Source organism: Camellia sinensis, chromosome 4 (assembly GCF_055761805.1).
Source record: "Camellia sinensis isolate YWXY chromosome 4, ASM5576180v1, whole genome shotgun sequence".
Lineage (NCBI taxonomy): Eukaryota > Viridiplantae > Streptophyta > Magnoliopsida > Ericales > Theaceae > Camellia > Camellia sinensis.
The window spans coordinates 163,220,915-163,281,862 of NC_138964.1; the positions used below are offsets into that span (position 1 = coordinate 163,220,915).

General features: G+C 33.1%; 1 protein-coding gene, 1 long non-coding RNA gene and 1 pseudogene across 2 annotated transcripts; 1 reads left to right on the forward strand and 2 right to left on the reverse strand.

The window, feature by feature from the left end:
- Positions 1-6,201: 6,201 nt before the first annotated feature.
- Positions 6,202-8,848, forward strand: LOC114314330 (myb-related protein 308). Its single transcript, XM_028260808.2, has 3 exons — positions 6,202-6,507; positions 6,721-6,850; positions 8,128-8,848. Exons 1-3 carry the CDS (start codon positions 6,378-6,380, stop codon positions 8,435-8,437), a joined length of 570 nt encoding a protein of 189 aa, XP_028116609.2. The 5' UTR covers positions 6,202-6,377; the 3' UTR covers positions 8,438-8,848.
- Positions 8,849-12,402: 3,554 nt separating this feature from the next.
- Positions 12,403-50,870, reverse strand: LOC145824184 (protein MOTHER of FT and TFL1-like; annotated as a pseudogene).
- Positions 37,533-39,914, reverse strand: LOC145789646 (uncharacterized). The gene is made up of 3 exons (XR_014327790.1): positions 39,833-39,914; positions 38,712-38,865; positions 37,533-37,564 (listed from the first exon to the last, which is right to left on the reverse strand). It is a non-coding gene; the product is annotated as an uncharacterized LOC145789646 (long non-coding RNA).
- Positions 50,871-60,948: the final 10,078 nt, after the last annotated feature.

The following is a 60,948-nucleotide window of genomic DNA, read 5'->3' on the forward strand; positions in this document are numbered from 1 at the left end:
CCTTGGCTCAAACCACCACACACACGCTGTCACTGCTGTCCATCCGACCGACCGACCGGGCGCGGGTGTGGGTTGAGGGTTGAGTCGGTTCTAACATTAATTTTTTGGACAATATTTATTTAAATTTTTTCAAAAATTCTTGTGGAAAAATTATTTTTTTCTGAACAAAATTAATTCAAAATTTTTGCCAAATTTGAATTCAAATTTTCTGTCCAATGAAACCTCCTCCGGTCCAATTTCCAACAGATTTGAAACTGCACAGTTCAGACAGATTCAAACAGTTCCAGCAGTTCGGACAGATCAAACAATTCTAACAGATCTGTTGAAATTTGAACTGCACCTGTTCAATTTAAAATTGTATTTGTTCGGTTTGAATTTCTTACATGTTCAGCCCTATAAATACCAGGCCATTTCCAGTAGTCAAGGCATTCCGAAAATTATCTTCTTGCCTTCCTTTTGCTCTCTTGCACACATATATTCTTCATATTATTTTAGGAAAAAATTCTGAGAGTATAGAACACAGGTTTGGTTTGCCGTACAAATAGTTTAGAGTGCTACTACAATTTGTGTAGATCATTGTATCTTGGGAGATAGACGCCATTTATCCGTAAGCACCAAAACGAGACGAATCTGTCTTAAGGACATAGTATCACACACTCGATTTGATCTTTTAAAGTTTTATTCGGTTCGGTAAAATAAATTTTGTGAGTAATTTATTTTTATTTATTTGATTTGGTTCAAATTATTTATTTTACACAAAAGACTGTTCCAACATCCACGCCTAAATTGAACAGAACCCAATTTACCTCTTTCACCATCGTCTTTACCTTGGAACTGCTTTACCCAACGTTGAATTCACAATGCCGATGTCGAATCCACGACAATGAGCCACTCTGAAATCCACCAAAGTTTCAGGCCTAAGTTCTCAAGAATCCACCGTAGAACACCTCTCACTTTTGTGAATGAAATAATAAAAACAAACCACTTGATGATGTCAATATAAAGCTTGTAGATCTATTGATCACTCTCAAATCATCAAGGAAACCAATATATAAACACCTTCTAATATATAAAACGTTAGTAGCTCTCATCTATGAGAATTTGAAGAGGTTTAACCTTAAAAATAAAAAACAGAGCATTTATACTAAACAAAGTTGCAAAGACTACTCAAGGGCTCATTTCATCCTCAAGCGGTGTGACTAAAGGCGGTCCTCACACATAGGCCAATCGCTCGAGCGCAATATCCACCGTTTGAGCAGTGAAACATATTTCCCAAAAGTTTAGTTTATATGCAAAGATACTAAATGATCCACTTCACTACTTGAGGATACAAAAGATTGCTCAAATGGTCAAACCACTTTAACTTTCTTCTTGGCAAACAAGGAATGCTCAAGATACGGAATGTTAACACAAACTTCTCTACACATGCACAATTAGGGTTGGATTCGCATTTAAACACTCACAATCTCATTGAAACAAAAGAGCAAATAAAATTACAACTAAAAGGAGTTTTATCAAATAGGATTGCTAATTACAAAAACTTAATAGAGAACATGAAGAATCTAAGACCCAAAACGGTGACCTGAAGAGATTGATGGATTAATCTGGGACAGAGAGAAAGTGAGAAGAGATGCGATTAGATGGGGTTATGGTTGTGGGTTGAGGAGAGAAGATGAAAGAGGTGGAATTGGAGTCGAAGCGGATGAGAGAGAAAGAGAGGTTGTTAATGGTGTGTGGGGAAAGGCATTGTATTTCGAATAAGGACTAGTCACAGCATGGTGACAAAGAGAAAGGGAAAGAATGAGTGGAAATGAAGAGTGGACATGAGTATTGGGTTGTAAATTAGAGGTTTTAGCAGGTAAGCGACGGAGATAAAGAGGATATGAAGATGGGAAGAATGAGGAAGATGAGATAAAAAGGAGGAAGATGAGGAGAAAAATGAGATAAGGATGAGGAGAAGGAAAATGGTGCCAATAGAGGAATGTGGTGGTAGTAGAGGGGGAGGCATGGATAAGGTAATTGAGTGTACTATGTTTGTGTTATGGAAATGGGTAAATATGAAGATTTGAATCTTGATCTTGTTTGAACTTCAATGGCTTTGATTTAGTTACAGAGAGAGTGAGAGAGATGAGAGTAGCATGTGATGCCCACACAGATTTGGGGCAACTGAGGCAAATATTGTCCCAAGCCATTACACCTCATTCGGGGGGAAAGGGGGGAGATTATTCGGTTGACGTAGTAGAACTTTTTTAGTCATTAAACTTAATAAAAAATGGTATTTTAGATACTTTATGTATATTTACATTGAGTTTAATAGCTAAAATATTCTTTTATGTCAATTATATTTAAAAAAAATAGATTAATGGTTTAGATTGAAAAAAAATTAAAATATTAAAATTTAAATTGACAAAATAAAATATTTAGAACTTATTTTATTAAAAGGCTCAAATCCAGAGATTTTTTTTTTTTTGGTAATTGTCCTCTATTTTTATATTGTACAAATCTCATTAAATTTGAAGAACGATCGGCGTTATTTTTATCATTTCCTTTAATGTGAGGGTAAATTAATTAAAATTTAAATTTTGTTGACAACCTTAATATGTCTAACATGAGTGGTCAGTGTCATTTTAGTAATTTCGTTAAACCTAAAAAAAATTACAGTGTGTTTGGTTTGAGTTTTCTGGATTAAGTTTTTTGAAAACTGAGTTTTTTGGTTCTTGTATTTTTTTATTTTTAGTGAATATTTTTAAAATTTTAAACATTTTTTTTACCTTTTTAGATGTACCTTACTTAGATGTATCTAAAAAGTAAAAAAAAAAAGTGAAAAAATATTTTAAAAAATTAAGAAATACATAAAAATATAAAAAAATGTACTGAATTCTTGTATTTTTTTTTGTATTTTTGGTATTTAGTGAATTTTTAAAATGTTTTTTTTACAATTTTTTTTACTTTTTAGGTGTATTTATGTTAGGTGTGTCTAAAAAGTAAAAAAATTGCATAAAATATTAAAAAAATTCAGTAAAAACAAAAAAATAAGAAAGTAGAATTTTCTAAAAACTGTTTTTAGAAAAATAGAACCAAACATAGCCATATTCCATATTCATAATTTGTAGGTTAAATCTCACGAATCATAAATTATAAAAATTTCTTCCCTCATGGGATGAATGCACTCATAATGATAATAATCCCGATTTGTAGCTCGAAACTTATGGGGCTCGAATGGCCCGAGTCGAAAAATGAAGACGTTTTGATTTTTTTTTTTTTTCTTTTCTTTCTCTTTCTCATTTTTTCTTGAAGATGCAAAAGATGAAAGTGAAGAAGGAGAAGAAGAGGAAGTTGGAGCTGGAGCTGGAGCTGGACAGGTTCTGGACAGTTTCATCAACATCAACAATCATCAACACATTATCATCATCAATAATTTTTATTTTTTTTCTGATCCTGATCTACTTAGGAAAAAAAAAAGGAGAGATCTTGTAGCAATTCTTATCAAAAAAATTGTAGGGACTGCAGTACATCTTCATCAACTTACAACAAAAAAAAAAAAAAAAAAAGAGAGATTGGTGATACCCACATCATCATCATCTTCATTATCTTCATTAAATCTAGATCTACTGGAAAGGGGATCACCGACATCAACATCTTCATCAACAATTTTTTTTTTTTCCTTCATCTTCAATCTAGATCAACATCTTCATCAACAAATTTTTTTTTTTCCCTTCATCAACAATCTAGATTTTGAACATCATCATCGTCTTCATCATCTTCAACATCATCATCATCTTCACCATCTTCATCAAATCCAGATCTACTGGAAAGGGGACATCATCGACCGCCATCACCGCCATCACTGGCGATCACCGACCGCCCCCTTCTCTCTTCCTCTTCTCTCCTCTCTCTCTCTCGCCTTCTCTCTTCCTCTTTTTTTCTTCTCCTCCTCTCTTGCTCTTTTCTCCTCTCTCTCTCTTTTCTGTCTCTTTATTCGAAAAGCAAGAAAAGGAGAAGGCAAAAAAAAATCGAAGCCCACAACGACGTCATTTTGAGTTTCGAGCCAAATTCAAGCCACCAAATTTCGAGCTACAGATCATTTTTCTAATGACAATTCCCTCATGAATGCACTCATTACAATAACTCAAGTGGCTAAAATTAAAATTTGAATTTTCTTTTAAATTTATTTAAAATAATATATTCATTTTTCATGTCAAATCATAACAGTGGCATAGAAATTGATAAAATACTAAAATTTTATAAAATAATAAAGTTTGAAAGTACAACTTTTATCACTGTTGAGTCAATGAGAGCGAAATACCATCTTGGCGATGAGAAGTTCGTTCTGATACTACCAAGTGGTGTCTTACGTATCTTCTGATTGGCTAATTCATAATTTTGTATTGAATAATTAGAGAATATAAATAGGTAAAAAAATTTATAATTCAACAGAACTATAATTGCATGATATTCTTGACTTAACCAATAATTTTTCCTTGGCAATGCCTCAGGTAGATCTTAGTAATGGATTAGATGGTACAGTTTACGTTTAATTTGAATTATTTATTTTATAAAATTTATTGAATAAATTATTTATACAAAAATTAAGTTGATGGAACAATATTATTGGCAAAAATATCTAATCAATTTAATTTTTTTATATAAATAATACATTAAATGGAATTTATAAAATAAACTATTTTAATTATTGGGTGGGTGGTTTACAGAAAGCAAATTGTACTTTTCAATCCATTTACAAGGACGGTAAGGAAGTCTTAACCTAATCTCTATTTTATTAGGGTCTATTCGGAAAATTGATTAAAAATTAATTTTTTAATTTTTTATTTTATTGAGTCACATCATTTTTTCTTTTCTTTTTTTTTTTTTTTTTACATTCTTAAAAAAAATAAAAAAATAATTTTTAACCTAACCCCTAAAATAGCACACAACTCACTCATGAAATTACGTGAGACATTTTCCTGAGCAAATTATCCTTGTAACTATTACATAACTGTTGATATTACATAACTGTCCAAGGTTTTTTTCCAAATTTTTTCCTTCCATCTACATTTAATATATATATATATATATATATATATTTAAAATTAGGATGGTGATAGAGAGCTTTAAAATTAAAATTCTATGAGCTTTAGTGATTTGGCCAAAAAAAAAAAAAAAAAAAAAGCCAAAACATCACCTCACCATTAGAGCTTTATTAGAACTATCAAATTAGAGCTCCCAAATATTATTATTAAAAATAATAGTTATAGCAGCCTTTTATTCAAAAAACAGATTGTTGTCCAAGTTCATGGGTTCACTGTGAGTTTCATTTCGATAATTTAAATAATTCATTTTATAAGACATTTTGTGTATCGTTAAAAAAAAAAAAATAGATCGATCCAATGATTATAACATATTTAATTTAGGAAAAATTACTTACATTTGGTAATTGCAAAAAATTATTATGTATATGTGGAAAAGTTTATGATTTTATTAATATTGATAAAGTTTACCACCAATTTGTAATTATTTTTCAATTTACACATTGCTTTGAAATTCCCTCTTCAATTTATTACGTTTATCCAAAATAAATAAATAAATGACAAATGTATTTTTTAAAATAGATCATCTATTTTTTTTTTTTTTGTGGCAAACATAATAAAATAAAGAAATTACAATTATCGAATAAATTTAATTTTTTTCATAAATAATATACATGACATATCCTGCACAATGAATTATTTAAATTATCAAAACATAACAAATAATAGCCCTCATAAGTCTAAACAACATTATCTAATCCAGATTTAAACTGAGAGAAATTCAATCCTTTATTTAAATTTCCTTTTTATGTACATGCATGGCGTGGCATATGTGCTTAACTTTCTAATATAATAAAATAAAATAAAAATAAAAACACCCCCACAAATATAGCAATTAATCTTATATTAGGGAAAATTATATAGGGATCTTTTAGAAAGTGGGTTATAATCCACTTTTCAGATTATAACCCATTTTTCTCTCTCACAAAAAGAGATAAATGTCGTTCACCTAACACAATAATCATTTATCATATTTTAGAATTATTATGTGATTGTATTTCTTTACCAATCATCATTTATCACATTTTTTTTTTATATTTCTTAATCACTTAATACAATATCCCACTTACCTACCCTCTCCTACGATTAGTTAGTCATGTCCATCGTCACCCCCACCACAACACTGACCAACGAAAACCACCAGTCCAAAAGTCAAATGTGGAACCTCTCTATTTTTTTGACAGAGAGAGAGAGGGCATCACTCACTAGTGATCTGCTATATATTTTTGGTTCTCATCTCTCTCTCTCTCTCTCTCTCTCCCCATATCTATCTAACTATCTTTTGCAGCGATGAGAAAACCTTGTTGTGATAAAAAAGATACAAACAAAGGAGCATGGTCGAAGCAAGAAGACCAGAAGCTCATTCATTACATCCACATCCATGGCGAGGGTAACTGGCGTTCGCTCCCAAAAGCTGCAGGTAATAACCTAATCCAAAAATAGAGAGATGCTTACCTTAATCTTATTCTTATTCTTATGATTTTTATTTTTTTTCTCCTTTTTGAAACCAGCATAGAGTACTATATATATAGAGTTAATCTTTCTTCACATCTTTTTTTTTTTTTTTTTAATTTATATATATATATATATTTTTTCTAAATAATAAATAAATTTGTTTTTGCAAATTGAACAGGTTTGCTTCGCTGTGGGAAAAGTTGTAGACTGAGATGGATAAACTATCTAAGGCCAGACATAAAACGAGGCAACTTTGGTGAAGATGAAGAAGACCTCATCATCAAGCTCCATGCTCTCTTAGGAAACCGGTAACCTAATCATCTATCATCGTCACATCACCCAATTTCAATGCAATTTTTATGCTACTTATTCTTTTTCTTCCCCGCATTTTAATACTTATCTTTACTTTTCTGTCTGTAGGTAGTCAGTACATACCTTGTAGGCTTTGGTTTGTTTTCGACAAATAAATTTTAGAGAAATTTTTTTAAAATTTTGTTTAGTTTAATAATTTTGAAAAAAAAAATTTCAAAATCACTTTTTATTTTCTACACATCAATCAATTATTCTTTTTCTCTCCTTTTTTTTTAATCATTTTTTTTTCTTATACACGTCTATTCAAGTACAATAAAATATCAAATCATCCTAAACTCCTACATTCCAATACTATTTTTAAAATATAAAACCAAACAAATTAAAAAAAATTCTAAACTCTTTCTCCAAAATTTTTTTATACCGAAGCAAACACATGTTTTGAATTTTATTCTTCCAATATTGATATAGACTGACGTACAATTTAAAATGAAAAGCACACGATTCACAACTAATGCGAGTGGTTTGACAACATATAAAGCTAATTTTTACAAGATATGATTTTTCCTTAATCAAGCTTAATTCTTGATACATATGGTTGGATACTTTGACAACTTTAAGTTGCAATCAATATCAATATTTAGAAGTAATTTGAAATTGGAGATGATTTCTCTCCAGCATGATCCAATTGCAGAAATATTCTTGGGTTCATTGGGTTTACTGCAGGGTCTATTTGGTGATCCAATCAGCTTTATAGGGCCACAAAAAAATTCATGTAAAAAATAAGATTGATCAAACCTCAACCACATGATCAGATCATAATTGTCTTATATATAGAATTAAACAAATATGATTTGGAAACTAAAAAAATATTTTTCTAAAACAAATATAATTCAATTATTTGACTATAGATGTTCAATTAATTTAATCTTTTTGCATAGATACTTTTCATGTAGACCCTACAAATCTATAGTGAATCTCAAAATGAACTCACTAAACCCAACAACATCTGTCTAGTTTTTTTTTTTTTTTTTTTTTTTTTTTTTTTTTTTTTTTTTATCAGCAAAGAAAATCTTTATTGATGAAAACATACAAGGTATGATAAATTACATCAATCTAACAACATCTGTCTAGTTAGATCATCAACTGAAGAGAAGAACAACCCTTTAACAAGTTTCATGTTGTGAGTGCAATTTGTTTAGATATAATTACATACATATATATATATATATATATATATATATTGATGAATGAAAATGATGATGTGGTTAACTAGGTGGTCTCTGATAGCTGGAAGATTGCCCGGACGGACTGACAATGAGGTGAAAAACTACTGGAATTCTCATATAAGGAAAAAGCTAATAAGCAAAGGTATTGATCCTCGTAAACATACCCTCAGGCACTCCATTAATGTTCACCATCATCCTCATCAACCACAACCTGTACCAAACTCAAACCCACATGACACAAGGGGTAGATTCTCTGATTCTGCAGCTTTTGTTGATCATGATATCAACAATGATCAAACATCTGATAAATTGCCTGATTTGAATCTTAATCTCAGTCTGTCCTTAGCTATGAACTGAATGAAGTTAAACCCCTACTAAATGTATATTAGTTACTGATCAATGATCTATATGTAAACTGTAAAAGATTTCTAGTTATTGCACTTAGAATTATAACTATAGATGTAATATAAAGGTCAGCTCCGTGCATGTGTCCCTGCGGAATATAAGATATACGCAACCTTACTCCTATTACTAGTAAGGCAGTTTTTGTGACTCAAATCCTCCAGCGCCACTCGGGACACTAACGGCAAGCCTTACAATTGGCATAAGTCGCTTTTTATGACTATGTTGTGTAATATAAGTTGATAATATTGGGACAAGTCGCTTTTTATGAATATGTTGTGTAATGTAAACTGATAATATTGGAACAAGTCGCTTTTTATGACTATGTTGTGTAATGTAAATTGATAATATTGTGACATTCTAAAATGAGGTTGTGATAATTAATGTTTGAATTTTATTTTTTTATTTTTTTCTTTCTACCGTGTTTTATTAGTTAATCTTAAGAAAATGCAGAAAATGTTTGAGACAATGCTAGGGCTTAACTGAGAAATGAATTACTGCTTAAGTCAGAGAATAAATTATTTTTAAATTTATAATTTTTTGAGATATGGTGATATATAAAGTTGATATAGAAATGTAAGGGCTGTATTTACGGGTTTTCCAAGTATATGTTAGGACCAAAATTTTAAATATTCGCTAATATGTATCAGGAATTTGAACTCACAATACTGATATTCATCCAAAGTATGACTCTAAATACCAAATAAGAATTCCAAATGAGTTATAAGTCTAGAATAGTAATGGCCATTTAGCTGACTGTTTCATGAGAGAATTACCTATTAATAGATGATTGTTACCAAAGCTAAAGCAGAAGAATGATTTTTTATTTTAATTTAAAAATCTTGAGATAATTTTAGATTTTCAATACCAATATTCACCAATATATCAATTAATATTGTCCGATATATATTTTTTTTTTTTTTGATCGGCAAAGAAAAAGTTTTATTGGTGAGATAATATTATCCGATATTGACTGATATCCTATCCCGTCAAGTTGGCATTAGATGCCAAAACAAAAAGATTATCAACAGTAGATGAATCCTAATTTTGGGAGCATATCAAAATCCAATCCAAGATTCCATTTTAGACTGAAATTTTTTTGTGTCATTACAAATCTTAGAGAAAAACACTTACAAGAAAACTATATATACCGAACAGTCAAATTTTCTTTACAAGTGAATTTCTAGCCCCATTGATTTCTTTTCTTTACTTTTGGGTAAGCACTTTCAGTTTTTTCTGTTGGTAGTTGTAGCAGCATGTGATTCAAGTGTCCACCTACCACCTGCTATCGAGAGAAAATCTTATGGCTGGGTTGGCAATTACGTTATTAGTATTTTTTTAGAATAAAATTGTTGCTAAATAAATTAATGCATTTGGTAATGCTAAAATAGATTTTTTTTTTTTTTAGAAAGTTAAGTGAGCCCTTAACTTTTTCTTCAATTGCTTATATTTTAGCCAAAAATAAATCAATTTTTTTGGTCGAAACCAGACGAAACTTGACCAAAGTAGGTCAAGGGTTTTAAGTAAGGATATTTACCAATAAATCTCATCTCACAAACAACTACTTTAATTAGTCTCAATTTTTTTTTTTTATTGATTTCACTACAAAAAATTAAGGTTTTAGAGATCAAAATTTAGAAACAAAATTATTTTTTAGGGATCAAATATTTTTGTTAAAAAAAGTGTCGTCATTATATTTCTAGTAACGAAAATTGGATATTAGTGATAAATTATTATCTTTTAGGGATCAAATTTTTTGTCTAAAAAAATAAACTATTTTGAGACCAAATTATTTTGCTCCTAAAAGTATATTTATTAGTGATATTTTCAAAATTTTAATGTTAAAAGCTTTATTTTTTATTTTTTGGAATGACTTTTTAGCGACTATTCTCACGACAATAGAAATTGGTCTCTAAATATCTTTTGCAACAAAATAAATATCTTTTAGAAACTAAAAAGTTTGATCTCTAAAACTCTTATATGTTGTAGTGTCTATTAAATTCTATTAGTGGAGAGTGTTTTTCCACGTGGTTCTATTTTTTTATTTTAGTAGTGTTTTGGCGGACAACTATACTCTTTTATTAATGTGACATGTATAATCTAATATTCCAATGTGGCATGTATTATGCGACACTCCAAAAAAATTAAAAATTTCTTAGTGTACTTTTTCGAAATGTGATAACGTGATGGTATGGTGTAACACTTCAAAATTTTTACTCCAAAAAAATTAAAAATTCGTTAGTGTACCTTTTTTAAATTTGACAATATGGCAGGTATGATATAACACTTCAAAAAAAAAAATTCTTAGTGTACTTTTCTCAAACACGACACGTGACACTCCAACGTGGCGAGTATGATGTGACATTTTAAAAAAAATTAAAAACTCTTTATAGTTCGTCTGAGAAGTGAGTTAACTTTTTGGCTATTTTAGTGTATTTGTTTGAGAATGACTTTTTGATTTTGTTGACTTTTTGACTTTTTGTGAAAGAAAGAATGTAATGATTATGGGTTGGATGTGATGTTTTGTCTTACTGAACTAAAAAACTTATTTTGTCTTTTTGTGGTTAAAATAGCCTCAAACCCAACCTAGCCCTTCTTCCCAAACAGAAGCTTAATGTACTTTTTACAAATGTGACACTCTAACGTAGCGCGTATAATGTAACACTAAAAAACTCTTTAGTGTACTTTTTCCAAATGTGACACTCTAATGTAGCAGACAAATGAGTCATTACACATCTAAAATAACTAAATAGATTATAAGAAAAAATATAAGACTATGAATTACAAGTTCAAAATATGGGACTTATTGGTCAATCTCCCTTTTAAGTATCGGCTATCACCCATTACAACATTCAAAAATTTTAGGAATTAATTTTTTTTGTTGAAAAAGTAAAAATTTTGCTGCAGAAAAACATTTGTTGATCAATTCCCGTTGTTACTAAAAAATTGTTCTAAAAAGTTAAAAAATAAAGACTTTTAGTAACAAAATTTTAAAAATGTCGCTAATACATGACAAAATAGTTTGGTGTCAAAAATTTTATATTTTTAGATAAAAATTTAATCTCAAAAGGATAATAATTCATCATTAAATGTTCAATTGCACTTCTGATACTGATATTCGTCAATATATTTAGCTGATATTATTTGATATTCGATCGTAGATATTGATATATATCTCAATACCTTTATTTAAAAAGAAATGACAAATTCATTTACAATGATTTGATAAGGAAGTTGGGTTTATATATTTAAGTGTATAACAAATCAAAAATCGACTAATTCTATATCATTGAGATTTTCCAAATATTTTGTAATTAAAACCATGAAGACACCTAGAGAGAGAGAGAGGATGGATAGTGGAAGAGGAGGGTGTGTAGGGAGGGAGCATATATAGCAGTGTATCTACCATTCAATAAGAGTTGGTAGTAGTTGTCACTAAAGTTTAGGTGGACTCATTTTGTCTAACAACATATATATTGGTTTCTGATGTCTTAAAGTTCTTCTGCTGCAATCAAATTTGCACTACTGTTCCCTTCAAAAGTCATTTTGACATCAGTTTTCCATAGGATGACTTTTACATATATGAATGAACTTATTAAAGACGCACAAAGCCAGTGGAGGAGACACATGATGTACTGATTATAATGATCGCACAGACTAACAGCCAAATTCATAGAAAAAGCTTTTCTTTTTTCATTTTTTTCTTTTTTTAAGGAGACCCAAAACCAAGTTTTATTTAGAGCTACTGCTACTGGACTATATATAAACCTACCAAAGCCCCAAAATCATGAAAATTAAAAGCAACAGTGAAGGGTGTTGGAGTCTTAACACACCCTACCCAAAACAGTCCTTAAATTAAAAAAACAAGTACTATACAGTTAAATTAAACCATAGAGAACTCTCCTACTACTACAATTAAATTAATTTGAACGCCTACGATTTGTGGGTTCCTTGTGGGCGTTGAAATAGACGGTGGCAACAGGCATACCCAAGTCAAGGTGATGAGAGAAAGCGCGGGTATTGAAGTTAGCCCTGGGCATGGGTTGCTTTACTTGTCCCTAAAAACCTACCTTTTGTTGGAAAAGTACTACGATGTACCGGTGTATCCCCACCGGTGGCAGCGGCCCCATATATGCCACCACTTCCTTCTCTGCATCCTCCTCCAAACCAAATATTCATTCATGTCAAGCTGAGTAACTGAGTAACTGAGTATTATATATTAACAACATTATATGCTTGCTTCAATAATCAAAATCCTACATAATGAATCTAAAATATTGCATTAATTTTCAACAATGCTTAATGGTACACAATCCGGGCACACCATATGATCAAATCATATAAGCATAATTATTTAATTAATTTTTTTATTTTATCTTATACACTGACTTAAAAATTAAACAAAATAACTCCTAAAAAAAATAGGCCTTCCAGTGGGTCTACAATACAAGTCCTGGATTGAACTGTTCATTTTCTCATTCTATGAATGGATGCACTACTACAAAAGTAGTTAAAGATCACACTTTGAGAAAAAAAAAGATCTCACTTTTATTGGAAGTGTGATAAAAAAAATTAGATTGATATTTTTATCACACTTAATTTGATTGAGTGTGATAATATTTATTTTTTATGTCACTTTTCAATTAAGTGTGATTATATATATATTTTTTAATCACACCTTCTAATTAAAGTGTGATTATATATACACTACTACTTTTTAATCACACTTTTTAAATAAGTGTGATTATAAATATATTTTTTAATCACACATTCTAATTAAAGTGTGATTATATATATTTTTTTTAATCACACTTTAATTAGAAAGTGTGATTATATATACACTACTACTTTTTAATCACACTTTTTAAATAAGTGTGATTATAAATATATTTTTTAATCACACATTCTAATTAAAGTGTGATTATATATATATTTTTTTAATCACACTTTAATTAGAAAGTGTGATTATATATACACTACTACTTTTTAATCACACTTTTTAAATAAGTGTGATTATATATACATTACTACTTTTTAATCACACTTTTTAATTGAGTGTGATTATATATATATATATATATATTTTAATCACACATTCTAATTAAAGTGTGATTATATATACATTACTACTTTTTAATCACACTATTTAAATGAGTGTGATTATATATATATATTTTTATCTAATTAAAGTGTGATTACATATACATTACTACTTTTTAATCACACTCCCTAAATAGGTGTGATTGTATAAAATATTCCAATTTGATTTTTATATAAAATATACAATTCCCAAATTTGCACCTCTGTTCTACACCCATGAATGACAGAGAACGACTCTTTCCATCCCCAACAAGGTTGAATTTCACAAACACACAGGTCTCTTCTCCTCACCACAACAAAATTGGGTTTTCACAGATTTACATTAACGACATACAGTAAATGCAAGCCGTACTATAAAAAGAGTTAAAGATCACACTTTGACAAATGAAAATATCTCACTTTTATTGAAAATGTGATAAAAAAAATTAGATTGATATTTTAATCACACTTGATTTGATTAAGTGTGATAATATTTATTTTTTATATCACTTTTTAATTAAGTGTGATTATATATATACTTTTTAATCACACCTTCTAATCAACATGTGATTGAAGATCCATAGGAAGAATTAAAAATATCTCACTTTTATTAAAAGTGTAACTAAAAAAATTAAAATAATTTTTTAATCACACTTAATTTAATGAGTGAGATAATATTTTTTTTATCACATATTTTAAATAAGTGTGATTATATATATTTATACAAAATCTAAATCCTAGCCTAACCTAATCACCCTAACCTTATATATATTATACAAGGTCTAAACCCTAACCTAACACTCCCTCTTACTCTATCTCTCACTCTCCTCACTCCTTATCTCTTTCGCCTCCTACATCGTAGCCTCTGGTGGCGCCATCGGCAACCACCACTGCCGCCGCCTTCACGATGGCGCCGCCTCCACCTCCTCACTCACCGCCCTCTCTCTCTTCTCCTATTCTCTTCACCTATCTTCACCAGTCGTCTACTTCGTCTTCTCCACTCTTGTCGTCAGTTCAAGCTTTGTCGGTTCGTCTCCATTGCCGTCGGGTAACAAGCATCGCCGTCGGCGCACAAGAGCACCACCGTCGCAACACCGTCGATCCCTTACCCCAAGTATCTCTCTCTCTCTCTCGCCCCCTCTCTCTCTCTCTCTCTCTCTCTCTGTCTCCCTCTCTGTATGTCTCGCTGACTGGGGATTTTAAGGTACACAAACTCAAATCGAGCATTCCCTCTCATTCCCCTTATCGAACTCCCTTATCATTTGTTTATGTCATGAAGCTTGGTGCCGATTGGGGCTTGTTGAACCTTGTTGATTATTATAATCTGTTTTTGCTAGTGTATATGATATTATATATATATATATATATATATATTGGTGTGCAACTAGGTCAATTTAGATTTATCTGGGTTCGATTTGCTTTGTACCTATGAATTATCTCTTTCCTTTCCTCTGCACTTTGAAATTAGCTTCCTTCATGAATGAGCTTTCTGTAGCTAATGGTCTTGATGATAACCTCTGGTTTTCTTGGTTTAATTTGATCTTCTGAACAACAATTAGGAAAAAAATATGAATTGACACTGAAACCTATTAGCAGTGGTATGACTTGCTAGTATAGAATTGTAAAACTAGAGTGCATAAAACAAGGCTTATTCATTATTCTTCATCAATTTTCAATGTCATAGGTTTCTCAGGCGCACATGCCTCCAATGTCATAGGTTTTTTAGTTAGAAGAGAGTTAGTTTTGACCTGTAAGAAGGACAAATTGAATAAACATGTTTTCTGCCACAAACCCAAATTTATATCCAATCAGTGATGACTTATGAAACATAGACATGAACTTGGGACATGAAACAACTAGGCAAGGACACACAGGCTGGGTGGATCCTAAAATCTACACTACATGGCAACAAGTTGGGGTGTGTATGTGTGTGCATGCTATAACAGCAGCCAAGTGTCTAAAATTATTAAAATTACTTTGAAACCATGAGGCAAGACTGCTTGTGGAGTATGCTAACTACTTGATGACACAAAATGGGTCAAATCAAACAATGGGGGTCAGACAGACTAAAATAGTAATCTGTCAATACAGTAAAAAGATTTTTTATTAACTTACCTTGTCCCAGTTCTCTTCAATTTCAATACCTCCACATTTTGAAAAGCTAATGGTACAAGTATTTAACACATCAAATGGAAGACCATTTATAATGTCGACTCTTACTTAGCTGTATAGTATGTTGGGAAAAAAAATGGAATAATGTGAAACTGTGACAGACAACAGAAACTTTGGAACATAATTTAGTGCTGGGATTGCCAATTAAAAGAGCACCATGTAAGCCAAGTAGTTGTTTAGTTTAAAATCTAACATCTGACTTGTCAGTAGAGTGGACATTTTCTATATTTAGTTGAACAATTTCCATAGTTTTTAAAAATTTCTCTGTTTCATTAAGTTCTAGATAATAAAAGATCTAACCTTTAAATCTTACTTTATTCTCTAGTCCAACCTTTGCCAAGCAACCAAACAACCCTTTCCTTTATATTCATATTTTTCAATTATGTTTTTCACCTTTTCCTTTATATTAATTAGATTACTATAGATGCCAACTATAACTTGAACACCCCTTCCAAAGAGGGTAGAAAAAAATACATTGTGAAACTTTTTGATTTTAAAAAATATTATTGATGCTTAGGTTTGATGTGTAACCTTCTGTATTATTTTAAGTTCCCTTTCCAAATACATGCTGAAAAGAAATTGTTTTTTTTAAATGGTTTTCTTGAATCTCCAAATTATAATTCTTTCTACTTATCAAGCTTATTTTTTCTTTTGACCTATCCAACATCCTTTCTACTTACAATGATACTTACACTGTTATTACCATTTATGGGGAACATTTGCAATAATTAATAGAAACTATCATTCTCAAATTTATGGCTAGAGCGTTCAATTATTAATAGTATATATTTTCACTTACATGAAAATATGCAAAAATATTAATATTTGGGAATGTCTTTATATAAAATCCAATTCAACAACATTTTCAGAATTGGTCATACTAGTTCATTACTTAAATATGTAAAACATACTTACACGACAATGTCGATTGATTTAGTTATCTTCACTCCTTAGAATGTATGTAATATTATTTTGAAAATTATATATGGAACTTTTTCTATCAAGTTATTGTCAAAATTCATTCAATGGTACAAACTACTTGGGCTTTAGTCATTTAAATAGGCTTTGTCTCTCTAAAACATTTCTCAACAACAAATAATGAGATATAGAATGAGTGCTGATACTTTAATCATTTAAATATGACACATTTTTCATAGTTAAAAGTGGTTGTAACAATAATACTAAAATCAAAACTTCACTCTTTTAAAATGCTTCTTCTTCTTCTTCTTCTTCTTCGTCTTTTTTTTTTTTTTTTTTTTTTGTGTAGTTTGGAATTATACGTGTTACCAATGGAATCCTATATGAAAATATCAAATACATGTATCTAGAAGGAGAGTGTATCAAAAAGTTGTACATTTTATGAAGAATATACAATCATTTCAAGCTTAACTAATGATAGTGATTCAATGCAGAGATTGACTTCTTGAAGTTCAAGCGTTGCAGCAGCAACAGTGACAATATTTGTTCCAACAAAAACAAACAGTGGACACTAAGAAAGCAATTTCTCTTCTCATCCAACATATGGAAAAGGTAAAGTTGGTGATGTGAATCATGACTTTACATTTTTAATCAAATCAATTATGTTTTAATTACCCACAATTTTTTTTTTTGCAATTAACATATGATTGTATTTTTTGTTGCACACGGCTTTCCTTATGTATACATCTAAAACTCAGTTCTTTCCCTATATAAGACTTTTAAAAAGTTGAATACTCAGTTGATTTAAACCTTACTACATGCTATATGAACATTTTGTTAGGGAAAATCGATGTGATTCCCCACAAGTAAATCAATCAATGGGAATAAAAACTAATGCGGAAAAATTAAATCAAAGGCAACACAAGAATTTTTACGTGGTTCCCTCAATGTGAGGTACGTCCACGGGATCGAAATCCGATTCCACTATCAACCAAATAAGTTCCAAACGATTACAAACGAGACACTAATGGTCTCACAAAATCACCCTTAGGTGAATTCCAAATAATCACAAATAAACAAAGAGGAAAGACCTCACCAAATAGATGAACCAAAATCTTCTGAACCAGAGTTGAAGAAGATTCAAAATAACGAACCAAATCAACACCGAAAACGAATCAACCGCTTCAAAGTAGAGCACCAAACCAATGCATCAACTCTTGATTGACCAAGTCAAAACCCAAAGCAACAATCAATACTAATTAAAAACCCAACAAGTTGAGTTATGCACTAAGCATTGCCGAAACAAAGTTGCTGCCGTACTTCTCATGAAAAACAATACACTCCAAAATTATATTGTGGATCTAGGGTTTATTATCAAATCCTAATTGTTATCAAATTGGATTGGGTCTCCTCAAATATAATATATAAAAATATATTATACCTAAATCAAGTTAAATTGAAACTCTTTTAATAAATCAATTGGGTCCCACACTCCAATAAGGAGGTATACCCAACAATTCTCCCCCTACCGACTTAGGTGGAGAGATCAACCATACCCGCCAAAGTTCGACACTTCAAATGTTTGTCCCTTGACAAAGTCTTTGTCAACATATCTGAAATATTATCATCTGTGTGAACCTTTTCGAGTTGTAACAATTTCGAATCTAACACATCACGAATCCAGTGGTATCTCACATCAATGTGTTTCGATCTTGAATGAAAAGTAGAATTTTTGCTCAAGTGAATAGCACTTTGACTATCACAATAAAGTACATACCTTTCTTGCTTCAAACCCAATTCTTGCAAAAATTTCTTCAACCATAACTCTTCTTTGCAAGCTTCTGTAATAGCAATAAATTCAGCTTCGGTAGTTGAGAGAGCAACACATTTTTGTAATTTAGATTGCCATGCCACAGCTCCCCCTGCAAAAGTCATCAAATACCCCGAAGTAGATTTCCTAGAATCAACATCACCGGCCATGTCAGAATCAGTGAACCCATCAAGCATCGGCTTACCATCTCCAAAACACAAACACACCTTCGAAGTCCCTCGAAGATACCTTAGAATCCATTTTACCGCTGCCCAATGTTCTTTACCCGGATTAGAGAGAAAACGACTCACCACACCAACAGCGTGAGCAATATCCGGCCTTGTACAAACCATGGCGTACATCAAAGAACCAACTGCTGAAGCATAAGGAACTTTCAACATCTCTTCTTTGTCTTTCTCACTTATAGGACATTGATTCGAACTAAGCTTGAAGTGACCCGCAAGTGGACAACCAACCGGCTTCGCTTTATCCATATTGAACCTCTCAATAACTTTCTCAATGTAGCTTTCTTGAGACAACCAAATCAGTCCCTCTTTGCGATCACGAACAATTTTCATACCAAGAATTTGCTTTGCCGGTCCCAAATCTTTCATAGCAAAAGACTTGCTCAACTCCAATTTCAACCTGTTTATCATGGTAGAATCTTGACCCACAATTAACATGTCATCAACATAAAGCAAAAGAATAATAAATTTACCATCCGAAAATTTTTTCACAAACACACAATGGTCCGAGGTGGTTTTAGAAAAACCATTATTCATCATGAAAGAGTCAAATTTTTTGTACCATTGCCGCGGGACTTGCTTGAGGCCATACAAACTTTTCTTCAATTTGCAAACAAATTTCTCTTTTCCTTTTTCCACAAATCCTTCCGGTTGCTCCATGTAAATTTCTTCTTCAAGATCACCATGCAGAAATGCGGTCTTCACATCAAGTTGCTCAACTTCAAGGTTCATACTTGCAGCCATGCCAAGTACAACCCGAATAGAAGACATCTTTACAACTGGCGAGAAAATTTCATCAAAATCAATACCTTTCTTTTGCCCAAAGCCTTTTACGACAAGACGTGCCTTGTACCTCAGATTCTTGCCATCATTCTTCAATTTGAAGACCCACTTATTTTTCAGAATTTTCCTCCCCTTAGGCAACTTCACTAAATCATAAGTCTGGTTTTCAAGCAAGGAATTCATCTCCTCTTCCATGGCCTTTTTCCAATCACCTTTCTTTGCATGCTCAATTGCTTCTTGGTAGCTCTCAGGCTCCCCTTGATCAGAAATCAACACAAATTCATTAGGAGGATACTTTCTTGAAGGTTGTCGGTCCCTTGTAGATTTCCTCAACTCAAGTTGTGGTGACGGTACTTGAGTTGGATGCTCTTCCTCAATTTCTGGCTCAACTTCATTAGGATTAGCATCATCCTCCACATCTTCAATAGGTGGCTGCACATCTCCCCCATTTTCATCATCAACTGAAGATGAAGGAGATAGGTCCATGTCAATGAGATCACTAGTTTTTGGCTCCGGTTGATCACCTTTGCCAAAGTCTTCAATTGTTTGGTCTTCAAGAAACACAACATCACGGCTTCGAATAACTTTCTTGTTGACCGGATCCCACAATCTATACCCAAATTCATCACGCCCATAGCCGAGAAAAATACATTGTCTTGACTTGCTATCAAGCTTGGACCTCTCATCTTTTGGAATGTGAACAAAAGCTCGGCAACCAAACACTTTCAAGTGCTCATAAGACACATCTTTTCCGGTCCAAACTCTTTCTGGAACATCACCATTCAAAGGATACGAAGGTGACAAGTTGATCACGTCAACCGCTGTCCTCAATGCCTCACCCCAAAAGGATCTTGGCAATTTAGCTTGTGAAAGCAAACACCTTGTTCTTTCCACAATTGTGCGGTTCATCCTCTCGGCAACGCCATTTTGTTGAGGAGTCTTCTTAACTGTCTTTTGGTGTCGAATACCTTGGCTGCGACAATACTCATCAAATGGCCCAATGTATTCACCACCATTGTCTGATCGGATGCACTTCAATTTCTGCCCTGTTTCTCTTTCAACCATGGCCTGAAAATGCTTAAATACTTCTAGAACTTGATCTTTAGTTTTTAGTAGAAAAGCCCAAACTTTCCTTGAATAATCATCAATGAAAGTAATAAAATAAAGTGCACCACTATGTGTTCTAACTTTTAAAGGACCACAAACATCCGAATGAATCAACTCCAAAACATTTTCTTTTCTAGAAGCAACATTTTTATGAAAAGAAACTCTATGTTGTTTACCCGCCAAACAATGAACACAAGTTTTAAGATGTGTACCTTTCAAACCGGGTAGAAGCTCTTTCTTGAACAATACTTGCAGCCCCTTTTCACTCATATGGCCAAGCCGCTTGTGCCATAATTCAGTAGAAGTATCTTCTTCAAGTGCATTGACAACACCTTTACAAATTTTTCCTTGCATCGAATAAAGTGTATGAGTCTTCTTACACTTAGCCACCACCAAGGAACCCTTTGTGAGCTTCCATATTCCATCACCAAATTTGTTGTTGAAGCCTTCATCATCTAGCTTCCCAGTAGAGATCAAATTGAGGCGAATGTCGGGAACATGCCTCACGTCTTTAAGCAATAACTTGCAGCCTAAATTTGTTTCCAAGCAAACATCACCCATGCCAATAATCTTGGACAAACCTTCATTACCCATTCGAACAGAACCATAATCTCCTGCAGTGTAGGTAGTGAAGAAATCAACTCGAGAAGTCACATGAAAAGAAGCACCAGAATCAATCACCCAATTGCTCTCTTGGCCCACAAAATTGATACAATCATCTTCACAAACGACCATGAGATCACCATTGGTAGTAACTGCTGCTGTGTCTTCTTGCTTCTTATCCACACTTTTATCACGCCTTTTCTCCTTATTCTTGAGCTTTCGGCATTCTCGCTTCATGTGTCCTTTCTCATGGCAATAATAACACTCAACGTCTTTCTTTGAAAAAGAACCATCTCTTGATTTGTCACGGCTTTGATCACGACCATGAGGAGTCTTACTCCTCCCTCTTGTTTTGCTTCGGCCTCTCACAACAAATGCTTCTGAATGAGAGGAACCCGCTGATTTTCTTCTGGTTTCTTCATTCAACAGGCTACTAGTGACTTGGCCCATTGTGACAACTCCATCGGGCGCTGAATTACTAACTGTCACAACCAAAGTCTCCCAACTTTCGGGCAAAGAACTAAGTAGCATCAAAGCCTGCAACTCATCATCAAAAATAATTTTCATAGAAGCAAGTTGATTAACAATACTCTTTATTTCATTCAAATGTTCAGGAATAGGGCTGCCCTCTTTATATTTTAAATTAACCAACTTACGAAACAAAAAAGCTTTATTTGTGGCTGATTTTCTATCATAAAGGCTCTCTAATTTTTTCCATAAATCATGTGCTGAAGTTTCAGTAGCAACATGATGAAACACACTGTCATCAATCCATTGACGGATAACACCAACGGCTTTTCGATTAAGCCTATTCCATTCATCATCTTTCATACCCTCGGGTTTGCCACTATCACCCTCAATGGGTCCATACAAATCTTTACAAAATAATAGGTCCTCCATTTTAGTTTTCCAAGTTACCCAATTGCTTCCATTGAAGCTAGACATACGACCCACATTCCCCTCCATTGATTTACACAAATAAATAAACTCAAATAAACCGTAAGCTCTGATACCAGATGTTAGGGAAAATCGATGTGATTCCCCACAAGTAAATCAATCAATGGGAATAAAAACTAATGCGGAAAAATTAAATCAAAGGCAACACAAGAATTTTTACGTGGTTCCCTCAATGTGAGGTACGTCCACGGGATCGAAATCCGATTCCACTATCAACCAAATAAGTTCCAAACGATTACAAACGAGACACTAATGGTCTCACAAAATCACCCTTAGGTGAATTCCAAATAATCACAAATAAACAAAGAGGAAAGACCTCACCAAATAGATGAACCAAAATCTTCTGAACCAGAGTTGAAGAAGATTCAAAATAACGAACCAAATCAACACCGAAAACGAATCAACCGCTTCAAAGTAGAGCACCAAACCAATGCATCAACTCTTGATTGACCAAGTCAAAACCCAAAGCAACAATCAATACTAATTAAAAACCCAACAAGTTGAGTTATGCACTAAGCATTGCCGAAACAAAGTTGCTGCCGTACTTCTCATGAAAAACAATACACTCCAAAATTATATTGTGGATCTAGGGTTTATTATCAAATCCTAATTGTTATCAAATTGGATTGGGTCTCCTCAAATATAATATATAAAAATATATTATACCTAAATCAAGTTAAATTGAAACTCTTTTAATAAATCAATTGGGTCCCACACTCCAATAAGGAGGTATACCCAACACATTTCAGAATAGAGGAGAAAAGGAAGGGCCCCAAAGGCTTATATATTTACATTATCCAGACATTTTTCTTAATCTATACTCACCAAATCTGAAATCCAGTCCCAAGGTATATGCATAACATTTAGTCTGTGCTACCCTTATGGTGATCGTTTACATTTCTTTAACTCTTTGCGACGTCAGATTGAACCTTAGGATTGTGATTGGCTTATGATCATTCGCTCCATTGGATCTGTATACTTATATGAATACATATTGGTTTGATTTTCATGTTACTTGATCTTATATGAATACATATTCACTCCATTGGAGTACTTTTGAAGTTGGGCCTTTTCTTTTATTTTTTTGTACTTCACTTCCACTAATTTTTTTTCTTCTCCTTTTCATCATCAAATAGACAAAAGGTTGAATCCTTTCTACTCGTGGAAGGTAATATTTTGAGTTATGTTTTGATTATTATTATTATTTTAATCACTCTGTTTTTATTCTTGTATTTGTCTACCTAAGACATGCACTTAATGACTTCACCCATTGCTTTTGATTAGATCTGATACTTGATTTTACAAGTTTTTGGGATTTCTTCAGTTGTTTTATGCACGCAATGGATTAGGTCGATGTTGTTCCTTATAGTTACCATTATTTTGAGTTGCTACTAATCCTTTCATCTAGGATACTGGTGTGGCGTCTACTACTTTGGATAGTTTACCTGGTGGCATCATTCAGGCCAGGTTAGATTTGGAGTTAAAACCTCTATGGTCAAAAAGTAGTTCAAAGTCAAAGGTTAGGTTTTGATCTTGGTATACTTCGGAATCAATACACAAACTTCCTTAGAATCATGTATTTTGTCTTCAAGTCACAAACTTTAATTCACAACGAGGGTTATTATTTTTTAAATATATAAACAGTAACATTTTAAAGTGGTGTTAGTTATGTAGAAGATCACTACTTCATACTTGTTGCCATCGTGCATCTTTTCTTTACTTTTCAGGTTAATGTTTCAAGCTTTCATATCTTCCTGGCAATTCCAGTTGGTATTAAACAAAAAAGTAATGTTGATGACATTGTTCAAAAGGTATAATTGTATAACTGTTTATTAATGGTTGGTGTTTAAAATCTGTATCAGTTGTTAACTTAAGACATGTCATTTTGTTGACATTATTTGCATAATTTTAGTGAATTCAGTTTCTTTGAGAGAATTTTACAATTATGTTAGTCCATCATGATGGGAATGTGGATGGGTGGCGGGAATTGCTTAGTCATATGATTTTGTCTATCATATATGCTCGGGCCCTAACATAGTTTTTCTATTTTACCTTTTCAGCGCTACCAATATCATCTCTCTTCCCATTCCTTTATTTCATGGTGAGTATATATTTTACCTTTTCAGCGCTAGTTTTTCAGCTATATTTCTAGCAAGTCTGTTACTCTAATTTTTTTGGATATCTTTTGTTTCAATAATCTTTAATTTCTATGTGGTTTGTTACTCAATAATATTGACAGCAGGTTTGTCCAATTTAATTACTTTATTGATGTTTATATTATTAATTCTTATAGTTTGTGCTTGAAACATTGTCTTTGAAGCATTGTGTTTGCTTAATAGGCTCACATTAGGTAGCTTGACGACTTCCTTAGGACCTTTCATATCCAAACATTGTGGTAAATGTTTGATTTTGTATTCTTACTAAAGCAATGATTGATCATTGTTATTCTGTGATTATTTCTTTGGTTGGTTGTCTAACTTGACTATACATGAGCATTTCATGATAAGGATCAGTAGAGCATTTGAAAACCGAATGATGTTAATAAATTGATTAAATTAAGAGCTTGAATTGTCCACATGGTTCAATAAAAGTGATGTGATCTAGTTAGTGCCTGTTGAAATGTAAACATTAGTTTTAGATTGAGGAAAGTGCTACACCTAAATATTTGGTTTTGTAGGCACAAGCTTTTGACTGATGCAATGTATGTCTTCATTATTTTTTAAAGGTTTGTCTTTGAAGGAATTGATGAAGGATCCCTGAATGGAGCTCTAGACCGTGCATTTTCTCACTATCGAGAGAGTAAGTACAACGGAGTTTTCATACCTTGCATTTCCCATCTTGTGTTTATTAAAATTTCAAGAAATTCCATAGTTTTGTTACACTATGATTTACATCCTTGCCGCTAAATTCAAACAGTTGGAGATGTTTCTTTCTTCTCTAAATCTTACTCAGTAATTACCACCAAATTCAAACAATTTTTCATATCCAATAACTATTACAATAATTTTGTACCTTCATCAAACTATAAATGGCTAATCAGTTTACTCAGTCGTCAAACTATTCAAAAATTCAAAACACCACTCATACCACTTGTCCTATATATAAAGTATACAAGTTGTTTAGTGTGAATTATTTGTCACACTCTTTGCATTTTTCCAAAATGCCCACAATAATTGATAAGTTTGAAAATTGCGATGTGAGAAAATTAAACTGATTCAATATTTTAAAATTAAACTGATTCAAGCTATGTCTCTTAACTGTTATCTCCATTTTTTTGTTTGCCCCAGGTATGCATTAGATGATATTGGTTCTGGATCTCATGTGCATCTCAGTTTGTGTCAGAGTTGAACCCATATGAATAGGTAGTTTGGTACTAACAGAGAAGTATGCATTTTTACCAGTTCTGTTAAAATATCTTGTCTACATAGAATTATTTTTTAAGCATGCAGTTATATTTGGAAATTTGATGGGTGAACTATTGATCTTGAGGAAAACCTTTCACGGTGATGTTTCCATCGATGGGTGTACCAATTTGTAATTATTCAGGCTATGTGGTTTCTGCTTTTAAGACCAATAAGGTTTATTGATCCTTATTTGTTTTATAGTTTTTAGTGAGTTATATGTTGATATCATATGATTTTGATTGTCCATATAATACTCCATTTTATCATTTATGTGATCCTTTCTGCATTGTTGCATATTGTCTTCTTTTGTGGTGCTGTTTTACTGATATTTGTGTGGAGAATCAAAATAATTATGTCATTTTTGGTGGCTGTGGGGAAAGGATTGGGGCAGTTTAACAACTGGATAAATTATATTATTTTTGGTGTGATCTAAATGTAAGTTTATAAATTAATTAGTAAGTTTATTCATATGCTTCTGGCGGTTTTTAAATTAATTTGTTTTTTTATTTTTCAGGTCAGAAATTTCTTGGAGAGATGCAAAATATGGTCAAAGAATTCAAGAATTTACTTTTTTCAAGTTTTTTATTTTTTATTTTTTAATGTATGTAATCACAGTTAATTTTTTTTTAATTAATTTCTTTGTATATACTTTTAAACATTTAACTTTCATTTATGAAATATATGATATTATTTCATTCAATATATGGTTGTGATTCGAAATATAGTAAATAGTGTGTATTACATTATTCAAATGCGCGTGCAAAAATAATATTGATTATTCTTTAAATATGTCAATTTTTTTTTATCACAGGTTTTATTAGTTATTAATCACATTTAAAAGGTGTGATCTAAATGTTTTTAATCACACTTAAAAGGTGTGATCTAAAGTCTTTAATCACACTTAAAAGGTGTGAACTAAGGTTTTTAAGTGTGATCTAAATGTTTTTAACCACACTTAAAAAATGTGATCTAAATGTTTTTAATCACACTTAAAAGGTGTGATCTAAAGTCTTTAATCACACTTAAAAGGTGTGAACTAAGGTTTTTAATCACACTTAAAAGGCGTGATCTAAATGTTTTTAACCACACTTAAAAAATGTGATCTAAATGTTTTTAATCACACTTAAAAGGTGTGATCTAAAGTCTTTAATCACACTTAAAAAGTGTGATCTAAAGTCTTTAATCACACTTAAAAGGTGTGATCTAAATATTTTTAATCACACTTAAAAGATGTGATGAAAGCATTTTTTAATGACACTTAAAAAGTGTGATTAAAAATGACCATTTTTAATCACACTCCTAAAGACCACACTTTAATAAAACTTAAAAGGTGTGATTAAAAAACATACATCACATCAAAAAAGTGTGATCTTTATCTATATTTGTAGTAGTGATGGATAATCGTGAGATAACTTTTGAATTGGTTATCACCAAAACATTAAGCTACTTTATAACACGAGATAGTATGTTGAATTGTCAACTACCCATTCAACTAAAGGAATAAGCTGTCAGAAAGAAATAAAATTTATTACTTATATTATATCCTCGATCAAAACAGTCATAAGTCTCTATATATTTTCTCTCCTTTTCTATCTCAATTTATATAATCATTATAACTTTTATTTGCAATAATAATAATAATAATAATATATTTAAGGGTTTTTTATTGATAAATCCATTCTAGAGTTGTTATAACCCATTAGGTCCATAAAAGAATATTATAACCTGATTAGTTCCATAAACTTTTCTTTTTATTCCATAAGGTCCATTTTTCTAATTTAATATATTTGTCTGGACTATTTTGCCCCCATATATATATATATATATATACATATGTACAGTGTTAATACGTATTTACGTATTACGTGCCTGTTTCCTCGCTGATTCAGTTTGGCAGTTTCTATTTTACGCTTTTCATCATCAATCCAATTCCAAGAGATACATTTATGTTTTGCATGCTCGTTCCAAGGATTGGTTATGATAGGGTTTCATTCTTGCTGTTGTAGTCTGGTTCTGTGGTTTGCGAGTGAAGACGACGAAAAGGAAGGTGTTCAGCTGTCACATTTTTCGGACTAAAAGTAGTTCAAATCAGTTGTTTTCGACTTTCTGGATGATTGTAGGATTGCATGATTAAGGTTAGTATCAATTTGGTTATGAATACATGTTCAGTTTATGGTTTCATTCGTATGATGGATCAGATACTCTGTTTTTGAATTGATATGAATTGGATGCTCTGGTTTTTCAATGATATGCTTTTTACGTGGTCCTGTGGAGGGGAGTTCATTCATATTATGTGAAGAACAGTGTTAGTTCTCATTTTACTTGGATGTATGCGTAATGAGGATCTCTGTGCATGATTTGATTATCAGTATATATGCCAATGTGAATGTTCACATTTTGTTAATGTGGAATATGTGAAGAATGTGGATGTTTTTATTTTAAATTAATGTTTGCTTAACGAGACTCTGTGCGTGTGATATAATTCAGAGTGTATGTGTCAATGTAAATGTTCGCATTTTGTTAATATTATGTGAAGATTGTTGATGTTCTCATTTTTACTTTGATGTTTGCAATTTTGGCATCTTGTTAATATCAATGTGAATGTTCACATATTCGTATTGTGAATTATGGATTTAGCACTTGAACTGTACACGTAGTCATTTTTTTTTTTTTTTTGCACAATGTGAATTTTCATGTTGATTTTGATTAAATGTGTAGTTCTCATTTTACTTTGATGTATGCATAATGAGGCTCTCTGTGGATGATTTGATTATCAGTATATATATCAATGTGAATGTTCACATTTTGTTAATATGGAATATGTGAAGAATGTGGATGTTCTCATTTAAAATTGATGTTTGCTGAATGAGGCTCTGTGTGTGTCATATAATTCAGAGTGTATGTGTCAATGTAAATGTTCACATCTTGTTAATGTTATGTGAAGATTGTTGATGTTCTCATTTTACTTTGATGTTTGCTTAATGTTGACATGTTGTTAATATCAATGTGAATGTTCACATCTTCGTATTGTGAATTATGGATTTAGCACTTGAACTATATGCGTAGTCATCTATTTTTTGCACAATGTGAATTTTCGTATCGATCTTTATTACTGTTCATTGTTGTGTTTTTGTGTTTTTACAGGAGATAGATACCTTTATGATGTTGGTGTGTACATATGGTTGCAGTACAACTGTAATAAATATTGCTCGCGCAATGTGTTATTCTCGTTTGGTGGAGTGTTTGTGTGAGAAATGGGATGAGTTGTCTGCTGGTTCTATTTCATTGTTCTGTAAACTACCTAGGATTAGTAAGTGTGATTTGGACAATGAAGAAGAATTTCAGAACATGTTATTGCTTGCTAAATCAATGGGGGTACAACATGTAGAAGTTGTGGTTAAGTTGAAAAGTGATATTGGTCAGTCAAGTAGTTTGGGATTGGTGCATGCGGGGGTTGAGGAAGAAATTGATGCACTACGGAGATTTTGCCACCATAAGGAGAAGGTGTTGTTGTCAGCCCCTTGGGCAAATGGTATTACGCATGTGGGACAATGGTTTGTTGGAGGTGCACAAGAATTTCGTGACATTTTATGTAAGTATGCCATCCAATGTGGGTTTCAGTTTACATACGTGAAGAATGAGACAATAAGAGTTACTGCTATGTGTGCGATACAGGAGGAGAGGGGCTGCTTGTGAGCTATACATTGTAGAGCACAACGAACAAATGATTTTTTCTACATCAAGAGTTTTAGTGATGTGCATACTTGTGGTACGGATGTCTGAACATCGAAGAATCCGCGAGTTAGTTCGGATTTGGTGTCGAGTACCATATCTGAAATTGTGAGGGACAAGCCGTTGACTCGGTCGTGTGATGTTGTGACTATTTTGAAAAGGGATTATGGGCTAGATGTGAGTTACCATGTCGTATGGTTGGCTGTGGAGAAAGCAAAGGCTGGTATTCATGGAGATCACTCATTATCGTTTGACCAGCTGCGGTGGTATTCGGATGCTGTGATGTGGTACAATCCGGGGAGTTATGTCAATATTGACTATGATGCGAGTAGTCAACAGTTTTGTCGTTTCTTTGTGTCATTCGCTGCGTGTATTTCTGGGTTCAATTCTTGTCGGCCTTTATTATTCTTGGATGGAACATTCCTCAAAGGAAAGTACAAAGGTCAGCTACTTGCGGCAACGGCGAAAGACGGAAACAATGGTTAGTATTTTTTTTACCTGTATATTCATGTCAATATTCACATTGACATGCATAGTATGGACAAATGAGTGATTGAAAAATTATAAGTAATGTGAACATTGACATTAGTATGCACTGATATGAATGTTCACATATTTGTCTGCTAATGACAGTAATGTGAACATTCACATTATTATACACTGATCCATTCACATTATTATACATCTGTGTCTGCTAATGACAGTAATGTGAACATTCACATTCACATTCACATCAGTGTATACTACTGTTAGTTGATCCATTAATGAATAGTACTGTGAATGTTCACATTATCAATTACTGAGCAATCAAAAATGAATTATTTATGGTCGTTAATGTGAATGTTCACATCATTGATGTTTATGAACTTGAATCCAAAAATAACAATAGTAATAGGGCAATGTAGATATAAACATTCACATGGCCTGTTTCGTTTATATTGTTTTCTATTTACTTTGGAATATTGTGAACAGTTGCGTATTGGTGTTGTGTTGTAGGTCTGTTTCCTGTTGCATTTGCGATTGTTGATTCGGAGACCACGACGAATTGGTCGTGGTTCTTGCATGAACTTGGGAAGGTTGTTGATGGTAAGCGCCAGATTACTTTTGTTTCGAATCGTAATCTTGGCCTGTTAGAAGCTATGCCGAAGGTGTTCCTATCGGCTCATCACGGTTATTGCTTACAAAACTTGAAGAGCAATTTAAGAGACTGGATGAAAGGAATTGGTAATGGATTCAGGGATCACCTAGTAAGTAGTTTGGGTGATTGTGCCTATGAGCCAACTGTGGTAGGGTTTCATGAAAAACTTGCAAAATTAAAAGAGGAGGGTAAACAACGAGCACATGATTTTTTCAAGGACTTGGCACCTAAGCACTGGGCAAATTTATACTTCAGGTAATAATAGTTTCATAAAGTGTTCCATTTATCAAGTTCAGAATGGTAGCGATGTGAATTTTCAGTTAAGAATTGTAAAAATCTTCCAATTGTGTTTCGTGTTTCATGTTCAATGTCAATGATGTGAATGTTCACAGCATTGAACAACAACCGAATAACATCTGGAATAATTTGATTATCAAACCATTTTCAATCAAAGTGAATGTTCACAGCTTTCAATAACAACAAATACAACCAAAACATTTTCGAATGTTCACAGTTGTGAACACAATGTAATGGCAACTGTAATGTTTTAGACTGCAAAAATCAATAAAATTAGGGATTACGATTGAGGGGTTCAGAATAAATGTTAGGGTATGAACAATATGGACTCATGTATATTGTATGCATAGGAAAAAGGGATATTTGTAAAAGTTCACAATGTTGATTGTTGATAAAGAGGTTTAGAGTTTAAATACACGAATGAGTAGAATGCTTACGTTTTTTGCCCATTTCGACGACAAAGATGTTGAGACGAAGGGACGATGCGACGACGGAACGTATACAGTTTTCTGGGCGTACGAACGACGAAGAAGATGATGAAATGATGTGACGATGGAACGAAGACAGTCTTCTCGGCGTAGGGACGACGGAGAAGATGATGAGACGATGCGACGATGCAATGAAGGAAGGAATATAGTCTTCTGGGCGTTGAGGCGATGTGGAATATGGTTTTGGATTTCTGGACTGTAGAGGTACTGTGCATGATTTCCTGCGCAAGAATAGAGAGGGGAAGAGAGACGGTTATTAGATTCAAAGAGAGAGAGAGAGGCGCGTGTTTTTTTGAGGGCTTTTTTGGTCTTTTTGTATGAAATGGACCTAATGGAATATTATAAGATACTATGGGTTTTATGGAACAACACTCTTAGATAATGGATTTACTAAAAAAGCACCCTATATTTAAACACATTAATAGTAAAATTCACGTTAATAAACTCATGTAAAACTCATACTTTTGTGTTTAATCATAAAAATTAAAATTAAAATTAAAAAAAATCTTAGTTATTATCTCTCTACTCTCTTCATTCTGATTCTCTCACTCAGTTTCTGAGTGGAATATGGCCCCGTTTGGTAGAGCTGTGGGAAAATGATTATAACTTATAGCCTAACAGCTTATAACTTATAGCTGTGAACATAACCTGATTTTTGACTTACAAAAAGTTATAAGCTGTACTGTTAAGCTAAACCAAACACATCAAAATAACATAAGTTAAGTTAAAAACTGAAATAAGCTTGAAATAAGCTCTACCAAACATGGCCTATACCTGAAATAACTTTTCATTTTAGCAGTGACCTGTTGTGATACAGAATAGAGCCACATGGAGCAACATTAGCGTGCCATGTGTGTTAACAAAGAGCTCTAAGAGCTGTTATGCTTTGGGAAGTGGGGAGACCAAGCCAAGTGACGAGGACGTGTCACTATACAGTACATGCTCGATGCCAGGATAAACCAAGTGTCATCTAAATCCATGCATGAAGAAGTAACAGTGCCACATACACGTGCATGTGAGTCCACATATATGTGACGTTATATATGCATGATGATATAAATTCCCTACATGCTTGACACGTGCACTGTCCTAATCAAGGAAGGGTCATTTATGTCTTTTTTTTTTTTTTTTTTTTTTGAATGGAGGTCATTTTTGTCCTATGATAAGATTTTTAAGCTGCACACACGTGTCAAATTACTATTGGGTTTAGTATGAGGTCTAACTCAGCAAATATCAGAGTTTGATTTCAGTTATTTGAATTCAATTTTTTTTTAAATTGAATTTTTTATTTTTTATATTTTTAATGAATCTTTTAAAATTTTAAAATTTTTTTTTTTTACTTTTTTAGATGCACCTTACTTAGATGTATTTAAGTAGTAAAATATTTATAAAAAAAATATTTTAAAAAATTAATAAATATACAAAAATATAAATAAAAAAAACGAAGTACCATTTTTATATATATATATATATATCTTTTTAGTATTTAGTGAATTTTTTTAAAAGAAATTCACAAATATTATACTTTTTAAGTGTATTTTATGTTAGGTGTGTCTAAAAAAAATTTTAAAAAAAATGCTTAATTAAAAAAATTCATTGAAAACAAAAAAATACAAAAAATAAAAAAATAAACTTTTCTGAAAAGTGTTTTCTAGAAACCAAAACCAAACAAACTGTAATATTTCATAAGCTAAATTGCAAACACAGATTTATTTAAAATAGAGATTGTCCTCTGTAATTTGAAAAATCACAAATACTCCCTTCTCATAATTTTTTTTATTTAAGAGAATTAACTAAAAAAATAAAAATTTTAATTGCTCTCCTATACAATAATAAAATTGCTTAAACTATTAATTGAAATAAATTTCTAATATCATTAAAAACTGTTTATTAACTTGGTAATTTATTGATAAAAGGATCATTTGTTACGAAATTATAAATTTTGATGAACAAGATGTAATTTCCATAATCACATGAAATAAATCATATTTTAAACAAATTTTAAGGATGTATTTATAATTGGCCCTATTTCATATCAAGAATCCATACACATAAAATATGAAAAAAAATAATACGTAATTTAAATTTAATTATTATATAATAAAAATTATATTTTGAATGAATCTGAATCTGATAATTTGCCTAAGTACTTTTTCTATGTTTGCGTTCTTGATCGAAATTATTGCATGGAAAATAGTACTTGTAGAAATACAAGACACACTAAATATAATATCTTATAAAAAAATTTGTTACATAATTCTTCATGACTATTGAATAATTATTGCTTACTCATTTGGCTATTGTGCAACTTTTGTATATAAAAATTCTGATGTAATTTTAGTGACATTTTATTTTAAAATAATATATCATAATATTAAGTTGGTCCAAATATCCGATTATTAAAAACAATTACTCTATATAATTTTTTATATTTATATATCATTTTGCAAAATTTTAAAGAATCGCTATGCACATAATTTCTACATGCATCACCACCTGCCTCGTAATGAATATTTTCAAAAATAAATTTTTTTATAAATGTACGGGATCAAATATTCCGGCAAGCCCGTACTCCTTTCTTCCGAGCTCCGTTACTGTCCGATCACCTGCGAGCAAACAACGATGAGCTACCCCGCGGTGTGTGGCCGGAAAACCCCTCCGACGATCAAGTTAGAACACACACACAGGGGATAGATAGAGAGAAGGAAGAGTGTTGAGTGTTTAGTGTGTGTCTCACCAAATGTTCATCTGTCCGCGTACTGGGGGCGCAGTCATGCTTATATACCTTCTGCGCCCCAAATCTACTCCCAGTGATCTCTCAACACGTGGCATTGCTATCCCATCTGTTAGCATAAACCTTGCTGAGCACCACCTAACCCAACTGCCTGCCCATGCTCCTGGGAGCTCGGCAGCTGGGCAGTATCATCTCGGCCATCGTCTGCCATGCTGCGCTTCATGCCCAAGTACTCCAACAGCTAAGCTCAGATGAGGACCGGACTCGGCGGCATCTCGGCAAAGCCGAGCTCGGGACTACTCACACTTGTCTGCGATCGACCTACCTGCCGAGCAAACAGGTACCTCGGTTCAACCTTGCCTTTCCTAGCAATGGACTTTTCACCTGACCGGCTTCGCAACCACGGATCCTTGCAGCTCAGTCAATCAACGTGCTGCCTTAACCAAGCAGCTTCCAACAAGGCGGGGCCACATAACTTGGCCCAACACCTGTTCGGCCCAAATCTGTCTGGCACAACACTGTCCGGCCCAAATCTGTCTGGCCCAACTCTGTCCGGCCCAGATCTGTCCGGCACAAATTCCATATCATTAATCTCCCTCTCAATAAACATTAATATGCAAAATTATAATCTTTTCTATGATTTTGTAATTAAGTTTTGAAGGCAACACTAATAGGTTATTTTTCCAAAAAATAATGAGAACTCATATATTTGGATTTGGATTTATAAACAACAATTACAATTATCAAGGCAGCAAATAGTAGCAGATGGTTGAGCTGGCTCCTCAGTGTCAATCTAATCGAGATTGAATTTGTTTGGCTATAATGCTCTTTGCACCTACTTCCTTCCTCTATTATTATTACTTGATTATTTTTAATAAAGTGGTTTCTTTTGCTGCTTCAAAAAAATCAAGGCAGCAAATAGAACAAATATATAGCATATTACCCAACAAAAAAAATGTACTGGAATATACATATATATAGATACCTAATCAAAAAAAATATATGTATATACATATATATATATATCACTGTTGGAAAATTCATTTTTAGCGGCGTTTGAAAAACGCCGCTAAAAGTACTAAAAACGTCGCTAATTCTTTTTGTGACGTTTAGTACCAAACGCCGATGACGCGGCCGTCGCTATAACTTTATGACGTTTGGAAAACGTCATTATATTAGTATAGGCGGCGTTTTTAAAAACGCCGCCAAATGTCCTACTAACTATACTATGACGTCACTATGACATTTAGCGACATTTTTGAAAACGCCGTCATAGACATCTATACATTTTAAAAATTTAGCCATTGGGGTGGGATATAGTGACGTTTTTTAAACGCCACCATAGCCTTTTTTTTTTTAATTTTTAAATTTTGTTAATTTTATATGGTTGAATAAAAAAAATACTTGTCAAACAATTATTAAGAACTAATAATTGATGTTTATTAAAATAATTAAACTAAGCTTGAAAACAAAATTAAAAATAAGAAACAATGCATTGCATACCTAAGAATAGCAACAATTCAGACTTTAAATACATCAATTAAAATCAAAATGGTTAAGAAGTGTAATTTGCCCAAAAAAATTAAAAAGGAATAGAAAGCACACTAATATGGATTGATCTAATACCCAGTATAGAATTTTAGGGTTTTTATTTTTATTTTTTATACCTAACATTGCTCAATCTAAAATGAAGATAGATCTCACATAAAACAATGGTGGGTTGTCTGCGATTGACAAGTCAATTGGCCATTGGTGGTGTGGTTCAGTTGCTATTTTCCCGCTAAACCACCAACTCCATGCCGAAAAAGAGCACAAACACATTGCTCAGTTGGAAAATGTAATGACCTAATTTTTCTCAAATTATCACAACAAAGAAAGCAACGTAATAATATGAACACAAGCAAAATTAAAAGAAAATCTATTATATGTTGGGGCATAATACAATTCAGCCAATTCAATTAAACAAAATGAAACAAGCAACTGTCAAAAACTTTGATATGGGCAATGACTATTGATTTGTCATCTTCACCTTCAAAAATTGAATCATATATCTAAAACACACTTCAGCTGCCCAATCTCCCCGGTGAGATTGATTGACCCCATCATCCATTTTAGCTGAAGTGAGAATGTGTTTCAACCAATAATAATATGAAACACAAACAGGGCAATTCACCGTCTTTTTCTTTTTTTAATGACAGTACAGTTTGATCACTGAATCAGCACCCACAGTGAATAACCATGGTTGCCTAGGGTGGAACTTGCAGTCCATTACTCCTGTAAAAGGCAAAATGAATCAGAGAAGCCACCAAAAATATTATCAACCCAAATATTAGTAAGATACACTCTGGGCATTTATATTCAGAGATTTCAGTATCTATATTCACAAGGGCACATTCTATGTTGCATGTCATATTATTATTTCCACACAAATAGTGTACCTTTTGCAAGTAAAATCAATAGTAGAAGGTGCCAAAAGCAAGGACCTGGGTTATCAGTAGGAAGAGACTAGTTCCATCCCAGCCAGCCCTACCACATCGCAATGAACCAAAAACAAAACTGGCAATACATAACTACTATTTTTGTAACTGAGAATCGATTGGAATGAAATCATGCAATGAGTCAACAGTAAAGCTCTGCCAGGAGCTTAACAACCTGCCTCCCATGAGGTCAACTTTTTTTGTCAAGTACAATTAGGCCAACTTAAGAGAGGAATCAGGGTTGGACAAGAAGCAAGCCAGCCCACTACTCCCATCAAATCAAGATTCCACAGAGAGAACCATCTCCGGAATACATCAAAACTAGAACTAGACTTGGCAGCATGCATATAATAGAAAGCACACTAATATGGATTAGAATAACAATATCATGCGTCGAGCCTACCACATCACATCGATAAACAAATGTTACTTCGGTGGATTTTTTCATAATTCAGGCAGCAATACTTATATCACATATCAATAAAAATAGCAACGTAGGTGTCATTTCAGAATGCAGCATAACATAAAAGGAAAGTATTTTCCCCTTTCTGTAGACAGTGAGGCCAAATGAAACCAATGCTTACTCATATAAATTCCAAGGCACAAATAGAAAAAATGCACAAAATTTAGTTATTGGGCCCTAGCAGTGTTGAATGGGATACAAAGCACAAAATACAAAGAACACACATCACACCTTGACCTGCAAGTAAAATTTATTAAGATTCCTCACTATTTTCAATTTTCAAGAGCGGGGTATGACTTCTTATTAACCAAAACTACCATCTTGCATTACATATATTAGTCTCTATATGTCCAATGTGCTCAACAGTTCTTAAACCAAGCTACAAAATGGGAAATGAGGTATCTGAGAAATTCCTAGTTGGGATACAGGAAAATATGAAACTTTGGAAAGGGAGAGAAAGGAAATGTTGGCCAAATTAGGTGATGCCCAATCTGTATCAAAATGAAATACAAGAATACAAGACCAACCGTATGCATTAAAACAAACTACAAAATTATCAAAAGCATTACCTTAATGAGGGAAACTGGGAAAGAGCACTGTAGCTATTTTAGGATCAAGAAAGCAAAAGGGACTCTGAAATTTTTTTTTCAAATCTTCTCTCATCAAATCCTGCAACTTCAGACACAAAAAGTTGAACAAAAGTCAGCACTTGAATTGTCAACTGCACTTCTCAAGGTTTAAAGTTGATTGAAAGAATGGATATCATTTACCAATGTGTTGCAGCAACCCTTTTCTTTTATTTTTCATAATTTTTTTTATTTGGGCCAAACCACTATTGGGCTAGAATCCTAACCACTATTGAGCTAGAATCCTAACCACTATTGGGCTAAGCCTTCTTGGTTCTAATTGGGCCAAACCACTATTGGGCTAGAATCCTAACAAATTGATTTTTAATTTCAGGCCCAAAAGGAAAAAAAAAATCCCTTTCAATGTGTTTGGTTGGTTTTTTGAAAATTGAGTTTCTTTTATTTTTCATAATTTTTTTTTATTTTTAGTGAATATTTTTTAAAATTAGAGAAATTTTTCTACATTTTTAGATATACCTTATTTAGATGTATCTAAATAATAAATTATTTGTGAAAAAATATTTTCAAAAATTAATAAATACATAAAAATATGAAAAATGTACTGAATTTTTATTTTTATTTTTTTTGTATTTTTGGTATTTAGAGAATTTTTTAAAGGTTTTTTTTCACAAATATTATACTTTCTAAGTGTATTTATGTTAGGTGTGTCTAAAAGTTAAAAAAATTACTTAAACTATTAATAAAATTCAATAAAAACAAAGAATATGAAAAATAAAAAAGTAGAATTTTTTGAAAAGTAAATTTTGAAAAATGGAAACAAATAGAGTTTATGCTAAGCAAAAGGCCACCAATACAATGGGAAGCAAAGATTGCATTTGGAAGAATCATACAGGAGTGACTTGTTATCACTCTGTTGAGGAGGGATAATTAGGCCTCTCCAATTCACTGATAAAGTGATAATAAAGGCTTTAATTATTTATTTTACAACAAATAAGAAACGTAATCAAGCATTTACTAAGAGAGAAAACCAATGGAAAAATGACTGCTTTTGCCTAGGTAAGTAGTTAGGATAAATAAAGCCTAATTGATTAAAAGTGAACTGATATCTATAAACTTTTTCTTAGTATATTACATACTCATCTATTCTGGTGAAAGTGAACAGGATAAGAGGATAAAGATGGTTTATTAAACAGCATCAATAAACATTTTAAAGACATTGCACTGTAAAAGTTTACCTGGCTAGACTTTTTATCGGAATCTGAAACGGTGACAAGACTATTGAGATTGTCAATTTTCATTTGTTGTTCCCTAATGCATTGATCTCGTGCTTTGTGTGATTTCCTCTATCTCTAGTTTTTGTCGCTTCAGTAAGGCAACATCTGTCAAAATCTACAAACAAAAAGAAACAAAAAAAAAAAAATCAACTCCAATTAGCCATACCATTAGATTTGAAAGGAGCAAGGAATCAACTTTAACATAATAATTATTACTTTAGATAATATGCTTAATCATTATTTAAAAACTATTTGCAAACAAAATGATGTCAAACCCAGAGGGACCAGTTAAGTTAAAACACGATAATTTACACAATCAAGGCAAGCTCTCAATGAACAAATCCAGAAATGTTTAACTTTTTAGCTTTCGAAAATCTATGTAACCAACTTGGTGATTAAACTGCAAATACACAAGGAAGTGGTGCTATAATGCAATATATGATATAAGTAAGATCCTTCAATTTATAAACATTGGAAAATGTTCCATACTTAATATTTTCAAAGTCATTTTAGTTTGATGCCACCCACGTTAACATTTTTGACATTCTAGTTTAGCCCATTTGAACTAGTTCAAGTGTAAAGTTCCTAGTTTTTTTTTTTTTTTTTTTTTAACAAATCATTATTTTACAACGACCAAAACCATAAATGAAGTCAATATTGAAACTGGAAACTTAAGAAAGAGGTAACCATCCAACCAATTGCAAGCTACTTTTCAATTGGATAGAGCATGAATCATGTAAACCATCACATTTAAGTTTTCTCTTTGGCTCAACTCATTTAAAATTTATGAACTTCCCCATGATAAATTACAAACCATAGGAAAGAAATCAATATACAAAAAAATTTAAGAATATTCAACATGCACTCATCTCAAAAATAAAAAATTCTAGGAATACTTCAGACACTAACTTCTATTGAATCCATATTATATATTACCTTTTACAGCTAGATTCTATTAAAAAGTTTGTCAGGGACAAACAATATGGCAGCTACAGTAACAAAAGTATATGTTGAAGTAAAATGTTGTAATCTTACTAAGTTGGAAAAGAATTAAGTGTTATTAAACCAAATAACTAGCAAACCTCATTCACTTGAACACAATTTGTCATTCTCTTGGCTCTACTAGCAAACTGGAGGGTTCCTTTCGTTTCGTCTATGTGAATCTGGATGAAGTAGCCATATTAAAACCATACTATAATGTTAAACTTGATGTAAGATATATATATACACACACACATATAACTCGATAACATGTTAATAACCTACCTCTTCTGGTGCTAAAGTGCAAATTATAGAAGTTTTGGCATTGCCACCAAGAGCAGGTTGAAGTATGCGAGTGAGCTTACTATCCCGATAAGAAATGTGTCCCCTGCATTTATATTTTGATTCATTTAGACAGTTTTTTTATGAGATGGATTATTAACTTAAGGAGGCAAATACCTTTGCTTTGCACCATCACTTAGTTTGTTAATCACATTGCCAAGAATCATTAATCACATCTCTTAGTAAATGCTTGATTACTATAAGTTTGCTTCGCTTCTTCAAGCTCCACCCCTTACTAACTAATCTGACAAACTTAAACTCTCAAAACCTGACCCTCCATGCGATTAGTGGAAATTCCTAGGAAAATAATAAATTAAATTTCAACTCTTAACTCCTACAATTCATGTTCTTTTTGTTTCAACAAGCAAAAAAACTTCATGATTTAAAAAATAATAATAAAATAATTTCAAATCAGCCAAAACTTGTTGGCTGCTAGATTCTTGGCTATTTGGGAGCCAAAATCGTGAGAAACCTAACATCATATTTTAATAAATTTCCTTTCCTATATTTCTTTCTAACAACGCAGAGCAATAATTTAAATTCAACCCTAGTTTCTTTACATCAACATTTTCTCAACAACCAAACAAAGACTGCATACGTATAAAAATGCTCTCAAAAGACAGGACTCTCACCATAGGATGCCCCTGTGTAGTCTTGAGAAGAGAAAGTCGAAACTGAAATATTAAGCCATGAAATGAAATGAAATCCAGAACAAACAAATAAATTAAATCTAGTGAATAGACCAAAACATGAAATGAAATGAAATCCAGCCCTTGTTGAAATGCTCATATTGTCTGTTGCCAAGGCCAAACACTTCGTACGAAAGATTAAGCCATTTCTCTCTCCTTTACCCTATAGGCAGTCATATAACACGCCATGAAACCCAAATCTCACTTGGTAAAAGAACCATAGTAACAATAAAAATTAGAAATTAATCAAAATTTACCTTTGAAAACCATTTATAGAACCTTGCAGAATTGTCAGTTGGCTCACCATCTCCATATCTATACCACAACAAACAAATAAATTAAATACAATGTTATATACCAACAATACACAAGTATGTATATATGTATGTATGTGATGTGAAGTAAAAACTCACATAGTTAAAAAGAAAAATGCCTAAATAATATAATGAACTGGAGAAACAATCAGATTGGAAGAGTTATTGAAATCTTCCAATAACAAGATAGCTTAGCTTAAGTTCATCTTCCTAAATAATTATCCAAAAATCAGATTGGAAGAGTTATTGAAATCTTACATTTTGGGATGATGAAGCCACTAAGTAATAAGACAAACAATACAAACAAACTACCAACTGTTGTAGAAGCAACCGCGGTGCGGAAGACAGATGCCACAAAACGAAGCATGTATATAGCTGCTAAGTGTAGAGCTAAAAATAGAATGCGCTGGAGAAAGAACCTAAGATACAAGGCAATGATAGAAATTAATTCAAAATTCCTATTCAGTTTCAGAAGGGTGTGTTTGTGTATGGTGTGAATGTTTATTTGAAAGTACCAGTAAAGCTTCTGGTTGCTAAATGACTAATCTGAGTAGTTGATTTAAATATTGGTAAAACAGTGACAACTTGTTCAAATCAAAGACATATTTGGAGAAAAATGATATATATATATATATATATATATATATATATATATAATGAAGAATAAAATGCAAGCGTTGTCAAGTGACACTAACCTCCCAGACTCAGGACTGTATCCAACGAGATGTTCAAATTAGAGCTGAAACAATGAAATAGGAACCTTCAAAATGGTGGCTAGGATTGCATATGCCCAAGCTGGATAGAAGTACAAATCTCTCTGTTTGTAGAAAACTGCAAGTCTTCCAGCAGTCAGGGACAACTCCGGAAATCCATCAAAAAAAAAAGTTCATGTAACCAATCTCTACACTTCATCGGCACCTACAGAGAAATCAAACACCGATTAACACTTGTTGATGAAAAACAAAATAAAAACGACTTGCTTGAAACCTTGTTAATCAGCAGATTTAACAAAATGCGAGAGAGATCAGATCAGATCGAGTTCGGATTTTGATCAAATTAGATCAACTTTCTTGTTCGATTTCGGATCTACAATCTGCGAGACAGATCGAGTTCAAGTTCAATGAAGAAAAGCTAGAGCAAGAACCGATCTAACAAAATGCAAGAGAGATCAGATCAGATCGAGTTTGGATTTCGATCAGATTAGATCGACTTTCTTGTTCGATTTCGGATCTGCGATTTGTGAGAGAGAGAAATGAAGAACATCTAGAGTGAGAAAGATCGAATTCGAGTCCGATGAAGAACAACTACAGTGAGTGAGAGATCGATATTAAGAGCGAAGAGCAGCTCATGAGAGATTTTGTTACCTATGGTAATTGGAATGGGTTAAGTGTCTGTTAAGTAAAATAGGTTTGGCTCATCGAGACCATCAACAGGGCATCACGCCTCGAAAACGTGTTGGCTATTGAGATATAGCACGGCGTTTTATAAAACGTCTTTGATTCAAGCGCCATTATAGGCAACTTTTCTTGTAGTGTATATATTACTTTTTTTTTTCTATTTCATATGATGAGGAAGAAGCAACTCAGATTACCTTGAGTAGGACCGGTACCACCAGGAATATCTGTCACAATCCTGATAAATTTACAAAATTCTACACAAATTAATAATGAATCCATCTACATTAGCCATATAAATCAAACAAATTAACTAATTCATCGGGAGAAACTAAAAAGAAAAAGTTAATTATTTTAATATTAGGATGATCAAAGTTTGGGCATGTTTCGCAATGCCAACCTAGTTGGAATGCCTTAACGTTGCTATAATACCTCTTGCATCCACTCCTTTTTATTGATATAGGTTTATATGCATGTTCATATTTTATTCAAAAAAAAAAATGATTAAAGTTTGCTCATTATGACGTGGAAGTTTATGTCTCAACTGTTGTTCAAATTTTGAAATTAAATAAATAGATTTATGAGGAAATCAAATTATATATATACTAAGAACACATGCTAATAATTACAACTAAATTTCAACAGAAACACACAAAACAATAAAAGGGTAAAGAGACGAAACCGAAGCCTGCACGGAAGCAGTTTCCTTAAAACAGATTTCGCCGCCTCACTGGTCGAGTGCTTGAGGAATCCCGGCGTCTGTCTCCCAGGATACGACGGTCAAAACCAGCTACGGCAGAAGTACTCTCTGTCTAGCTTAGCGAACAAAACAGTGGCAGCACTCTCTCACTGTAGGAATTTTCAGGCAAACTGACTTGTGAAATGGAAGTAAAAATTTCTGTGTTTGAGACTTGACAGGAGGGTCTCAATTTATACATGTATAGGGGAGAGAGGAAGAGCCTCCAGCCTTTATAGCTGTTCATAATGCACCATTAACCTCTGCAATAAAGGCAGGAGTTACAAACCCCATTAATGCAGGAGTTACAAACCCCATTAATGCAGGAGTTACAAACTTCATTACCTTTTTTCCATGAAGCTAACTTCATGAGGTAATTTCTCATTCAAATCTCAATGGTTTTTGGCCATTCTATCTGTGGTGTAAAGATCTCAATGCAAAGTATCTAGACCCACTTGGACCCAACACAATAGATGGTTGGGACCCACTTTAATCTTTAATTAAAGTCACCACACTTTAATATTAAATTAAAGTCCCCAAAAATCATTTTTTCCAACAATCCCCCACATGAATAAAAATTGACCAAATGACTCAACAAATGGACATCGTTCAACAATAAAGACTCTGAGAGAGAGTACAACGGACTAACCCCGACATCAGAGAAGGTAGCTTTTGGCTTTGAACCTCTCCCAGTGAAAACCTATCGAGTTTACTGGCTGATCAGTGAATATGACATCTTGAACTGCTCTGCCGTTTATTTAAACTGAGACAATAGATCTTACACGGGAATTACTCCTACCACCATTCTGTTCTCACTGGTGTGCCCTGTGTGGCCCTGGACACTAGCCTGGTTCAGCGAGTGGTTTCAAAGAATCTTGGCCTCCCAATTCTTCTAGAAGCGGCCCCACTTCACGCTCACATAGGTGACTCTACTTGAGTATCCTGCTATACTCAGTCAATAGCTTAACACACTAGAGTCATTAAAAGCTCAGCTTAATCTCTACACTTGCAGGTATCACTGATAGAAGGAATGGCTGGAGGTTTAACCTCCTCAGTGACATACCACCGTTACACGCAATTAGGTTGTCCCATTGAACCTAGATCTTGGGATCTCCAGTCAACTAGGTTGGGTTTCCATTCCGGTAACTTCCAAAGGCCTCAATCCCATTCCTTTTGACGGCGTTTCGACTAACACTCGATTTAACCCTTTGGTTAGTGGATCCGCAATGTTGTCCTTAGACTTTACATAGTCTATAGAGACAACTCCATTCGAGAGTAGTTGTCGTATGGAATTATGTCTACGACAGATATGTCTAGACTTTCCATTATACATATTACTCTGTGCCCTACCAATTGCAGATTGACTATCATAATGAATACAAATAGCAGGCACAGGTTTGGACCAACTTGGAATATCTTCAAGGAAATGGCAAAGCCATTCAGCTTCTTCCATTGCTTTATCCAAAGCAATAAACTCTTATTCCATCGTTGATCTAGATATACACGTTTGTTTGGAAGATTTCCAAGACACCGCTGCTCCACCAAGAGTGAACACATATCCACTAGTGGACTTTGAGTCCTTTATATCTAATATCCAATTTGTGTCACTATAGCCTTCAAGCACCGCTGGATATCGAGTATAATGCAGCCCATAATCCCGAGTGTAGCGTAAATACCTTAACACCCGCACAATACCCTTCCAATGAGAAGCATCGGGATTACTTGTGTATCTACTAAGCCTGCTAACCGAGTAAGCTATATCCGGCCTAGTACAACTCATCAGATACATTAAACTTCCAATTACCCGAGAATATTCTAACTGTGAGACACTTTCATTATTATTCTTGGTAAAATGTAGACTTAAGTCTACAGGTGTCGATGACACACTCGTATCTGATCCACTAAACTTCTCAAGTATCTTATCAACATAATGAGACTGAGATAGTACAATTCCGTCAGAGATTCTGGTAATCTTAATTCCCAGAATAACATCTGCAATGCCCATATCCTTCATGTCAAACTTAGAGTTTAACAACTTCTTGGTAGTTTTGATCATTTCATCGTTACTACTTACAATGAGCATATCATCAACATATAGACACAAAATGACATAACCTCTGTCAGTGTCTTTGACATAAACACACTTGTCACATTCGTTGATTCTAAACCTATTTGACAACATTGCGTTGTCAAACTTCTCATGCCATTGTTTAGGCGCTTGCTTCAAACCATACAAAGATTTGACAAGTTTACAAACTTTCCTGCTTTGCCCTGGAGCTGAAAATCCTTCAGGTTGCTCCATGTAGATTTCTTCATTCAAATCTCCATTTAAGAAAGCTGTCTTTACATCCATCTGGTGAATTTCTAGATTGCGCAAAGCAGCAATCGCAATCACCATCCGAATGGATGTTATCCTAGTAACAGGTGAGTACGTATCAAAGTAATCCAGGCCTTCTCGTTGCCTGTACCCTTTGATAACGAGCCTCGCCTTATACTTGTCAATAGACCCATCGGCCTTCATCTTTCCTTTAAAAATCCATTTGCAGCCTAAAGGCTTACAACCTGGAGGTAAATCTACCAACTCCCAGGTGTGGTTCTGTAAGATGGAGTCAATCTCACTTTTGATCCCTTTTTTCCATAATGGACTCTCAGGAGAAGTCACAGCTTCATGGAAAGTTTGAGGTTCGTTCTCAATCATATAAGTTAAGAAGTCTGGACCAAAAGATTTGGATATCCTAGCCCTTTTACTCCTTCTGGGCTCATCTAAAACCTCAATTTGATCATCACCTGAATCATCAATATGATCATCCTCACTAGCAAGCTCATCAAATTTCTCCAAAGACCTTGGAACCCTTTCATGGGTTCGGCAAGGAAAAATGTCTTCAAAGAAACATGCATTCCTTGACTCCATAATGGTATTCCTGTGTATGTCTGGAATTTCAGACTTATGTACAAGAAACAGATATGCACTAGTATTATGTGCATAACCAATGAATATACAATCCACGGATTTCGGGCCTATCCTAACCCGTTTGGGTGTAGGAATTGCCACTTTTGCAAGACACCCCCACATTCGTAAGAATTTATACGAAGGCTTAACGTCTTTCCATAACTCATATGGCGTCTTGTCCACCTTCTTCCAGGGTACTTTATTCAGAATGTAATTTGCAGAGAGAATTGCTTCCCCCCACATGTTCTGTGGCAATCCAGAACTTATCAACATTGCATTCATCATTTCCTTTAGCGTCCCATTCTTCCGTTCAGCAACCCCATTTGATTGAGGAGAATAAGGCGCCGTGGTTTGGTGGATAATCCCGGATTGAGCACAAGTCTCAATAAACGGAGATTCATACTCACCACCACGATCACTTCTTAAAGCCTTAATCTTGCGGCCTACTTGATTCTCAACTTCATTCTTATAAAGAACAAACTTGTCAATCGCCTCATCTTTGCTTTTGAGCAAATAGACATAACAATACTTAGTGCAATCATCAACAAAAGTGATGAAGTACTTATTGTCACCACGTGATTGTATAAATTTTAAGTCACACACATCACTATGCACTAAATCCAACGGTTCTGAACTTCTTTCAATAGAATGAAACAAAGATCTTGTCAACTTCGCTTCAACACAAGTTTCACACTTGTGTTTCGGATTAATCTTAAAAGATGGTATGTGATCTAACTTGATTAATCTACGTAAAGATTCAAAGTTCACATGTCCTAGTCTACCATGCCACAAATTGGAAGACTCAAGCATGTAAGCAGAAGAAGATGCATCTTTATTCATCTTTGGGATAATAGTCATTACATTGAGTTTAAACATACCCCCCAACATATAACCCTTACCCACATACATTCCGCTCTTGGTCAAAACGACCTTGTCGAACTCAAAAACAATGCGAAAACCATGTTTACTAAGAAGAGACCCTGAGACAAGATTTTTACGAATGTCCGGAACATACAGGATTTCGTTCAAGGTCAGCTCTTTTCCTGACGTCAACTTCAGGACCACCTTTCCTTTCCCCTCAACAATCGAGGTAGTAGAGTTTCCCATAAACAACTTCTCACCGTTTGTAACCGGATCGAAAGTTGTAAACAGCTTTTTCTCGGAGCAGATGTGGCGTGTAGCCCCAGTATCAATCCACCATTCTCTTGGGTTTGAACTTACCAGATTCACCTCAGAGACAACGGCAGACAAGTGCATATCATCCTCCTCATGGGAGTGCTCTTGTAAATCTGTCATATGAGCACGAGGTTTAGTCTTGTATGACTTCTTCTGCTTGTGGCAGTCACTAGCCCGATGCCCATTGTTACCACAGTTATAACACTTCCCAAAGAACCGATAACCAGGTTCCTGCGGCTTGTAAGCCGACTTCTTTGCAACACCACCCCTTGGCCCCAGCTTAGAGCTCTTGTTCACAGGGGGCTTCTTCCTTATCCCAGAAGATTTGCCATGCTCAACGACATTGGCCTTTACTGAGGAGGTATTCCCTCCTTTCTTTCTATTATCCTCCTCAATCCGGAGTCGGACAACCAGCTCTTCAACTGACATTTCCTTGCGCTTGTGCTTCAAGTAGTTCTTGAAATCCTTCCAACCATTGGGAAGTTTCTCAATGATCACAGCAACTTGGAATGACTCGTTCAAAGGCATTCCTTCAGCATGAATTTCATGCAAGATCACTTGAAACTCCTGGACTTGGCTTATCACAGTTTGAGAGTCTACCATTTTAAAATCAAGGAACCGGCCAACCACAAATTTCTTTGCTCCGGCATCCTCAGTCTTATACTTTTTGTCTAGAGATTCCCATAACTCTTTTGCTGAGCTCTTGGAACAAAACACACTATAGAGTGAGTCTGCCAAGCTGTTGAACACATAGTTCCGGCAAAGATAGTCTGTCTGCTTCCATGTGTCAAGCACCATGACTTTCTGCCTATCAGGCTCATTCTCTGCCACGGCTGGAGGATCCTCGCTCAGAACCTTTGCAAGGTTTAGCGTGGTCAAGTAGAACAACATCTTTTGCTGCCATCTCTTGAAGTTCACCCCAGCAAATTTCTCTGGGCGCTCATGATGACTGAGCGGTCCTCCCGGAACAGCCGGAGTAACGCCATGGTTGACCACAGAGGTCACAACAGTAGGGGTTGGCAACCCAGTTGCCCCGGGGTTCAGATCCCCACCAACATTAGCAGTAGCAGCAGCATCAGTGATAGTTGTCATTTCAAACAAATAAAACCTCCTTTTTAGCCAAGGCTAAACACTTTGGTTTCTATTCCAGAAAACCAAATCAAAATCCAAACTTACAAGCAATTTAAACTTGCAAACAATTTAAAATTGCTACAACCAAATACATGCATATAAAATGCGTCTAATAAGCAAATAAAACTTGCTACTACAAATTGGTAAACAAACCAACTAAATCTCAAGTAAAAAATTTCTTCAAACATAAAGAAAAATAACCAATCCAATTGAGGATTATAAGTAGTCCATACAATTCCTTTCTACGTTTAGGTATGCCTATAAAGAGAGTTAGTAGAAAACGACAACATAATATAAAGCAATTGTACATACAATCAAATATTATTTAACCTTCTAGCAAATCATAGAATAGCAAAATAACTAAGGAATTAAGATACTATACAAGTTACAAAACCTTATAACTTCTACATTAAATTAAAAAATTAATTGCCATAAATTATATAAGAATTTAATTCACAATAACCATGTAAATAAATATATGCAAGTTACACAAATTTTATAACTCCAAAGAACTACATTTAATTCAAACTTTAATTCATCCAATTAAATCACACACTATTCATGGAAATAACTTATGTGTATAACTCTAAAAAACTAGAAGCAATTTCACATGCAAATTAGATAGTAAAGCTAGAAGCATGCAAAATCAAAATATACATATGCAACATTAGACAAATAGGATGAAACCAAATAAGTAGCATGCGGTTTATGTAAATAATTTGAATTGTTTATATGTAATAAACTAATAACCAAGCACTTCAAGTATATAACCATTCAACCATTAACATGCAAAAATTCTAAAGATTAAATCATGTAATCTAGTCTAGAAAATAATAAGCATGTAACAAATTAAAACCTAGAATAGTATAGAATTAGCATGTTAAAATTGCAACATCAATAAATTATATTTTATAACCTTAAAATTCATGCAAATCATAGAAGGGGAATGATGAACCATACTCATAAAATAAGATCAGAGTAATACAATTAAGTATGCAAATTATGATAGAGCACTCTAATTAAACTAAACAATTAGAGAATCACATTACATAATTGAAATAGGGAGCAATTCCGCAACAGTTCCTAGTAACATTATACAAATGTCTATATAAATCTATTCGATCAATTTCATAGGAAAAACATATATGAAAAATCTGTTTTAAGCTTGTTGTTCAAATTTTGAAATTAAATAAATAGATTTATGAAGAATTCAAATTGTATATATACTAAGAACACATGCTAATAACTACAACTAAATTTCAACAGAAATACACAAAACAATAAAAGGGTAAAGAGACGAAACCGAAGCCTGCACGGAAGCAGTTTCCTTAAAACAGATTTCGCCGCCTCACTGGTCGAGTGCTTGAGGAATCCTGGCGTCTGTCTCCCAAGATACGACGGTCAAAACCAGCTACGGCAGAAGCACTCTCTATCTAGCTTAGCGAACAAAACAGTGGCAGCACTCTCTCACTGTAGGAACTTTCAGACAAACTGACTTGTGAAATGGAAGTAAAGATTTCTGTGTTTGAGACTTGACAGGAGGGTCTCAATTTATACACGTATAGGGGAGAGAGGAAGAGCCTCCAGCCTTTATGGCTGTTCATAATGTACCATTAACCTCTGCAATAAAGGCAGGAGTTACAAACCCCATTAATGCAGGAGTTACAAACTTCATTACCTTTTTTCCATGAAGCTAACTTCATGAGGTAATTTCTCATTCAAATCTCAATGGTTTTTTGCCATTCTATCTGTGGTGTAAAGATCTCAATGCAAAGTATCTAGACCCACTTGGACCCAACACAATAGATGGTTGGGACCCACTTTAATCTTTAATTAAAGTCGCCACACTTTAATATTAAATTAAAGTCCCCAAAAATCATTTTTTCCAACATCAACATTATGGGAGTGAGACCTATTAGATTGATACAGTAATGACAAGTCAAAATGATAATATAAAATTTAATTTGTTCATAACAATATTATTCCAAAAAAAAAAAAAAAAGCACTAACCAATGCACTCATTCACGCATGGAGGGTTCACTGGGACTTGGTGCATCAGGATCAGTCATCACCTGCATGCATGATCAAACTTGATTAGTTTGTCAAAAAAATAAAATTAGAAATGCACTAATGAAGACTGAAACACTTGAAGCCAAAATAAGAAACTAGATAAGAGAGAAGGGGGGGTGGGGAGAGAGAATGGAAAACAAACCAGAGTGTAGAGTTGATGAGGATGACCAGAGATGGTGACTCTAGGAGGATTAGAGGCAATAGAAGGCTTGATGTCACAACCATTAGTGACATGTTTGGAACCAAAGTAGACATTCATAGTGACACTTGGTACAAACATGTCTACCACATCCCCTATTACTCTCCCTACCACCAATGGATCAATTGAGGCCGCCATGATCTCTGATCAACAAAACTCACTTTTATGTCTATATCTATATCTATATATAGATATATGAAGGATTGATGAAATGTATAGCTTTTCTCAAACCATGACACCAATGTCAATGTGGTGTGTATCCTAAAAATGTACTAGCTAGTAGCTATAGTTTATATAGGAAAATGTTTGAGGGCCACAATTTTTGTGGCCACAATGGCTCAAAACTGTCAAAACGACGTCGTTTTGGCATGTTTTGCACCAAAAACGACGTCGTTTTGGCAGTTTTAAGCCATTGTGGCCACAAAAATTGTGACCCTCTAGCATTGTTGGTTTATATATGGGGCAAAATTTACTTTAACTTTGTTGTTTGAGATCGAAACATTTTGTTTTACCTCTTTATGGTTTAAAATGTAATCGTTAACCCTGTTAAATATTATAATATCTGTAAATTTTATATCTTTTTTTTATATACATAATTTTAATTTTTAATATTAATTCAATTAAATCACAATTAATTATATTCTCATCAATAAAGTTTCTTCAATGCAACCTAGTTCGGATTGTTAAGTCTTGCTTTGATATTCTTTGTACTTGCCTCTTTATTGATATTTGTATCAGTCATCTTGTACTCTTATTTTCATTAATAAAGTTCTTTTTGCCAATAAAAAAAAAAATCACAATTAATCATAAATTTTATAATAACTAAAATTTTAATCTAATTTCAATTTAATTATATTTAAATTATAATTAATCCTAAATCTTTAATTATTTATTCCAATTATCAACTTTTTAATCTATTATATTTTATATCATAATTAATCATAAAATTTTAATTATTTTTTGTAATTCTTAACATCTTAATATAATTTTAATATAATTATATTTTAGATAAATTCTTAATTCTTAATTATTTTATCTTTTAAATCACTTCTTAATTATATTTTAATTAATATCTTAATTTAATTTGGGGAAATTACATATCGGGTTATTTTTATAAAAATAATTATAGATTAATGAAAAACTTTATCAATATAAATAATTAAAATTGTGAGTTTTTCAATAATTTTGTAGTTATTTTTCTGGCGATCCACTTGTAATTTTCCCATTTAATTTAGGTTTGGAAAAGTTGGGATTAAAATTATCTTTTTGTTATGTTAATTTACCTTTATTTTTAGAAAAAATCAAGTCCACTCTAAAAAAATGATGTGTGTGTGATATACCTTTCCAAACTAACGATAACATTTTAATTCAAAATCATATTAATACTTTTTAATTATATTTGACTAAAAGGAAGTAAAGTGCTTCGATCTCAAACCAAGGGTAAAATGATTTTGCGTGCATATATATATAGGGGTATGTGCGGTGTAATTCGGGCGGTTTGAGAGTAAAATTATAAATCGAATGGCGGGTTAGTGGATTGGCGGATTGACAAATTGCGATTTGTACGGTTTTTGGCGGATTGAAGAATATTCTAACTAATTATCATATATTTACATAATATATAACACTAATTTGTATAATATTTTTTAGATATATAACACAAAGTAATTTTACATAATATGTTTCATATATATAACCACTAATTTGTAATAAATTTTATATTTTAAATCTTTTTCACACTCATTTTTACATTGATATTTCATTGAAAGTTAAAAAATTTATATGTATTAACTTTAGCGGAGCGGAGCGGTTCAGTTGGCAGATTATAAATTTTAAAGTTTAAACCGCGGTTAGCGGTTAGAACGGTACGAATTGATGTGGATCGGTACAATTTTAGCGGATTAGACGGTATTTTGCACAGTCCTATATATATATATATATATATATATATTAGAAGTGTATGAACACTAACGTATGCTGAAAATGGGGCATATGAGAGAGAAGTGTATGAACAGTAACGTATGCTGAAAAAGGGGCATATGAGGGAGAGAAGTGTATGGAGAGAGAGAGAGAGAATTGATTTCAAAATTTCATATATTTTCCCAAATATTGATATAGTATGAGGACATTAGTGAAAGGAAAACAAATGTGACTAGGTGTATGCTTTATAAAATAAATAAATAGCAATATATAACTGTATATAATTTAAATTCAAAATAATGTAATTGCATTAAATTTTAATCATCCATTTAAATGATAACTAATTATAGTAATGTCACTATCACTTATAAAAATTTGGCTTATACATTTTTGGTCTGAAATATTTAGTTCAATTATGTCATTTTAATTTTTAATATTTAAATTGTACAAATTTAGTCTCTAATTAATAAAAGTGTTTTAGTGGTTTAGTGTGATCCTTAATGTTTAAATTGTGTCAATAGTTCGTATTCTATAAAAAGTATTCAATTTAATTATCCAGTTGTGTCCAATGATAGAGTTATTGGAGGATTAAATTGAAGCACTCTTTGTATATTAGAAACTAAACTGATACAATTTAAACATTTGGAATGAAATTAAAATATTTTTATATATTGAAAATTAAATTGATACACTATATATTAAAGATCAAAACACACAACAGTAATATTTTGGAGATTAAAGATATAATTAATCCAACATTTTTCTTGCATAAATATTATTTTTGTATAAATATAATATATATATATATATATATTGCATATTATTATTCTAAATAGATGATGTTTTATAAAGGGTAGTTTTGGATGTCCTAAATAACCGTACTTTTTGACTTTTTATAAAAAGATGTATAGAAACATAGAGAGAATATGTTAATTGATGTGACTCAAAAAAGATAAAAAGATAGACTAAAATAAGTTATGCCAAACTATCCTAAGTGTCTAATGTATTTTTAAAAAAAAATAAAATAAAATAAAAATAGCGAGGGAGGGAGGGTAAGGTGCCAAACATGCATAGGGCAATCAAAAACGTAGAGATCAGGGAGGACAGTGTGCACCACGTGCGACCTCATCCCCTGAATCTATACCACCCACTTGCTAATTCATTTTGACACGTGGCTGAAGAGATAGCGTCCGTTACCTCCAAATCCCCACCACGGTAATTGATTGTGATGATGGAAAAAGGCGTTTCTTTTCTTTGGGATGACCATCTCCCTCCGTGGACTTTGTTTAAGAGAGCATCCACATCAAATTTAACAATTTTTAAGTTAAATTATAATTTTAAAAAATATATATACATAAATTTTAATTTTTATATTCTATTAAATCTTAATTAAATTTATTTAGATTTTTAAGTTTTATTAAATTTTTAATAATTGAAATTTCCTGTCAAATAATAATTGTTCATCATTTATGATTATCTATAAAGAAACATGATAATTTGACATTTATTTTGATTTTAAAAATTTTAAAATATCAACTTTCAAATTGAATTTTTTTTTTTAAAATTATGTAAAAAAAAAACTAGTCGGCTTGTTTGGTTTTGGTCTCTAGAAAACACTTTTCGGGAAATTCTATTTTTTTTATTTTTTGTATTTTTTTATTTTCAATGAATTTTTTAATATTTTAATCAGTTTTTTTAATTTTTAGACCCACCTAACATAAATACATTTAAAAAGTATAATATTTGTGAATTTAAAAAAAAAAATCACTAAATACCAAAAATATAAAAAAAAATATACGAAAATTCAATACATTTTTAGTATTTTTGTGTACTTATTAATTTTTTAAAATATTTTTCACAAATATTTTACTATTTAGATACATTTAAGTAAGGTGCATCTAAAAAAGTAAAAAAAAAAATTCCTTAAAATTTTTAAAATATTCATTAAAAATAAAAAAAAATGCGAAAAATAAAAAACTCAATTTTTCAAAAAACTAAAACTAAACATACTAAATGTTTATTTTTTTGAAAAAATTAAAAAAATTAAATTGTTTTGTTGTGCAAAGCTAAAAATTTTGTGTATATAAAAGAGTATGATGATAGAATATTGATCTGCAAAACTGGTAAAAAAAAAATTTTAAATGAAAAAATTACTAATATTCTCAGTTTTAAAATTGAAAAAAATTGATAACATTGTCGGTTTTATTAGATAGTTGAATCAAACTAATAAGTTGAAGGGCAAAAATGTTTAATCCCATTTTCTTTTTTTTTTATCAGTTAGTGAAATAATTATCTGTAATATTATTATGCAAAATTGATAATATTCTTAATTTTAAAAAATGAGAAAAACTGATAATATTCTCAGTTTTATTAAATATGATTTATTGGTTCAAAAAATCTTAGATAGAACCTGAACTACTATAACATTTGTAAGTATAAGAATTTTTAGGTAACTAACGTATTAAAAAAAAATATATATTTTATCTAATACTTTTATATATACACTTCTATTTAGTGCTTTGTAAAATATAGCACAATTAGCTAAAACTGTATCGATTCGCATTAATCTGCATTGCTCTATTCATTAATTGCTGTTTAAACTTTAAAATTTATAATCTACCTTCGAAATCACTCCGTTCCGCTATAGTTTATACATATATATTTTTTAACATATAATAAAACATTAAAGTAAAAATGAGTGTGAGAGAGATTATATAAAATTTCTTTCAAATTAGTAGTTATATATTTGAAAAATATTATGTAAAATTAGTTTGTGTTATATATTTGAAAAATATTATACATATTAGTGTTATATATTATGCAAAGGCTTGATAATTGGTTAAAAAATTATTTAATCTGTCTCAAACCACTCAAACCATAATTTATCAATTCATTAACCTACCATTTAATTTATAATTTTATTTTTAAACCACTCGAATCGAATTGCATCTCTCGCACCCTTACTTCCATTAAATTCTTTATTTTAAAATTTATTTTTATAAAATATTCATTTTTTATAATACAAATAAGAAACCCAAACATCTTCTACAAGCTTCTAGGAAAATTCGTTCCTGTATTCCTCAAAATAAATAAATAAATAAACAAATAAATAAACAACAATGATAGAGACCACTAATTTTGGAGCTCTAAAAAGACCACTAATGACATGGCACTCAATAAAAAAAGAAAAAAAATACAACACCAAGGCCAAAACATCAAATCATTCTTGGTGGAGCCCACTGCCACATTATTAGTGATAGCACTAATTAGTGCTCTCACTCATTTTCCATAAATAAAATTGGTGCACAGCCTGTGTCCAGCTTAGATGTCCGGTGGTAAATAATAAAATATTCTATTTCATATTCTTAAAAAGAATTTAATTGCGTATTAGTTAGTCGTTTGACAGAATGTCCAATCGGATGACCGACAAAATGTCTAATCACTAATAAATATCGCTATATGTAGCAATTTATTATATCAATTTCAAATTTAATTTTGGTATAACGAGATCGATAGAGGTGTGATTTTGAATCTTGAGTCGTGCTACGTAGCTCGAAAGACAACCCCCGAATCCCCCGAATTCAAAAACGACGTCTTTTTTGATTTTTTTTTTTTTTTCAGAAGAAGAGAATTAGAAGAAGAGAAGGAAAGAGGAGGAAGAAGGAGAAAGAGGAGGAAGAAGAAGAACTGGAGGGGAGGGGAAGGGGTCAACAAAATCGGGCTGGAGGCGGAGGCGGAGACAGAGGCGGGGGGCGGAGGCGGAGGCGGAGGCAGAGGCAGAGGCGGAGGTTGCGAGGCAGAGGCAGAGCTGCAACGAGCTGGAGCTGCTGTGACGAGCGACGATCGAGCGGAGGCGACGGCGGGCTCCACCTCGTCCCCTCTCTTCTCTTTCTCTCTTCTCTTTCTCTCCTATCTCATTCGGGGGATTCGGGGGGCTGAAATTAGAGGGAAAAAACATTTTCCTTGAATCTTTCCTTATTAATATAACTCAAAAACTATTATAACAAGTTTGATGTGGATGCTTTAAATTATTTCATTTGTATTGATTTGGATCAATTCATTTGCAAATAGTAGATTAAAAAAATTTTAAATCTATAATTCATTTTCGAAATCACTTTGTTTTATTATAGTTAATAGATATATTTTTTTAAATTTTTAATAAAATATTAAAATAAAAATGTGTGTGAGAAACATTTAAAATGTGAATTTTTTTTTTTTTTTTTTTTGCAAATTAGGGATTGTTTGTGAATGATCTAAATAAATGTAATTATTTGATAAGTGCACTTATTTGGGTTAAATCACTTTTTTACTTTTCTGCATATATTTTCGTAAAAATTTAAAAAGTGTACTAAATAAGTAACCCACACAATCTCTTAGTAGTTATATATATGAAAAATATTATGTAAAATTAGTTTGTGTTATATATAATATTGTGTAAATTAGTATTATACATTATATAAATACTTAATAATTGTTTAAGAATATTCTTTTATCAACTAACAATTTGAAACTATCTCAAACTATCCAATGGAAGATTTGAAAAAGCTAGAAAGAGAGAGAGCTTCTGAAACGATGTAAAATGGAAAGATGGGGGAAAGGAACAAGTTTTGTCAAAACTTGAAACAGCGGCAAAAAGGGCAATTAATGCGCCTGGAACAACGAATGCGTCAGACGGCGCATGTAGGCGCAAGACGACTTGCAAACGCGTACGGAGTACGATCCAGTAAAAGGGAGACACGTGGCTGAAACGGTTGAGTTATTTTGCATGACAGCTCATACGCGTGAAGGAGATCTTGGAAACTTTAAACCTTAAAGAGACATGTCGACCTATATGATGATCTCGGCTGAGAGACTTTAAACCGGTGTATTGACAGGAAGTACCGATATAGGTTCCATCACCTTAGAATGCCGAGGTAATAGAACCTAGGGGACAGTTGTGGGGATATATTTTCTGAGTACCAACACGTGGCCAAGGTGACGCCGGCGTGTCAGCCGAGGTGTCACGTGTCCTGGTCATGACGCCGAGGTTATTTCGGCAAGGCCGAGGTTATCTCCGAAGATATTGGAATCCGAGATAAGCGGATAAGGTACAAGAGTCCTAGAATGAAGAAGGACTTTAGCATGGATAAGGATAACACTATTAGGGAGTTTATCTTTATCTCTTAGAGAGTCCAAGATAAGCATTGAGCAAAAGTCCATTGAAGCTAAGCTTCTATAGAGACTAGGATTAAGTTAACTATAAAAGAAAGGCACCCCCGATGGGTCTAAGGTACGCAATTTATATTCTGAACAGTGAGTTTAGCACTATTGATTATCTTTGAAAGATATACTGACTTGATCGTTGGAGTGCCCCCAGGTGGACGAACCACCGCCGGAATCTACTCTTTCTGTTGCAGGTCAACCAGGTGCCATCTATTCTTCCAGTGCTCTCCAGCTGAATACTGAGTTAGCAGTGTGGTCGAAAAATCACTCACACAGGAAAGTAATGATACTCTACTATGCAAATGGTAGTGAAGATTTGCCACCGAACAAAGTTCCTTGTGGAGGAAAGTTCTATGTGCCAAAAATAATGTGAATGAAGATTGTTGGTTACTAAATGGCTCAAGCTTAAGATATTCATCTGCAGTGTGGAAAAGTATCTCATTTATGGAAAGGTATGGATCTAGAGCAATTGCATTATTTTTGGAAAACATTCAGTTCAAGCTAGGCGATGGTGTAGACGCGCCTGCGTGAGGCCCTCGCGCTACAGTTCGGACTCAATTTGTGTCACAGTTCTTAATCTGAACCAAAGAGTCCAAATCCGGCAAATCGTTTTGAGAAACAGATTTTTGAAAAGAAGTGCCAAACATGGACTGCTTTGTCAGATACAGAGTCGCCACCTAAATATTTTTATGGGGGAATTTAGGAAAACCTTACTCAGTGCCAAAGGCCACGTGTCTGTCATCACCAAAGTTGCCTCGGCTCGGGAGCTTGGTACGATTGGGGAAGGTCAGCTATGAGCACCCCCTCTCGCCCGATCCGAAGATCGGCCTCTACTAACCGTGATATCCGTTTTTGAAAACGTTATGTGTTCTTATTCCGGTTATTAGCCTAGAATTACTATGTTATGCGCACAGCAAACAAGTATAGACCAAATCGCCTAAATTGAAACAAAACATTTCATGCTTGTTTTGAAAATGGTTTGCTACTCGCAAGTAGGCTAAAATGCAGGTTTTGCCACCCTCGAGTGAGCTTTTAGAAAAGATGGTTTTGCCACTATCTAGTGGGCTTAAAACTCACAGTTTTAATGCGTTATCCCAATTTAGGTAATTTAACCTCCATCCATAGGCATTCAAGTAGTTGTATCACATAAGCAGCTAGCCTCATGGTAATCATGTTGTTATGGCAACACTCACACGCATGCGGTATGCTAAAGTATAAATGCTTACCGAGTACTCCGAGCCAAAACAAAAACTAGTTAGTAATCATATGCATGATCCTAGTTCATGTTAAGATGGCTAATGCAACACATGCAAAATGCAACTAAGATAGACTCGGCTAATCTACAATGACATGTGAAATGCTACAACTAACACGTATTCAATTTGGAATTGAAATACAAATGCAGTTAGAATGATGCGCCGAGCCCAGTGCATGCAAGACAAATGTATGATGCATACATGCATAGCATAAGGTATGCTAAAGTAAACATGTCCTAATACTAACCATCAAAGCAGGTACGTAAAAGGGAGAAAGAAGTGGGGGTTGGAAGACATGCACACATTCACCCACACTTATTAAAAATTCGCCTTCGCCCGGAGGGACCGAAAGAATAATACAAATTAACTAACTCGCAAGCTAATTAATTATTACAAATCACCTAATTAATTATCAAATTAACTAAGCTAAGAAAAGAAATAAAATGGGAGCCTCGTGAAGAGGATCCAATGCATGCATGCTCGGGTCTTGCTTGGAAGTCCACTGCCATGCACAAGCCGCCTCTGTTTTCCCTGCTCTACTTCTCTGAAGACTTCCAAAGTCTCAGGATGTGCTCACTGGATGTTGGGGAATGCCACCGGCTAGAGGGAATCATCATCGGCTGTGATTTGGTGTCGATCGGCCAAAAATTAATCTATCGGCCACCGATGGATTGCCGGTCGGCACTCTGTGCAGTCGATCGGCAAAAAGTTCCTGCATAATCCGTTTGATAGCAGCAGAGGACAGAGCTTTGCATGGCAATGTAATTCAAGCAATGTATGCTCCAACCATATCCCTTATCATGTTTATGACTCAAAGGGACATGGTCCTTGGTTCTCGGACCATCAATCGCGTATTTCAATGCGTGATGACCCAAGAGACCAAGTTATGCATGTTGATTTCAAATGCAATGCAAACCAACAAACAAAGGCCCTACTCCCATCACTAAATCAAGGAACAAGGCATGCATGCTAGATGGAGTGCAACCTAGGCATGTGAACTAGCATGCAACATGGGCATACAATGCATTTATGCAAGTATGCAAGCAAACATGCAAGGTAAGCATGCAAACAAGCAAAGGATGGACTTAAGCTCGTTTGGGCAGCCCTTAAGGAAGCCCAAAACAGTGGCCATCAACCAAGGAAATGAGGCCAAATGCACATGCAAGCATACTTGACAACATGGACCAACATTTAAGCACATAAAGGCAACTTTTAAGCGCACTTTAAAAGAGGCATAGCATGGACAATTAACATGCAAATGAAGCTCTGAAAATCATGCTATAAGACGTGCCAAACCAACTAAACAAAGCAAGCATATCATGCAACCAAGCCCAACACCTAAGGCTCACCAAAGAGGCATTGGACTACACTTATCAAGACCAAACATGGCATGATTTAAGCAACTAAAATCAGGGTTTTAGCATGTCAAAATGAACCCCAAAAATCACTTAGATGACATCTAAATGACTTACACATGGAAGCATGCACAAATGCACTTTCAAGGAGCATGAAACACAAACTCTTGAAATATCAAAAAGCCATGAAATGCAAGTATACAAGCATGCTAACTGGACTGAAATGACATGAAAAATAGTCCGAACTCACTAAATCAAAGCAAGTAATGCATGCTATACACTCACATACTTGAAGCCTACAAGCTAAAATGCAAAGGGACTATGCAATGCATGCTAAAGTCGACCCAAACAACTAAGGACAGACCTTAAACATGGCAAAATAAACATGAAAGCTTCACAAAACTAAGCCTAAAACATGCTAGAACAATGGTTTACAACCTAAGGCATGTTAAGGCAACAAAATGGCATTACAAGGCATGTATG

What these genes read in the sequence shown, in the direction of transcription:
- LOC114314330 (XM_028260808.2), top strand. Translation starts at nt 6,378, where the DNA reads ATGAGAAAACCTTGTTGTGATAAAAAAGATACAAACAAAGGAGCATGG. An exon ending in TTCGCTCCCAAAAGCTGCAG is followed by an intron (nt 6,508 to 6,720) that starts GTAATAACCTAA and finishes CAAATTGAACAG; the next exon opens with GTTTGCTTCGCTGTGGGAAA. An exon ending in CATGCTCTCTTAGGAAACCG is followed by an intron (nt 6,851 to 8,127) that starts GTAACCTAATCA and finishes GTGGTTAACTAG; the next exon opens with GTGGTCTCTGATAGCTGGAA.